The sequence below is a fragment of the Stigmatopora argus genome, chromosome 20 (assembly GCF_051989625.1).
Source record: "Stigmatopora argus isolate UIUO_Sarg chromosome 20, RoL_Sarg_1.0, whole genome shotgun sequence".
In the NCBI taxonomy this organism is placed as follows: domain Eukaryota; kingdom Metazoa; phylum Chordata; class Actinopteri; order Syngnathiformes; family Syngnathidae; genus Stigmatopora; species Stigmatopora argus.
Window position 1 is genome coordinate 12,882,257 of NC_135406.1, and position 72,089 is coordinate 12,954,345.

A 72,089-nucleotide genomic window follows, 5' to 3' on the forward strand; every position below is an offset into this window, starting at 1 on the left:
GTGCACTTTCCCCCAGTCTTCCTGTCGGGGCCAGTCAATTGTCTTCATAACTATGGACTGAACAGGACAACAAGTTCCAGGCCAGACGGATGATCTACAACAGGGGTCTCAAACTCGCGGCCCGCGGGCCAACTGCGGCCCTCGGAACGATAATTTGCGGCCCCCGTCTTAATATGAAAGATTAATGTTTGTGCGGCCCGCAAGATTGATATGAATGACACTTGTTGTGTTCGGAGCTGAATGAACCAATCACGGTGAGGTATACGGCTCTGGAGGGCGGGACATCGGCCGGGCTGTCCAGTGCCTCGCTCACTCACTCATTCATTCCTCCAATCAGCTGGGCGAAGGAGAAGCCGTGAAGCTGATCACTCCGCTCGGCGCGCACACTCCTCCGCTGCTCTCAGCATAGAACTGAATGAGACGCTATGATCCGTGATCCAGCCTGTGTCAGTGTAGCCATCTCCGCGAGTGAAACGGAGAAACGGAGAGCGAAAGGGCGCATGCGCCACAAACCCGCGCGACTGAAAGTGAAAGATCAACCCGAGACTCATTCCAAGTGGAAAAACATATTACACTGTAATAATTACAGAGCCCCAGAGATGTCTCTTTCAAAGCCTGCCGTGAAGAGAAAGGTCGGTGATGAGCACAGACAGTTTCAAGAAAAGTGGGGAGTGCAATATTTCTTTGTTGAACACAGGGGCACCCCGACGTGTCTCATTTACACTGAAAAAGTTGCGGTGCACAAGGAATACAATTTGAAACGTAATTGTACTACGAGACATGCTGAGGGGTACGAAAAATACGAGGGAGATGAGAGAGCCAACCAGGTTGCCAGTCTTAAAACACGTCTTCTGAGGCAACAGGATCTCTTCAAGAAGGCTACCAAAGACAGTAATGCAGCAGTCAAAGCTAGCTACGCCGTTTGTGAGTTGATTGATCCTGTGCCAAGTGATCCCAAATGGCTCATGGACTTGGCTTTTCTTGTTGATATCACACATGAGCTTAATGTACTGAACAAGAAGCTACAAGGCCAGGGGCAACTTGTCAGTGCTGCCTATGACAACGTGAGAGCATTCTGCACTAAACTTGTGTTATGGAAAGCCCAGCTCTCTCAGACAAACCTTTGCCATTTCCCAGCATGCAAGGCTCTCGTGGATGCAGGCACACCATTCAGTGGTGAGAAGTATGTTGAGGCCATTTCGAAGCTACAGGAGGAATTTGATCACAGATTTGCAGACTTCAAGACACACAAAGCCACATTTCAAATTTTTGCGGACCCCTTCTCCTTTGATGTGCAAGATGCCCCTCCTGAGCTTCAAATGGAGCTCATTGACCTGCAGTGCAACTCTGCACTCAAAGCTAAGTTCAGGGAGGTGAGTGGAGAAGCAGACAAGCTTGGGCAATTTTTGAGAGATTAGACCCCCAGCTTCCCTGAACTTTCCCGAAGGTTCAAGCGGACCATGTGCCTTTTTGGGAGCACATACTTGTGTGAGAAGCTCTTCTCCACCTTGAACTTCAATAAGTCCAAGTACAGGTCCAGACTTACTGATGAGCATCTTCAAGCTCTACTGAGGGTCTCCACTGCTTCCTCCCTCAAGCCAAATGTGACTATGTGAGAAGAAGCGCTGCCAGGTCTCTAGCAGCAAGGAGTAAGCAAGAGAAGCCGTGTTCAGAATATTTTATGTTCAATGTTCCATTCAAGTTCAGAAAGTTAAAGGTTAAAGAGCTGTTAATACAGACATTTGAAACGGAATAAAAATAATTCATTTTCTCTACTTGGGCAGCCAGTGTATATCTCTCATTATTATTATTTTATTTTTGTATTACTGATTGATTGATTTTTTATTCATCTTTAAGTTAATTGATCTAATTCATTATTTTTTGTAAATAAATAAAGATATTTGATAACGTTGGAATGTTTTATCAGCGCTTTTCTTGTGGAAATCCTGATGCGGCCCAGTCTCACCCAGACTTGGCCTCTAGCGGCCCCCAGGTAAATTGAGTTTGAGACCCCTGGCGTAGAGGTTCTTTCGTTTGTCGGCGTGGATGTGGTGGCTTCGTGTCGCTTGCCGGATGGCAGCTTTTGCTGTCGCAAAGTGTCGTGGTGCACCGCCTTGTTCCATGCCGCCTCCTGCAGCGGCTAGTTGGTCGGCGCTCTCATTGCCCGGGACACCGCAGTGGCTTGGGACCCATAGTACTTCCACCGCCACTTGTTTATCTTCGAGGGTAGTCAGGAGTTCTCTGATTGAGGCCTCGGTGGTGGTTTTCAGTTTGAACTCATGTTCCATGGTCTGCAGCCTCTGATGGGAGGAGAGGCTGTCTGTCACCAAGCGGATTGGGGCCCCTGGCTCACACCTTTCGGTGGCCATCTTTAGCGCCGCTTCGGTCGCAATCATCTCAGCTTGGAAGGAGGAGGTCCAGCTTCCAGCGGGTAGGCTTTGCTCCCACGTTTCCCCTGATTCCCTGTGAATCATCAGGACTCTGGCACCTCCGGCAGTATTACCAGTTCGCGCCAAGCCGTCAGTGAAGCAGGTCAGTTGGAAGACGTCTGCATCTTTGTTGAGAGCGCTGACGGTGGCTGCGTAGTTGTCTTCGGGTTGCTGGTATCTGCCTTCAGCCGCTTTGGCAAAGGTCATGGCGGTGGACTCTTCCCATGGTGCTCTCAGTTGGGGAAAAGGGTCCTGGTCACCCTGTGCATTGACGAACACCGTCGCCCATCTGTCGCGTGCGTGGTCGCGCCAGTCGGTCTTCTTAGTTCGCCTTGTCGGGTGCCTCTCCGCCACCAGTCGTCGCGGGTTGTCGTCTGGAACGTGTAGAGACTTGTCGTATGCGTAGATTGCTAGCTGAGTGGCTCGTGTTTTGATAGACGGCAGATAACTCTCAATGATCTGATCCAGCTAGGTGAGGGAGGGAAGTGGCTTTGTAAGCATGTTTGATGTTAGAATAAACATGGTGAAGAGTTTTGTCTCCCCTCGTGTGACATTTTACATATTGGATAAACTTAGGTAGAACAGTCTTTAAACATGCTCTGTTGAAGTCATCAGCAACAATAAAGACACCATCAGGGTGGTCAAGCTGTTATTTGTTTACCGCCATTAGCAGGAGGTTTAATGCCGTGTTGACGTTAGCATCAGGAGGAATATATATTGCCGTTAATATGACGACCGTTAGCTCTCTCGGTAGATAGTAGGGCCTACATCGTACTGCCAATAGCTCTAAGTCCGGGGAACAGTGAGTGTCAATGATCCTACTGTCACCACACCATTCATTATGTATGAACAAGCTCCTCTGCTTTTGCCTGTTAGTTCCTTTGAACGATCGCTCCGAAAAAGCGTTCGGCTAGCTAGCGATACCGCAGCGTCAGGGATTTGCGGGTGTAGCCACGTTTCCGTGATGAGAATAATGTTACAGTTCTTAACAAAGCTGTTGGTAGCAATTCGAAGTTCCAACTCATCCATTTTGTGGGTGATGGATCTGGCGTTGGTCAAAAAGATACTCGGAAGCGGTGCTCGGCGTGGTTGTTGACTTAGCTTAGCAGCAAGGCCCGCCCGACAGCCGCACTTTTGCTTTCTTTCTCTCCGTCGCCTTCGCCTCCTTCGACGTGCTTTGAGTGGGCTGACTATCCACGGAGATCCCGGAGGTCTCGAGATGCCCTCGGGGATATCGTAGGTTCGTTGGTAGTTTGTTGTGACATCGGATATATCGCATCTTCTTCCGATAGCAATTAAGTCGTGGCAACTGTAGGAAAAGTTTGCCTCGCAGATGTTGGTAAATAACGATAGGATTGAGAAAAGAAGACACCAAACTGGAGAGCAAAGAGCCGCTTCACCCGTGTGTGCCGCCATTTTGGGATATATGCCAGAAAAGTCACCTTTCAGGTTCAATCCAATCATCCACTACACAATTTAAAGCCAAAATAGTGGTGATTTATGATTTTAGATATTTTATCATTTTTTTATTTTACGGTCATGTTCTTGAAACGTTGCAAAAATCTAAAACTTGTTATCTTGGGTTAAAATGGGTTAAGTTCATCCAACTTTTTATTTTATTTTTTAATGGACATGTGTGAGGTAAATTTACATTGTTTCTTTTTGTGAGGCTAAAAATAATCTGCTTGCAAATGTTGATGTCTTCAGTTGATTATTTTATTTATTTCATATTACAGCAACTTTTGATTTGAAGGTAAATTTAGAGAAATTCGTTAAGACACCTGAAGGTTTTATTCTTTACTTTTCATAGTGTAAGAAACGAGTTGTTTCATCTTTATTACAGAACTTTTAAAATCATCAAACTGCTATCAAAGAATGAGTTGGTAAAGAAAACTATAGCTCTATAATTAATACTTTATATATTTGAAGGAATAATCTTTAAGAAACGTTTAATTGGGAGAGCGATTAAACACAAAAAGTGGCTAAAATAGAATACGAATAAAAAAGAAAAGCACCTTTTGCAAACAGTCGAGACTTGATGGCGTCCTGTTCTCCGTGGGGGTGTCTTTTTGGGTCTCCTGCTAGAATTGTGTATTTTGCGTACATTTTGCAACATTGTAGGAACTGATGAAAAAATGGGATTTGTCACAAATTCTCACCAAAAAACAGGAAAAGTTAACTCACCTGACATTTTCGGGCTTGATATTTGCTTGCTAGACGAAGCGTTAATTTCAAGAATCTTGTTTCCTCTCTTTGCTAGCAGCTAAACTCGGCTAGGCTAAGCTAAGAACGCCAAAAATGTCAACGTTCATCCAAAAGATTCGAGATTAAATGATTTTTTGTGTGGTCTCGTATGGAGTTCGCACACTTTTTATTGGATTAGTCATACGGCTAAGAAGTGATTAAAAAAAGAAGCAAATCGCTTTCCAAAAGTATAGCAAGCGCCGTCGTTCGACAGCAAATGGACGAGACGGCGAGTGGCGATGACGTCATATACAAGCGGCCACGATTTTGCCTTCAGACGGGAAAAACATAAAAAAGAGAAAGGAAAAAAAGAATAGAAATACAAAACATTGTGGAAATTTTGTGTGAATTATAAACCTTTTCTCCAATGGAAAAATTATAACCAACTGATCTTTTTTAGTCATTTTGTTTTAAAAACTCATACAATCAATACAACCAAGATAATAACGAAATCATTTAATTTAGAGAAAAGCCATTCGGGTATGAACTCTGTTAAAATATATAGAGACACCAGTCAAAGTGTTTGCCAGGTTTAACGGTATTAAAATTTAAATATACAAAAAGCAAATTGATGATACGAGTATCGGGATTAATGAATATGCCACTTAGTTATACGTACTATTATCCTATTAATATTAACACATGTTTTCATATTTATAAGAAAAATACGTGAAGCCAAACAATATATATTAACAGGGGTTTGATATTCGTGACCTGCAACATATATCATAGATCAATTTACCAATAGAAAGTTTGAATAAACCTTAGGAATGATAATACACACTTTTTTTATTTCTGTTAAAAAAGAACACAGCATATCGACAAAAAGCAGCGATTCCGACACAATGTGTCTCCCATTATCATTTTACCGCCACCCCCCAAAAATGCACAAACCCTGAATCACCAAATGAAACACAATATATGAAAATGCTAAAACATTTAAATTAATGAACATAATCTGAATTCACCACTATTTTGTTTTAAATTGTGTACTGGATGACTGGATCGAACCTAAAACGTGACTTTTCTTGCATATATTTTTGCGAAATAATCAACCATGCTGTGATAATAAACTTGTAAAAGTAAGAAAAAAATATTTCCCATTTTCGACTACATGTGGTGATACATATTATCTTTTTGTCTTTGCAGGTTTCAGGGAAAATCTTAGTCCTGATGTGCAAGAGTTTGTTGGCCTTAAAGAGCTCTCCCAAATCAAAGAAGAGGAGCCAGAGTTCCCTCAACAACAAATGAGAGAAGAGCAACTTCCAATCAAGAAGGAGAAAGATGATGTCACCTGGTCAACCTGTGAGGCGTTGACGAGGCAAGATGATCTAGAGGTGGCCAGCGAAGGGGCGGTGCCTGAAAACACCTTAACATGGCCCCAAATTAAAGGGGAGGAGCCAGAGTTCCATCAACAGCAGCACAAGAGAGAAGAGCAATCTCCAATCAAAAAAGAGAAGCAAAATGTCACTGGTTCAACTGGTGAGCCTTTCAAGAGTGAAGATGATCTGGGCGTGGCCAACAGAGGGGCGGAGCCTCTTAATCGCAGCTCAACAGAAGGATGGCAAGCAGAAAGTTCAATTGAAGATGGCGACGACTTGCCTTATGACGATGATGATGATGATAATGAAGATGTTAAGAAAATCCCAATGGCGAGAAATTCTGCAAATGCGCTCAGTGTGGGAATACCTTTGGGAAAAGGTCTAATTTGAAAAGAAATATGATGAGCCACATGGGTGAAAAACCATTTTCGTGCTCAGTTTGCAGACAAAGATTCGTCCCCAAAGTCAAATTAAAACGCCGCACTGGTGATAAATCATTTTCCTGTTCAGTTTGTGGTAAAACATTCACACACAAGGGAAGTTTAAAAGTACACACAAGAACCCACACTGGTGAAAAAACATTTTCTTGCTCAGCCTGTGGTCAAACCTTTTCTCAACAGCAACATTTAAAATCCCACACAGTTTGCGGTAAAGCCTTTTCTCAAAAGCACGATTTACAGAGACACACAAGAACCCACACTGGAGAAAAAACATTTTCGTGCTCAATTTGTGGTGAAACATTTACAGAGAAGGGAAGTTTAAAAGGACACATAATAACCCACACAGGTGAAAAACCATTTTCCTGCTCAGTTTGTGGTCAGACATTCACACGGAATGGAAGCTTAATTAGTCACACAAGAACCCACAGTGGCGAAAAACCATTTTCGTGTGCAGTTTGTGGTCAAGCATTTACAGAGAAGGGAAGCTTAATGAGGCACGCAAGAACCCACACTGGTGAAAAACCATTTACCTGCCCAGTTTGTGGTCGAGCATTCGCTTACAAGGAAAGCTTAAAACAACATTTATTAATCCACACTGGAGAACAATGTTTTCCTGATCAGTCGGTGGCCACAGATTCGCTATTAAAGCCCAATTCAAGACTCACATGACAACCCACATTGGTGAAAAAACTTTTTCCTGCGCAGTTAATGACACAAATGTGGGAAGCAGTGGCCAAAAAAAATGTACTTGCTTTATCAATTTCTTCATGAAAGATAATTATATTCTTAATTTTCATTTTTTTCTTCTTAATTTTCAATTTTCTGTAATATAGTTCCACACTATTAAAATAAAATGTCTTCAGTTAAAGACAGTCTTAAGAAATTTGAAACATTGCAGTTTTGCATCTTGAATTCTCTAACAAGTCAAATAAGATTATTGCGTGTTATGTAAACATAATACATGGATTATATTTATAATTTCTATATTGAATCTAGGATGTGTCTTTTTTTAGTCGAAATATGGTATGAAAGACAATGAATTTTCTGTAAAAAAAAGAAATTGTACAATGTCTTTATACTTTTGTCATTTTATAAGATGAATCATGTTTTTAAACCGATTTACTGCAATATATAACGTGTCATTTTTTTTGGTCGTTCCAATAAGGCTCTCTTTTGGGGAAAAATACTTTTTGGGTCTTTTTTTAAAGTCAATAAAACATTTTGTTTTAACTGTTGAAAGAATGGACAAGCAAAGTAACTAGGACTAAAACACACAGACTTGGGTTAACGAGACATTGAAAACAGGTGGGTGACACGCACAGGTGAAGGCAATGGACAATCACAAGAACGAGAAAAAGCCAAGAATAAATCTTTACAAAACAACACAAACCTAAAAAAATATTTTACCAGGTTTATATCCAGGTAAGTAATTCCATAAAACATGAACACACCCTTCTTATTTTGCATAAATGAACATGCTTTGGTATGTAAATATATTCATAGTTATCAAGGTAGTATATTTATGATAAAACCAATGAGAAGCAATTTTGTGAAATATTCAAAATAATATCCATTGCTGCCAGAATTTTGTCATATATGACTTGTGTCTGCCTTTATTGTATCATTGCTTTTGTAACCTGTTCACAGTAATGTGTGACCACATTTAATTGCTTTATAAACAATTGTTCCTGTTCAGGGAGATGTGTTATATCTTGAGAGCTCTGCCCTAACAGATGTTTCAATGAAACATCGCTGGTGTTTGTTTGATTAAGAAACAGTTGCTGAATCTGGCACTTGACAGGGGGTGCCACATCATAAAACTGAATTGATAGAACTAGATAAGGACATTGGATGTTCTCTGACTGTCTGTCTATAATTTCACAAAAACTTTCACAACCAAATCAAGAACATTAACAATATACAGTGGCACCTCGAGATACAAGCTTAATTCGTTCCGGGACTGAGCTTGTATGTCGATTTTCTCGTAACTCAAACGAACGTTTCCCATTGAAATGAACTAAAAACTATTTAATTCTTTCCAACACTCTGAAAAAACACCAAAAACAGGATATCGGATTGGAAAAAATGTTTTATTTGTTCTAATTTGCCATCTAATAACAAAGTATCAAATTACTAGTGGTTTAATAGAATACTAAAATGTGTTTAATAGAACTAAAATTAGACAGATTTCGCGGAGGGTAGAGAGGGACGGGGGGGGGGACTTTTTGCACGGCAACACCCTCGTAAAATAACAAACAAATTTAAATGAACTTGGATTATGACGCAGACACACTCAAAAATAAATTTAATTTAACCTTACACTAAACTTAATTCTTATTTTGTTTTACATTTTTATACCTTTCTTCTCCACCCTGACTTTCACTATCGATGGGCTGTTTGCTTTTGTATTCCCTTCAAAATATTCCGAAAACGATGCACACTTATGTCCTCACAATAGGATAACGCATGACCACTTGTCAACGAGTAGTGTATATAACTCGTATTAGCGATCGCCTCGCCATTCGCAATGACTAACGGGAAGAAAAAAAACTGAAAAAATGCAACGCTCCGCCCAGTGCTCGCAGAGACATTACAAAGAGGGAGTTGCGGGGATAGAGACAGTGGCCATGATGTTCTTATGAGGAGCATCTCACGTCCGCTGTCTGCTCGTGTATCAAAATGTGTCTCGTATCTCAAGATAAATATTTGCCCGAAATTTTACCCGCATCTCGAATTTCTCATATGTCGGGCCACTCGTATGTCAAGGTACCACTGTATACAGGTGTATGTATATTGAAGGGGGCATGACATAGAATGTTCAGTTCAAGGAAGTAACGTGAAAGGAAGTGATGTTCAGAACTCAGCTTGCAGCATCAACAGCATCGTGTCATCAAAACAGCCGTGTCAGCAGGATTGAGTCAGCATGGAAATAACGCTGATCCTCCTCTCCTACAGTAAGGCTGCCCCCCATGCACAGGAGAAAAAATTGCCACAAAATGGCCGGAAAAGAAACAGACAGAGCGATTGTGATTTCCCTCATTTATTGTACACCTCATAAATATATATTTCTTTCCTCCACAATGAAAATAGATGTTAAATGGAAAAAGACAAACCAGAAAAAAAATTGGAAATTAGTCCTAATTTTATCGCCAAAATCATATTCCAAATTTTACAACCTGGAAAAACAAACACAAAACTTCAAATTCCCATAACATGTAATGTAGCAAATCATTACAGTATATCAAACAGAATTTCTTCCTCCCAAAAATATGAAATGTAGCTTACAAAGCTAATTGAAACGATCAAATGAAATTAAACAACATTTAACTTATGTGTTAGAATAAAGATTCAAACCTTTTAAATCATTATTAGTAATATTTAATTAAAAAAGGAAAAACATCTCTCAACATTTCTGGTTACACTTGCAAGGAAAATGCCATGTGACGTCGTCTTAGCCCCCAGTGCATTCTAAATTCTAGTAACTGAATCATTGTATTTAATCGCGACATTCGAAAAACATGTTTATGTAATCAGTACAATAACACCTTCTGGTTTAGAAAAACAACAGTCTGAAAATGAAATGGTGTGACAACCCCAAAACAATGGTGCATAATATTTTCATTATAAGGTAAACAAAGCATTCTTAAGTAAACCAAGCAGGATTATAATGTCAACAAAGCAGTATTATAATGTCAACAAAGCCGTATTTTCAAATCTGCTGGCGGAGCCCCGACATAACAGTCTCATTTGGTCCTGCTGGGAAAAAGTGTCCGTAACGCCTTGGCCTCTTTGCCCTTGAGGAGAGGACTGTGCAGGAAAAAAGTCCATCTTCCCATGACTTGATTTATAGCTTTACTACTTATTGAAAAATGCTTACAACACATAGAATATTACATAATAATTCTAACATTATGCTTTTCTCTATTTGTTGTTTACGGCCAAATTCACAGAAGACTCATCTTAGCAACATGTGACTCTAAAACGACACTCGTCATTTAAATCTTTTGAATATATTCCAACAGACTGAGCAGAAAATGATTCCTGACCAATGTGGGTTATTATGGGTATTTTTAAGGAATTCTTGGGGCGGAATGTTGGACCACAAATTAGGAAAAAATGCTTTTCGTCCCGTGTGGGTTGTTAAGTTTTCTTTTCAGGTTCCCTTCTGTGAAAATGTTTGAACATTAACTGGGCGGGGAAAAGGAGTTCTCATCAGTGTGGGTTCTTGTGTGGCTTTTTAACTGGTGCGTTTGAGAGAAAGCTTGACCACAAATCGAGCAAAAAAAGGGTTTTTCACCAGTATGGGTTCTTGTGTGGTTTTTTAACCTTGACTTCTCTGCGAATGCTTGACCACAAACTGAACAGATAAAGGGTTTTTCACCTGTGTGGGTTCTTGTGTGTATTTTTAAACTTCCCTTCTCTGGGTATCTTTTACCACACACTGCACAGGAAAATGGTTTTTCACCAGTGTGGGATCTCATGTGGACTTTTAAGTTTTGCTTTTGATTGAAAGCTTTACCGCAAATCAAGCACGAAAATGGGTTTTCACCTGTGTGGGTTCTCATGTGGCTTTCTAAGTGGCCCTTTCGAGAGAAAGAGTGACCACAAACTGAGCATGAAAAAGGTTTTTCACCAGTGTGGGTTCTTGCGTGGGTTTTTAAATTCCCCCTTTGTGTAAATGCTTGCCCACAAACTGAGCAGGAAAACGGTTTATCACCACTGTGGGTTCTTGAGTGTATTTTTAAACTTCCCTTCTCTGTAAAACTTTTCCCACAAACTGAGCATGAAAATATTTTTTCACCAGTGTGGGTTCTCGTGTGGGCTTTTAAGCTTTCCATGTATGGGAACGTTTTACCACAAACTGAGCACGTATATGGTTTTTCACCAGTGTGGGTTATCAGGTGTCTTTTTAAGATTCGCTTCTCTACGAATGTTTGACGACAAACTGAGCATGAAAATGTTTTTTCACCTTTGTGGGTCACCATATGTCTTTTCAAAGTAAACATTTTCCCAAATGTTTTCCCACACTGGGCGCATTTGTAGAGTGTGTCGCCACTGGGTTTTTTCTTAACACCTTCATCGTCCTCGTGGTCATAAAGCAAGTCGTCGCTATCTGATAAAGGGGCAATTAGATTCTCTAGTTGCCATCCTTCTGTTGAGTTGCTGCCATGTGCAGGCTCCGCCCCTTTGCTGGCCACGTCCAGATCATCTTTACTCTTGGAAAGCTCACCAGTTGACCCGATGACATCTTGCTCCTCCTTTTTAATTGGAGGCTCCTCTTCTCTCATATGCTGCTGTTGAGGAAACTGTGACTCCTCCTCCTCTTTAATTTGGGGCCTTGTTGAGGTGTATGCTGGCTCCGCCCCTCTGCTGGCCACGCCCAGATCATCTTTGCTCTTCTTGGGCTCACCAGTTGACCAGGTGAAATCATTTTCCTCCTTTTTGATGGGAAGTAGTTCTTCTCTCTTTTGGTGAATAGGGAACTCTGGCTCCTCCCTTTTGATATGGGGGAGCTCAAATTTCTCTTCAAAGTCACCAGACCCCTGCCCATCAGCACCAAGATCATTTCTGAAAGCTGCAAAACACAAAGATAAATGATATATTTTATCAACTGTCTATCTGACGAGAAGTCCTTTAGGTTAGACTGAGAATTTAAAGTCTTATAGAGCCATACGTCTACTTACAAACTTTTCAGATGCAAATGAGTGCCTTCAAGACATTGGAGAGAATCATCCTCAATCACCTCAGCGCCCTGATGAATGCAGAGCTGGACCCTCTGCAGTTTGCCTATCGTCCAGGCATTGGTGTGGAAGATGCTACCACCTACCTGATGCACAGGTCTCTTTCACACCTGGAGAACGCGGGAAGCACGCTGAGAATGATGTTTTTTGACCTCTCCAGTGCGTTCAACACCATTCAGCCGGTTCTACTGAGAGGGAAACTGGAAGAGGCTGGAGTAAGGAACCACCTAGCCGCATGGATCATCGACTTCCTCACTGACAGACCACAATATGTGAGACTCCAGGACTGTACGTCTGATGTGGTAGCTTGCAGCACGGGGGCCCCACAAGGCACAGGGCTCTCCCCATTCCTCTTCTCCCTCTACACATCGGATTTCAAACATAATACAGACACCTGCCACCTCCAGAAGTTCTCTGACGACACCGCTATTATTGGACGAGTGACGGACGGGAACAACCTGGAGTACAGGGGAGTCATCACAGCCTTTGTTGACTGGTGTAGGCAAAACCACCTCTACATCAACACCAGTAAGACAAAGGAAATGGTCATCGATTTTCGGAGGAATCCTCAACAGACCACTCAGGTGAACATCCAGGGTACAGACATTGAAATCGTGGAGAATTTTAAGTACCTGGGTGTTCACCTCAACAACAAACTAGACTGGTCCACAAACACAGATGCCCTGTACAAAAGGGGCCAGAGCCGCCTCTACCTACTGAGGAGTCTACGGTCCTTTGGAGTGTGCAGGACACTGCTGAGGACTTTCTACGACACTGTGGTGGCATCTACAGTGTTTTATGCAGTGCTTTGTTGGGGATGCGGGAGCACGGAGAGGGACAGGAACAGGCTGAATAAGCTGGTCAGGAGGGCCAGCTCTGTTCTGGGCTGTCCTCTGGACTCTGTGGAGGAAGTGGGAGAGCGGAGGATGCTGACCAGGATGATGTCCATCATGGACAGCACCTCCCACCCCCTGCATGAGTCTGTGGAGTCCCTCCGAAGCTCCTTTAGCAATAGACTGCGGCACCCTCATTGCAGGAAGGAGCGCTTCCGCAGATCCTTCCTCCCATCAGCTGTCAGGCTCTTTAACAAAAAAATGGCTGTGTGTTAAGACCTACCGTATAGATGCGTGTACATTTATGTGTATGTATGTATGTAAATATGTGCTAAGCAACACGCTTATTTAATTACATATTTATTCATGTATTTATTTCTTGACCTACGTATTACCTATCTATTTATGTCTAAAATGCCTTTCCTATTCCTGCATCCTCACCCTCTTGCCACTGGAACAACGAAATTTCCCGAATACGGGATGAATAAAGTTATCCAATCCAATATACACATACATATATATACATATATATATACACATACATATTTATACATACATATACATATATATACATACATATATATACATAAATATACATTCATATATATACATACATATACATACATATATATACATACATATACATACATACATATACATACATATATATACATACATATACATACATATATATACATATATATACATACATATACATACATATATATACATATATATACATACATATACATACATATATATATACATATATATACATACATATATATATACATATATATACATACATATACATACATATACATACATATACATACATATATATACATACATATATATACATATATATACATACATATATATACATATATACATACATATATATACATATATATACATACATATATATACATACATATATACATACATATATATACATATATATATACATATATATACATACATATATACATACATATATATATACATATATATACACATTCATATATATACATATATACATACATATACATATATATACATACATATACATACATATACATACATATACATACATATACATACATATATATACATACATATACATACATATATATACATACATATATACATATATATACATACATATATACATATATATACATACATATATACATATATATACATACATATATACATATATATACATACATATATACATATATACATACATATATACATATATATACATACATATATACATATATATACATACATATATACATATATATATACATACATATATATACATACATATATACATATATATACACATACATATATACATATATATACATACATATATACATATATATACATACATATATACATATATATACATACATATATACATATATATACATACATATATACATATATATACATACATATATACATATATATACATACATATATACATATATATACATACATATATACATATATATACATACATATATACATATATATACATACATATATACATATATATACATACATATATACATATATATACATACATATATACATACATATACATACATATACATACATATACATACATATACATACATATACATACATATACATACATATACATACATATACATACATATACATACATATATATACATACATATATACATATATATACATACATATACATACATATATATACATATATATACATATATATATACATACATATATATACATATATATACATATATACATACATATATATACATACATATACAACATATATATACATATATATACATATATACACATATACACATATATACACACATATACACATATATACACACATATACATATATATATATATATATATATATATATATATATATATATAAATATTATATCTAAAATAGTCCGGCCCACATGACATCGAGTTGGCGTTAATGCACCCTTGGGCTTTTTGTAGTTTCCTGCAGTGATTTTTAACGCCCACCAGGTGTAAGTATTCTGCGAAGCAGTGGGTCACTGTATGGAAACGACAAGTGATGGTCATAAACCCATCACTCGTAGTGAGTCAATACAATCATTATGGTATACATAGAGTTTTAATTCAAAACACAAAGAGCAAACTGAAAACATGAGCCAAAAATAAAAAATTACACCCCCCAAAATTAAAATGAACAAAAAGCCACAGGAAGCAGTAAGCCATGGGTTTACGAGACATGGAAAACAGGTGGGTGACACACAGGGGAGGCGACCACAGGTTAAAGTAATGTACAATCACAACGATAAGTTTCAAGCCATCAATATTTTTTTCATACTAATGATTATACATAAGAATATTGAGTATTATCTGTTTGTTCAACATTAAAATAAAATTAAAAAAAAACAATTCAAATTTGACTTCATATACCAACTGCCAGGTCTATTTACATACAGATCAAATCCGTTTGTATAAATCTAAAATGGAAAACTACTCCAAAATGAACCCAAAGTAAGTTCTTATAGTTACAAAAGGAAAAGAATGTAGTTTACAAAGCTAATAGAAAATTCTGAAGATTAAATGAAATAAAACAACATTTGACTTGTTTTTCTCTTTTTCAAACAGACACAAATTCACAGCAGACTAATTATATCAACATGATTCAAAAATGACACGAGGGATTCTCATCATTTTTGCCAATTAATAGATAACATACACACACACACACACATGTGTCTTTTAAGTCTTATGAATAAATCCTTGGTAACAAACTTAGTATTATGTATTATAAAGTATTTTTAACCAACGTGTTGAACCAAAAATTGAGCAAAGAAAGGGCTTTTCGCCACTGCGGGTTGTTAAGTCTTCTTTTCAGGTTCCCTTCTGTCAAAATGTTGGAACATTAACTGCACCTGGAAAAGGTTTTTGAATTGTGTAGTTTTTTAATGGGGCTGATGAAGCGAATCTGTGGCCACAGACTGAGCAGGAAAACATTGTTCTCCTGTGTGGGTTAATAAGTGTTCTTTTAAGCTTCTCCTTTGGGAAAATGTTCGACCACAAACTGAGCAGGAAATTGTTTTTTCACCAGTGTGGGTTCTTATGTGGGTTTTAATCGTTCCCTTATCTGTAAATGTTTTACCACAAACTGAACACGAAAATGGTTTTTCACCAGCTTGGATACTTGTTTTTGGAAATCTTGCATTTGAGAAAAGGCTTTACCGCAAACTGCACACGAGAATGGCTTTTAAACTGTGTGTGTTCTTGCATGACTAATTAAGCTTCCCTTCCGTGTGAATGTTTGACCACAAACTGAACACGCAAATGGTTTTTCACCTGTGTGGGTTCTTGCATGACTAATTAAGCTTCCCTTCCGTGTGAATCTTTGACCACAAACTGAACACGAAAATGTTTTTTCACCAGTGTGGATTCTTGTGTTTATTTTTAAGTGTTGCTGTCTAGAAAAGGCTTTACCACAAACTGAACACGCAAATGGTTTTTCACCTGTGTGGGTTCTTGTGTGTTTTTTTACGTTTTCCTTCTCTGTACATCTTTTACCACAAACTGAACACGCAAATGGTTTTTCACCCGTGTGTGTTCTTGCATGATAATTTAAACTTCCCTTGTGTGTAAATGTTTTACCACAAACTGAACACGCAAATGGTTTTTCACCTGTGTGGGTTCTTGTGTGGCTTTTTAAGTGTTGCTGTCTAGAAAAGGCTTTACCACAAACTGAACACGCAAATGGTTTTTCACCTGTGTGGGTTCTTGTGTGGCTTTTTAAGTTTCCCTTCTCTGTAAATCTTTGACCACAAACTGAACACGCAAATGGTTTTTCACCCGTGTGGGTTATTGTGTGCCTTTTTAAGTTTCGCTTTTGTGTAAATCTCTGACCACAAACTGAACACGAAAATGGTTTTTCACCAGTGTGGATTCTTGTGTGTATTTTTAAGTTTCCCTTCTCTGTAAATCTTTGACCACAAACTGAACACGAAAATGTATTTTCACCTGTGTGTGTTCTTGCATGATTATTTAAGTTTCCCTTGTGTGTAAATGTTTTACCACAAACTGAACATGCAAATGGTTTTTCACCTGTGTGTGTTCTTGCATGACTATTTAAGTGTCCCTTCTGTGTGAATCTTTGACCACAAACTGAACACGAAAATGGTTTTTCACTCGAGTGTGTTCTTGTGTGCCTTTTTAAGTTTCTCTTGTGTGTAAATGTTTTACCACAAACTGTACATGATAAGGGTTTCTCCCCAGTGTGGCTCCTCATATGTGTTTTCAAAGTAGACTTTTTCCCAAAGGTTTTTCCACACTGAGAGCATTTCCAGAGTTTGCCGTCCTTAAGACCTTCATTGTCATAAAGCAAGTCTTTGCTATCGGTTAACGGAGCAATTAAATTGTCTGCTTGCCCTTCTGCTGAGGTGCCGTTCGGAGCCTCCGCCCCTCTGCCGGCCACGCCCACATCATCTTCACTCTTGAAAGGCTCACCAGTTGACACGGTGACATCTTCCTCCTTTTTGATTTGCTGTTGAGGGAACTCTGGCTCCTCCTCTTTAATTTGGGGTAATGTTAAGGTGTGTGCAGGCTCCGCCCCTCTGCTGGTCACGCCCAGATCCTCTTCCCTCTTCAGGATTTCACCAAGTGACCAGGTGACATCATCTTCCTCCTTCTTGATTGGAAGTCGCTCGTCTCTCATTTGTTGTTGAGGGAATTCTGGCTCCTCCCCTTTGACTTGGGGGAGCTCAAGTTCCTTTTTAAGGCCAACAGACTCTTTCCCATCAGGACCAAGATATTCTCTGAAACCTGCAAAGACACGAAAATGAATGATATGTTTCATAATCTGTCTATCCAAAGAGAAGTCCTTTAGGTTAGACTGGGAATGTAAAGTCTTATACTTATATCGGCGGTGGTTAGGCTCGTAACATGACATTAACTTGAAATTTAACTGAAATGAACTCAAATGACTATACACACCCACACATATTTGACCACCATCTCAATAAGCTCGTATCTCCAATTTGTTTCATTTCTCAAGGAAAAAAATGGCTCCGAATTTAGCTCGTATCTCAAATTTCCCGTAAAATGGGACACCCGTATGTCAACGTTTTCCGGTAATATGCTGGCTGCCACAGCAAATGTTTAATTAACAAGGAATAATTATAGCACTCGGGGGTGACCCGCATTGTAATCAACAGTTTGAGGAAAACAGAGTTCACCTTCAAAATTAAAGTACAATTAAGAGCACACCTACACATTTCAATTTATAAAAATGTGTTGTTTTATTAAACCCAAAGGATTCTTTAATCTCATCTCATTTTCTGAACAGCTTTATCCTCCTCAGAGTCGTGGGGGGTGCTGGAGCCTATCCCAGCTGACTTTGGGCCAGAGGCGGAGGGGGGGGGCACCCTGAATTGTTGGCCAGCCAATCGCAGGGCACAACAAGACAGACAACCATTCACACTCATACCTAGGAGCAATTTAGTGTCGAATCAGCCTACCATGTCTTTACAATGTGGGAGGAAGCCGGAGTACCTGGAGAAAACCCACACACATCAAAATAAAAAGGTAATTTTTTTGGAAAAAAAAGCCTTTCTATAAATGGTCATTTTTTAAAGAAACTGATACTTTACTATACATGGTCTTTTATTATTAAAAAAAAGCCTTACTATGCAAGTCTTTGGAGTGTGGGAGGAAACCGGAGTACCTGGAGGAAACCCACACAGGCCTGGGAAGAACATGCAAACTCCACACAGGTGGACTTGACCTGGATTTGAACCTAGGACCCGAGAGCTGTGAGGCCGATGCGCTAACCACTCGCTCCTCTGGGCCGGTTTTCACATTTTTATGAATTTATAATTTAAAAAAAATCTCCAGTGCTGAGTCCTAGTAGCAAGCGGAAGACATGGGAGTTGCTTCCGCTTGAAAAAAATATTTAAAAAATAAACATTTTTCCCAGAAAAAATCCGCGATGTAGTGAAATGCTGAGGGATTACTGTACTTGAATATGCAATTGCAGCGCACAAAAATAGCACTTCTACAATTACCATTAAGCCTTAATGATGAAGGGAATATTTAGATATAAAAATGGACCCACCTTCTATTCTGTGAAGGACAACTTTTGCATGGATTATTTTGCAAAATGTCGAGTTTTCCTCGTGGAACTTTGCTGCTCTTTTCCCACACGTAAATTCTGATGGAGACGCCATTGATAGCTGCTAGCTAGGCTAAGTTAAAGAGGGCGCAAAGCTTCAAAGTTCTTCGACGACTTGAAGAGTTGATCCTTTGATATATGCTAACAGGCTGAGCTAAAGTAGGCCGCAAAGCTTCAACGAGGTCTTGAAAATGATTTTGGCTGATATTTAAGGTCATAAAGTAGCTTATGCTAGACACGTCGGGGACCCATAGGTTAAGCTAGGTGGCGAAAACTGCGCATGCGCGGTGGCAGCGTCACTTCCTTCGATTTATAAATGTAAGAGAGTCGGAAATAGGAAATAATTAATCTTCAAATGTTCTGACGTGTGGTTTGAGCAATAATTGTTTGCGCAGGTTTTAATTAAATTGAAAATTAAATTAAACATAAATAACTTGAAGATTGCGTCTCAAAAGGAGGCGTCGCAAAACGCGCATGCGCAGAGAAAAATCGTCCTTGATAATGGAGCTGTTGCTGTTTCGCCGATTGGCATCACGGGAGAAGTACCGTAATTACTCGAATATAACGCGCACTCGAAAATAACACGCAGGTCATTTTGGGCCAAAAAAATCTGGAAAAACGCAGTACTCGAATATAGTGCGCACCTAAAATTTCCCGCTGACGAAAATCAGAAATCTTACCTTTTTTTCTTCGTTTCACGATTGTTTTGTTCAAACAAATTTATTCATTAGAATCCTTCAAATGAAGAGTTCCTCTCTCTCTTTGTCTGTCCTCTTGTTATGATCGCGCCGCGTCGCTGGGTCGTCGCAGCGCGATCGAGGGCATCTGTTACGGTCGCGCCGCGTTGTGCGACGCGACCGTGGATGTAGGTAGACCCAAATACAGGAAGCAGGAGAGGACGAGGCATTCAGCGTGATACGGAGTCCTTTAATGAATCAACCAAGGCGTGGAAACAAACGTGGCCGCATGCGGCGCGCATACGGACAGAGGCAACAGAATAACGACAGCTAGCGACCGCTAGCAACCGCTAACAACAGTCAATGATAGTCAACGATAGTGAACGATCCGGCGACGTGTGATGACGCGTTGCTACTTAAATACAGGAAACGAAAGGAATCAATGGATTGGCTACAGCCGGTATGCATCAACTTCCTCTTCCTCCCACAACACATCATCCGATTGGCTTTACGAGATGACGTAAAATCCGTGCGTCGGCTGTACGAGATGACGTAAAATCCGTGCGTCAAAGTGAGTTTGACAATGCTTTTTTCGATCGAAAATTTATAATTTATTTTAGTTATTGATTATAACACTGAACTGAGAGAGGGTGAACTGAGACGAGTACGAGGCTAGAGGGGGGCAGTGGTGGTCTCAGCTTTCCGATTTTCGATCGGGTTTACGAGATGACGTAAAATCCATGCGTCGGCTTTAGGAGATGACGTAAAATCCGTGCGTCAGCTGTACGAGATGACGTAAAATCTGTGCGTCAAAGTGAGTTTGACAATGCTTTTTTCGATCGAAAATTTGTAATTTATTTTAGTTCTTGATTATAACACGCACCCCCAACTATTGGAATTAATTATATAGCAAAAACCTGCGTGTTATATTCGAGTAATTACGGTAGTTCTTCAATGAAACGGTTTGAACTCGCAGGAATCAGTCTCTTATTTTGGTAACGCTCTCTCGTGGTCAGGAGAAAATTTGTTTAATTTTAATTTCAGTATTCGTGCACATTATACACAATAATTAAGACACTGTCAATCACAAGTTATCGAAGAAGCGCAGAAATTATATCAGAAAATTTGCAATTTCTCAAAGGTGTCTTAAACCCAAAAGGGAAAGTTTGTTTTTTCTTTTATTTACATTATTCCCTTAACCCGGACCAACATATAGATGTAAATTATGTCTTGATTTTCCCATTTTTAACGAATATTTGAAAATTTTCCCTCCAATTTTTTTCTTTTTGTGTTTTAGTTCAATAAGTATTTTGTAAAATGTAAAAATAACTATATAGAAATATTTTCAACAAATGATTAAGACATCTTCCCTTACTAAGAAAAAAAGCTCAAATAAACATTGTTTTAGATCTATAAAAAAAAGTTTTAAGGCTTTTCATCCAGTTCTTTTAATCCGATTTTATATATATATATATATATATATATATATGAGGGCGCCATACATCCATTTCGTCACAATGCAGTACTTACTACTGTAGTATTCTCGTCAACAGCAACATGAGTTGAAAACTGTTTATTGGTGCATTTTTCAAAGTATGGCACTATTGGTCAGAAAAGTTTCTTCACTGGTGATGTAACTCCTTAAAATTAGTCAAATCTTTTTTGGAGCCTTTTCATTGTAAACATTTTATTTTATGTTTTAGATTTTAATTTAGTTAAAATGCTTTCGCTAAAGGGAAGGCATTAAAAAAGCATTATCTTTTATTCAGTAGCAGGTCTATTATTATTTGGGGGATTAATGAGATTGAAATAGATGTATAGTCACAAATAGATGTATGGACACTCTAAATTGCCCCTAGGTATGAGTGTGAGTGTGAATGATTATTTTTCTCCTCGTGCTCTGCGATTGGCTGGCCACCGATTCAGGGTGTTCCTCGCCTCTGGCCCGAAGGCAGCTGGGATAGGCTCCAGCACCCCCTATACACGATGTAGCATATCAGAATATGAATGAATGAATGTTGGGATTAAAAACAGTGGGAGAAGCCCAACGTTGCCTCGGCAGCAAACCTCAAACTGGGTAGATGGTGCATTTCCAGACAAATTTCTGGCACACAGATTCAAGTATTCGGCCTTCTTGCGCTCGAAGGTGGTCTCGATCCCCTCCTCTGATGGTACTGGTATGAGGTGAAGCGCTCTTGCCTTGCAAGGGCATACAACAATGTCTGTGCGGAGTGATGTAGTGATGATTTCGGATGATAGTTAGTATTCTATTTATTTAGAAGCTGCATTTGAACTTTAGCATTAAATATGAAGTACTTTCGCAAGCCACACCAACGAGTGGCAGTGGGCCAGATTTGGCCCTCGGGCCGCAACTTTGACACCGTTGTTTGAACGCTGCTCTCGTTGTTGTTTAGTGCATCTATATCTCTAGTATTTGAAATTTCGATTTATAGCATGCAAATAAGTGTTATGTCACACAAGCATGTAGCCAAAATTGGAGGGCGAGTAGCAGGAATGACTCTTGAACGCCTCTGGGGGGCGCTCGCGCTTTGCGTAATTTGAAAAATACATTGTTTGTTTGTGATAAGGACACAATAAAAGGAAAGCTACTGTTTAATGCCGTTGTTAAGTATTAACACGCGTTGAGACTTATAGTGTCATGTCAATAGAATACCTTTAAGGGAATATATGGAAATAAAAAGTGTACCCACCTTCTAGTCTATGAAGAACAACTTTCTCGTGCGTTATGTTCCAAACTGTCGATTGCTCGTGAGTTGAATGCTCCTGTTTGACCTCAAAAAGTTCCTCCTGGAGCTTTGGCAGTTGTGTTCTTGTCGACATTTCCACACGTGAATTCTGATGATGGCGGCGACTTTGATAGCTGCTAGCTATGCTGAGCTAAAATAGCCAGGAAACCTACAACGAGTTCTTCGTCGACTTGTTCCCTTGATAGCTGCTAGCTAAGCTAAAGCATAAACAAGCTCTTGGACGACTAGCTCTTCGGCGACTTATTCCTTTGATAGCTGCTAGCTAAATTAAGCTAAAGTATAAACAAGCCAGTCAACCACTTGTTTATTTGCTAGCTGCTAGCTGGGCTAAGCTAAAGCAGGTTTTGCTGATAAATGGGTGATGGAACGAGAGACGCTGGTGCGTCAGCACCGTGCCGATAACTCAAGAGAGAAAGCCCATATTGGGGCGTGTAAAGCTTTAAGAAAGAATCACGTGACCGGTACAGGGAAAGTATCGTTTGGCCAAAGTGTGATAATAGTTTAAAGACATAAACTGTATCAAAGTGTCGTGGGTCTGTTGGACGGACTTTGGCGTAATTTCGGCTCGTTCTGAGAAGTTTTCCCCAGTGTGGAATCATTTTGATCGTGCAAGGCAAAACGGAATAACCACTTTTATGTCACATGATTTACCAGTTAACAAAAATGTGGACATAAGTTAAAAATTGTAACTCAAATTTGATCTATTTTACTTATGAACTCCGTTTGGAATTAAAAAAAACATGGATTTTTTTTACCTGCAATGATTTTATAACTACTGCAAGGGTCACTACGTATTTGGATGACCAACACGGTTTCAATACAGTGCCGACACAGTGTGTCAATACAATCCTTGAGGTAGCATCGTCCCATCACTAAGGTATATCAAAGGGTTTTAATTAAAGACACCAAAAGCAAATTGAAAACATATAAGCCCAGAATCCAAAATTACAACAACAAAAAAGTACCAAAAGACGTAGAACACAAGAATAAATACACAGACATGGAAAAACAGTTGGGTGACACACCAGTGAAAACAATGGACAATCAACGACAAGTTTCAAGCCAAGATTGAGTAATCGTATAACATCAATAACAAACAAGAGACATTTGACTTCATATACCAATATATATCCTCTCTCTCCAAATGGTCTGTTAGCTTCCTTTCATTGCTTTTCAATTGATTTTACTCACCAAAAATCGTTTTTACACAATATCCATCCTCCTTTCTTTCTTCCTTCTTTCCTATCGCCATCGAAGCTAATGATGAAAGTCGAGCCTGTCCTGTCATATTTCCGGCATAGTCCATTTTGAAAATAGCTTTAAATCAACACAACAATATACTATTTGCTTGTGGAGCTAAGTTAGCGCGCTGAAAGTGCCGCACACACCATTTATGCGCGTGAGAGTGGTAAGCGTTTCACGGGCAATATTGCTAGCAATATTGGTTACAGCCAGGAAGGCTGTAACAGGCTTGCTAGCGTCGGAGTTGACCGCCCTTTCTTAATGATGTCCATTTTTTTCTGGAAAAGTCCGTCTGGAAAATAGCTTTGGGAGCAAACAGAATCCATTTGTTTTTGCTTCTGTCGGCCATTGTGGGTGGAGTTTGCGATCTCGGCTGCCTCGGGTACTGCTTTGGCCCGCCTACTAGCCAATCATAGTTTGAAAGATCATTGTGGGGTTGCCAACTCGAAATCTGATTGGTTAAAAGCAACAGTCTAGTTGAATGCAGCAGAGCCCGCAAGAACTGATTGTGAAGGCTTTGAGGCAGATCTGATCTGGCAACAAATAATGGCTGAAATGTGATTGGTTAAATGCTTCAATATGAAAACACACATCTGGAAGCAGTTTAACCAGGGGGAAAAGCAATGAAAGGAAGCTAACAGACCATTTGGAATAATAAGTATTGATGGACAAAATATAATATGATTCAGATATTTCCGAGGCCAGCAGAGAAGGCCTTGAAGGCCCTGACGGCCCGCCACTGATATATGTATGTATATATATATATATATATATATATATATATATATATATATATATATATATATATATATATATATATATATATATATATCGAATATTTGTCCCAATATTATTGGGACAAATATTTGATTAATTGCCTAAAAAGAGGGGCTTTGTAAATAGCTGGGTCGTGAAGTGGGTCTCATATTGAAATGTGTATTTTGCCTGTTTATAGTCATGACTCCATGAGTCTCAAGCTTCTCCTTTGTAGAGCTCTGTCCTGTAGCCAGATGTGTCCTTGAACACTTGCAACATTGTCGTTATCTTCTATTTGCCGGTTCATAACAAATGGCTTATCCTGGAAGACTTGCAACATTGTCGTTATCTTCTATTTGCCGGTTCATAACAAATAGCTTACTGTCTGAAGTAGGGGAAAATCCCATCCCTGTTCGGTTTCGGTACCACCCTCTTGAGAGAATAAAGGTGAATGAATGTATGTTGTCTGTCTCGGCGCATTTGTGGACGACAGCCTTGCCTGTGGTTCACCTGTGCTCAGAATATTCTGTAATAAAAGCTTTGAAGTCATTGTTTCTCGCCTCCAGCCTGTATTTGGACACCCAACATCTTCCACATCCGAAATTAATCGCACCCGAGAAGGAAGACAGAGTGCTCTTCCTTCAACAGTCGTTCACATCACTGCAAAGATGGTGCTACAGTAGCCTAAGAAGGTGCTAGTTGCCAAACATGAAGTAGTAGGTGGGTGGCATTTTGCCCAGCAGAATTAAAAAGAACCAGTTTGTGGATCATTGAAAAAAATAACTCTTCTCTGATAATTCTGGATTATTTTTTCATCACGAGTATATTGTTAAACTACTTTAATGGAGGTACATTGATTCTATTTGTAATTATTGTCTTATTATTCAATAAAAAGAAATCCCTTGGTCTAAATATTGATGTGCATTCAAACAATTCATAACCTCACTATAATAAAAAAAACCTCGTCAATCAAAGAAAAAAATATTTGAATGCAAAATCATAGCTGAGATTTAAAAAAATGCACTATCATTTTGATCCAGCATGATCATCTGAAATGGTAGTTTATACATTTTCGCGAAAGCTATATCAAACATCAAACATTTGACATTCTGGTCAGCGAACTTTAATGTCAGTGATGACTGTGCAATTGAAGAATTTCTTCAAATACAACCCACTTCTTTGTCAGAGCGGGAGCAGCACATGCTTAAACAAGCAAAAACCACAGCACCAGATTTGAGTTTTTCCAAATATTTTCATCAAGATACATTTCCGGTAGGTGACAATGTTCGGACAAAAAATCTAAAGAGAACTTTTAACCCAGAGTCTGGAACCGTATTATCAATGAAAAAATGCCTTCAACAGATGAATCCAGTGAAATTCACTGTTTTAGCACTTTTTTCATGGTCCCAGTAGAGTGTAAGACATAAGAGACAGGAAACGAATCAACAACGCGTTTATAATTTAAGGGGACCATAAGGGTTCAGTCAGACAGTTTTAAAATTTGGCTCTTTGTGTCTTTTTCGCCAGCCTTGCAATATCTTATGAAGCTAGTTTTTATTATTTTACATTCGAGTAGATGTGGTTGGTTGTTACAATGATTGGATTTGCCTACACGTTTATGGAATGGTTGCATGTCTTGTTAAAAAGGGAACTTTTTGATTACATGAGCGGTGTGTAAAATGTTCATTTGTTCATCTTCTGTATTGCTTATCCTCATGGGGCTCGTGTGGTTGTTGGGCCCTATCCCAATTAGTTGTAAACATAAGAAAAGGCGGTGGTCCTGACTAAGTTTGAACCCTGCAATGAAATTCACATTTCACATTTTCTTATATTTAAAAAAAGGCGATAGTAATTAAGAAATAAACAGAAAACACAAGTTCAAAAAGTGAAAATGAACGAAAATTAACTGGGAAAATAACTTATAATGTGTTTACTTTTGTCAGATCGCCATTTAACGTCACTGACGAGTTAAATCTGCTGAGCCAACACTCTTGGATTAGATAAAATCACACGCAAAGGACTAAAAGTGGAAAACGTCCATTGAGTACATTCGTCCTGACTATGGTTTTTCACCTGTGTGGGTTCTTGTGTGTATTTTGAACCCATGACCTCGGAACTGTAAGGCCAACGTGCTAACCACTCGGTTAGTAAATGTAAATGTAACTAAATAATTATGAATGTTTATCAGACATTTATCAATACTTTCACTAAATATTCAATATTGCAGAAGTGTATACTAAAACATGACTATGAGTCACAAATTACGGCCCGTTTTGGAAATTGTTTAAAAAGTCTCTTTTGGGTTATAGACACCTTCGAGAAATGTTTCATTTTGCAGTACGATTTATTTATTTCAAATGTGCATTTTCAGTAACTCATGATTGACAGTGACACATTACAGTTGCTTTTCCCAATTGCTAAAAGAGAAAATCCTAAAGGATCCACACATTTAAAAGAAATAGAATAAAAGTACATCCCATTTGAAAATACCACAAGCTCATTTCACACAGACTCGATTCCCATATCACAACAATCCTCCTCTCTCACAAATCGAAACCTAGTAAATAAACTTCAAATGTTTTCGCTGATTACTGTGGTGTTGAAGACGATGATTCTGTTTTGCATCAATTTATGTAACTTGTACCACAACTCCTCATCTGAAACTTCAGAAAAGGAGCCAAGAAAATACTGTCCAGTAAAAAACTATTCTACATAAACTTAAAATACATTGATTATATGATTATTTATGATCATCATTTTCTGACATTCAATGTGAATGAGGCAGAGGGTACAGAAAATGAATGAATGAATTTGACATGAATGTAAAGAATCAAGGCTTTGTCATGGAGAAACACCTTGGGCCGCTCGGCCACACTAGACTCGGCGCTTGGAAGTTCTTAACCACAGAAATCTTAAAAAGGTGAAAGAAAGATTTGTTTGATTTAAAGAGAAACAAGAGAAGTTTTCTAATAGAACAAGTTAAAATAACTCAATGAAAAACTGAATCTATTGAACACAACAGTACTCATTGAACACAGGAAGTTTATTTACTGGGTTTTACTTTTTGAGAAAAGAGGATTGTTATATGTGAATTGAGTTTTTTGTGTGAAATGGATTTGTGATATTGACAAATGGGAGCTATTTTTTTAATGTGTGTGCCCTTTTGTTCTAGGGAGTTGGACTTTCTGCACATTTGAAATAAATAGTAATGGAAATTTAAAAAATCCTTGAAGGGGTCTATAATTTAGAAGGCACTTTTTAAACATAATTCCAACAACACACCTTAATTTACGATAGCTATAGAGCTATAGTTATTTTTTGCAATATTCATTCCAATGATTAAAAATCTATAATTGATTAATTATATTTAATTCCTTGCATTGTTGGTCATTTGCTTCAAATATTGCCCATGAAAAGTAACAATTGATTACCTCAGCATGAAGTAACAAGTATATTCTAGATTTGTATGCCTGCAGAGCAGATTTTTCAGCAGTATCAAAGTAATAAAAAAAAGACAAGTAAAATAAAAAGTGAAAACAACAGTGATTTTTTTGGCAGGTTATGCGGGAAGGCCTAGGATCGAGGCATGTAACTTCATAGGTGAATTACATCTGGCGAACCAGTACAAATGAAAACAGTGTGGAGTCACATGATGCCATGATTTTTTTTACCACGAATAGAATAGGAATAAAGTGTCTCACAAGTGTGGGTTCTTATATGAGTTTTTAAGTGTGGCTTTGTTCAGAAAGCGTGACAACAAAACAAAAAAGGTCTGAAAAAAGGCACAACTCAAAATACAACTAGAACAAAATAGCACTTCTCTACAAATCATATTTTTATAATCTATAACAAAATGATGCTTTGAAAATCTGAATATCAAATAGAATTTTCTTTTTTAATACAAAGTTAAAAATGGGAAACAAACATCTGGAACCTGTTGACAGAAAAACCTCATCTTCAGAGTAATATAAGTTAAAACATTCATGAACTAAGCAGTGGGTTTATAATCAAGTGTTAATTGATCATTCAATTGACATATTACATGGTACTTTATCACTACTTCATTTAACAAAGTCAGGTGTTTTTACCATGAAATGTGGCAATTGTTGCTCTCCGTCCCTTTAGAAATACACTGCAGGGCTGGTTGTGTTTGGAACTACAGTGGTACCTCGACATACGAGCTTAATCCGTTCCGGGACTGAGCTCGTATGACAAGATTCTCGTAACTCGAGGTAAAGTTTCCCATTGAAATGAATGGGAAACAAATTAATTCGTTCCAACTCTCTGAAAAAAACACCAAAAACAGGATATTGGATTGAAAAAAATGTTTTATTTCTTATAATTCGCCATATATTGACAAAGTAATAAATAACGAGTGGTTTAATAGAAATAAAGTGTTTAATCTAACTAAAATTGGGCGGATTTCGCCGAGGGGAGAGAGGCTTCGTTTTTTTTTCTTCCACACAACGCACTCGTAAACAGAACAAACACTCCACCCTCACGTTCGCTATCCATGGGCTGTTTGCTGTCGTACTATTCCCTTCAAAATATTCCGAAAATGATGCACACAAATGTCCTCACAATCGGAGAACACACGACCACTTGCCAACGAGCAGCAGTCTTATCAGCGATCGCACCGCTGCTCATGGGAGCTTCGGGGGCGCTGGCTAGCGGCTCATTTTAGCTTGTAGCATCTGTGTTCGCATCCCCTCGAACGGCGACTATGATAGAGTTGCTACCGGGGATGCTGTTGCGAGCCAGTGCCCCCGATGTTCTTATGAGCAGCCAACGAGCAGAGTCTTTTATCAGCGATCGCCCCGCTGCTCATGGGAGCTTCAGGGGCGCTGGCTAGCGGCTCCTTTTAGCTTGTAGCATCTGTGTTCGCATCCCCTCGAACGGCGCCTATGATAGAGTTGCTACCGGGGATCCTGTTGCGAGCACGAGTATACTTCATTACCCAGAAAGCCCTCTTTTCCCCGCGCATGGGCGTTGTGCGTTTCCTGGTCTGAATAGCTCATCCGGTGCTCGTAAATATTGTTATACGTACACGAAAGATATGCAAAAAAAAAATGCCATGGCCACCTGGCTTGGCCGCATAACGAAATTTTGACCGCATCACGGGCGAATTATTCGATCGAAATTTCCCCCGTAAGACGAGCATTTTGTATGATGAGCGGTCGTATGACGAGGTACCTGTTATGATCGGGGAGTGGAAGACCCCAAAGCAGGCGAGGGCTGTGAGTCTGGTTCTCGAATCTTTATTAGAATGATCCAAGTGGAAGGCCAGGCGCCTGAGGGGATGGCGTCGGCGCGTCGTTAGTCGTATCCGTGGTCGTGGTCGTGGAGGCCGAGGGTAGTCGGAAGCCTGGGAGCAAAACAAGAGGTCGTATATCAATGAAGGAAGGCGAGAAAATACAAGAGGGTACCTCACTGTGAGCAGATCAGACGATCCCGCAGCGTGGTCCTGTTCCAGGTGGCCTTAAATACTCCTCACTGGCTAATGACTCACACCTGGCAGCCCTCGAGTCATTAGAGGCAGGGCCTGTGGTTGGGTGGCGGGCGCAACCAGCCACCAATCTCGTCTGGGGCCTGACAGTACCTCCCCCCCTACGCGGGCCACCTGGCCCGCGACGAAGGGCCCCCGGGTGTTCCCGGTGGAAGTCCCTGATGAGGTCCCCGGCGAGGATGTGGCGGGCAGGAACCCAGCTACGCTCCTCAGGACCATACCCCTTCCAGTCCACCAGGTAGTGCAGGCCGCGACCCCGGCGGCGGACGTCCAAAAGGCGTTCTACCAGAAACGCCGGGCCCCCCTCGATCATCAGCGGAGGGGGTGGGGGAGGGTTAGGGGGGGACAGAGGACTTGTCTTGACCGGCTTGATCTGGGAAACGTGGAAGGTGGGGTGGATCGTTGGGGGCTCCTCCTCCGAATCCGGGGACTGAAAAACACGGGATAGCGCATCCGACTTCCCATTCCTGGAACCTGGGATATAGTTAAGTGTGAAATTAAATCTACTGAAAAACATGGTCCACCTGGCCTGGCGAGGGTTTAGCCTCCGGGCCGACCAGAGATATTGCAGGTTCTTGTGGTCAGTCAGAACCGTGAACGGCTGGCTAGCCCCCTCGAGGTGGTGACGCCACTCCTCCAGGGCCATCTTCACCGCGAGCAGTTCCCTGTCACCAATGCCGTAGTTGCGTTCAGCTGGAGACAGCCTACGGGAAAAGAAGGCGCAGGGGTGCATCTTCCCATCCGCCTGTTTGCGCTGGGAGAGGACAGCGCCGACCCCCACCTCCGAGGCGTCGACCTCCACCTGGAACTGCAACTTAGGATCGGGGTGGGCGAGGACGGGAGCAACAGTGAAACGGGACTTCAGGTCACTGAATGCCGCCTCCGCTGCGTCTGACCAACAAAACGGGAGTTTCGTGGATGTGAGTGCTGTGAGGGGTGCGGCGACGCGGCTATAGTTCCTGATGAAACGTCTGTAGTAGTTAGCGAACCCCAAAAAACGTTGCAACTCCCTTCTCCCCTTGGGCCTGGGCCACTGAGTAACGGCCTCCACCTTCTTGGCATCCATCCGCATCTCCCCGGCGGCCACCACGTACCCCAGAAAGGTGGTCTCCGAGACGTGAAACTCGCACTTTTCAGCCTTGGCGAATAGGCGGTTCTCTAGGAGGCGTTGCAACACCTGGCGCACATGCTGCACATGCTCCTCGAGGCTTCGTGAAAAAATCAAAATGTCATCCAGGTAAACAAATACAAATCGGTTCAACAAGTCCCGGAGGACGTCATTGATCAGGGACTGGAACACCCCCGGGGCATTGCAGAGCCCAAAAGGCATTACCAGATATTCGAAATGTCCCTGGGGGGTGGAAAAGGCCGTCTTCCATTCGTCCCCCTCCCGAATCCGGACCAGATGGTATGCATTTCGGAGGTCTAGTTTAGTAAAAATGCAAGCGCCATGTAGCGGGGTAAAAGCCGAGTCGATGAGTGGCAACGGGTACGCGTTCCTGACCGTGATCTCATTCAGGCCTCGGTAGTCGACACAGGGGCGCAGCGAGCCGTCCTTCTTGTCGACAAAAAAAAACCCCGCCCCGACAGGGGAGGAGGAAGGGCGAATCTGTCCAGAGGCCAACGCCTGGGAGATGTAGTTATCCAGTGCCTCCCGCTCCGGCCTGGAGATGTTGTAGAGCCGGCGCCTAGGAAGGGAAGCACCAGGCAATAAGTCAATGGCACAGTCATAAGGGCGATGTGGGGGGAGTGCTGAGGCCTGGTCCTCGCTAAACACCCGTGAAAGGTCCCGATAGCACTCGGGCACTGTTGATAGGTCAGGGGCATCCTTCCTCGGCGGTGACACTGGGGGTACGTGGGCTGCCTGGAGGCACTTGGTATGGCATGCCGGGCTCCAGGCTACCACGTTGGGTCCCCCCCAGTCGATCACCGGATTGTGCTCTCTTAACCACGGTAGGCCCAGAACAATAGACGCCTCCGGGCAGTCCAAGAGGTAGAAGCACGCCATCTCCTGGTGATTACCGGATAGGCGGAGTAGAACAGGGTCCGTCCGTCGCTCCACTCTGCCTAGAGAACGCCCATCCAGTGCCGTTATACTTAGGGGTCTCTCAATAACCCGAGTCCCGATGCCCAGTTTAGCGGCCACGGAGCGGTCGATAAAACTCTCGTCCGCACCGCAGTCGATCAGGGCAGTGGTGGTGTGATCTCTTCCCCCCCAAGAAAGAGATGCTGGTAAAACAAATCGACGGGAGGCTTCCCCAACTGCCAGGCTCACCATGACCTCCCTTCCTACTGGTGAGCCCTTGCTTTTACCGGGCGGGCAGGGCATGATGGCGAGACATGGCCCCCCTTGCCGCAATAGAAGCATAGGACCTGCCGGCGGCGTCGCGGGGGTTCCTCCTCGGACGCTCCAGCGCGACCAATTTGCATGGGTTCTGACGTCACCACAGGAGGGGGAGGCGCAGCCGCTGCGGGGGAACCCGGAAGCAGGCGCCGAAGTCCAACCATGGCGCCCACCTGCGAGTCACCTCGCTGCTGCCCTCGTTGTCTCTCTAGTTGGCTGTCGATCCGGATGGCCAATTCCACGAGCGCGTCGAGAGACCCTGGTTCCTCTCGGATCGCCAGCTCCTCCCGCATCTCCACATTCAGCCCCTCCAGAAATGCGTCCTGGAGGGCGGAGTCATTAAAGGCACTCTCGGCGGCTAAAATGCGGAATTCGACCGAGTATTTTGCGACGCTCCGGACGCCTTGTCTGAGAGCTCTTAAGCGCCCGGCTGCCTCCCGGCCGCCCACCGGGTGGTCGAAGATCTTTCGCATCTCTGCGGTAAATAAGTCGTAGGAGGTACAAATGTGGGAGCACCGCTCCCATTCGGCGCTCGCCCAGGCTAGGGCCTCATCACGAAGGCAGCCGATCAGGAAAGCGATCTTGGCTCGGTCCGAGGTGTAGGTGAGGCTTGGTTGTTCAAACACCAACTGGCATTGAACCAGGAAGCGCCGGCATGCGCCGAGATCTCCACCATAGGAGGTGGGTGGGGGGGCCTTAAGTCCCTGTTGCGGCGATATCGGTGTTACCAGGGGAGCGGCTGGGGTTAGCTGTGCACTTGGTGAGTGAGGCAAAGAATTGAGTAGTGCTCGTATGTCATCCAGGGTCTCAGCCATGCTCGATACCTTAGAACAGAGGTACGCAATAGCTTGGGTATGCTGTTCCACGACCTGCGAAATTGGGTCGGCGGGGGCCTGGCCTGCGCCCGCGGGGTCCATCGTTGGCGGGATCGTGCTGTTATGATCGGGGAGTGGAAGACCCCAAAGCAGGCGAGGGCTGTGAGTCTGGTTCTCGAATCTTTATTAGAATGATCCAAGTGGAAGGCCAGGCGCCTGAGGGGATGGCGTCGGCGCGTCGTTAGTCGTATCCGTGGTCGTGGTCGTGGAGGCCGAGGGTAGTCGGAATCCTGGGAGCAAAACAAGAGGTCGTATATCAATGAAGGAAGGCGAGAAAATACAAGAGGGTACCTCACTGTGAGCAGATCAGACGATCCCGCAGCGTGGTCCTGTTCCAGGTGGCCTTAAATACTCCTCACTGGCTAATGACTCACACCTGGCAGCCCTCGAGTCATTAGAGGCAGGGCCTGTGGTTGGGTGGCGGGCGCAACCAGCCACCAATCTCGTCTGGGGCCTGACAGTACCACTGTATCTGGGCCGGCGTGAACCACGTGACCACCTGGCGGCGAGATCAGAGGGTGTCGTGTATGTGTACTAATATCAACATAAAAGCCGCCCCTTCAAAGAATGGCTTTTATTAAAATTGGTTTTATATATTATGCACATTAAGGCGCAGTAGTAGTAGTAGTAGTAGTAGTAATGGTAGTAGTAGTAGTGGTAGTAGTAGTAGTGGTAGTAGTAGTAGTAGTGGTAGTAGTAGTAGAAGTGTTTGTAGTAGTATAAGTAGTAGTAGTATTAGTAGTACTGGTAGTAGTAGTAGTAGTAGTGGTAGTAGTGGTAGTAGTAGTAGTGGTAGTAGTAGTAGTGGTAGTAGTAGTGGTAGTAGTAGTAGTAGTAGTAATGGTAGTGGTAGTAGTAGTAGTAGTGGTAGTTGTAGTAGTAGTGGTAGTAGTAGTGGTAGTAGTAGTAGTAGTAGTAGTATTGGTAGTAGTATTAGTAGTAGTGGTAGTAGTAGTAGAAGTGGTAGTAGTAGTAGTAGTAGTAGTGGTAGTAGTAGTAGTATTGGTAGTAGTAGTAGTATTAGTAGTAGTGGTAGTAGTAGTAGTAGAAGTGGTAGTAGTAGTAGTAGTGGTAGTAGTGGTAGTAGTAGTAGTAGTGGTAGTAGTAGTAGTAGTAGTAGTAGTGGTGGTGGTGGTAGTAGTAGTAGTGGTAGTAGTAGTAGTAGTAGTGGTAGCATTTGTAATGGTAGTAGTAGTAGTACTGGTAGTAGTAGTGGTAGTGGTAGTAGTAGTAGTAGTAGTAGTGGTAGTGGTAGTAGTGGTAGTGGTAGTAGTAGTAGTAGTAGTAGTAGTAGTAGTAGTAGTGGTAGTAGTAGTAGTAGTAGTAGTAGTGGTAGTGGTAGTGGTAGTGGTAGTGGTAGTGGTAGTGGTAGTGGTAGTGGTAGTGGTAGTGGTAGTGGTAGTAGTAGTAGTAGTGGTAGTAGTAGTGGTGGTAGTAGTAGTAGTGGTGGTGGTAGTAGTAGTAGTACTAGTGGTGGTGGTAGTAGTAGTAGTAGCATACCTGTCAACTTATACGTTTTTCCCGTATTTTATACGTTTTTTGATCATTTCAAATTGTGTACGCCGTATAACAACTTGTGCACGGGATTTTTTTAAAGTACGTTTTTTGTAAAACGGATCTCGTTTTACGCATTTTGGCTCTAATCCGGATCGTCTCGGTCACTGGTAGCAGACGAAAACGTCATCGTCAACTGCTAATATTGTCATGCTTTAAGCATGATATGCGCCCACGCATTCCCCTTTCACACGAAACAGGAAATAATTGAATAATTTCCTGTTTCGTTATTTAAGCAGCTATGAGTCATAGCGCTTGGGTCCGAATACATTCACGGTCGCGTCACGACAACGCGGCGCGACCATAACACTTTTACGTGCACCCTATGTGAGTAAATATGTGCCGCGTTGCATTTGTACGGTTTTCTATTGCTTAATACGGGGAATTCCAATCATTAATACGGGGAGGAATTGGCCCAGGTTGACAGGTATGTAGTAGTAGTAGTAGTAGTGGTGGTGGTTGGAGTTGTGCTATACATCCACTGGATCTAAGATAAAGGAATTTCATACCATGATCAACCAATGCAGTGTTACATCTACTTAAGAAAATAATTGGTTCCAGAAGATGTTTCGTAAACTGAATTTTTCACAAGTAGAGCAGCAATTTGCATGATCATTCATTCATCTTAAATACCGCCTGAAGAGTAAAAGTCTGTTGATTGTTCAAAAAGTCAAATCAAAAGCCTTTATTGTCATCATACACAGCTGCGTATAACAAAATTGGTGAAAGAACAAAAATCAGCCCATGAGTTAATGGCAGTGGTGGGATTTGAACCCACGCCTCCTGAGAGACTGGAGCCTAAATCCAGCGCCTTGGACCGCTCGGCCACACTACCTTAGTGCTCTTCACCCGCATGTTTGTCCAAATGGTTCAAGAGCTAATTAATGAAAACAGGCAGAAATGTGACAACTTTAATAAACATAGCGCTATGTGACTGTCAATGCGATACAAATAATGGCTTCTATCTCATTGAGGGTCCAGATGGGAAGAAGAGAGTTTATCCATGGGAGGCTCAGGGTTATCTTCATGCTGACACAACCCTGTAGACAGCTGGGGACTGGGAGCCACTGACGGTGTGGTTATGGGCAGTTTTGCTGATGGTGATGCATGCTGGGCAGAGTTCTGTACGTGTTTTTATGGTACTGAACTTTCTTACGTTTCAAATGCACCCTTTAGTCCCCCTTTTGGAATCGAAAAGTTCCAACAAGAGGCTAGATTTGGGGTTCGCTGCGATGGAAGTCGGAGCCAAGGCTCTCCCGTTGAGGTGACAATTGAAGGTCTGGAAGTCTTATGGGTGTGTCTGTGGTGGATGCAGGTGCAGTTCAAGGTGTTCTGGATCATCTTTGTTTAGTCCGCTCCAAGTAGTCCAAGGCGTTTGGCTTCTCTTTGTTTAGTCTAACTTAGGCTATCAGGAGCAAAGCATTTATACATCATTTTACTTTAAGCAAATATAGCAACGTAAGTTTAATGGTAAAGCAAAGCATATTCTTTGTTGCAAGCAAACTTATAATATGAAATAATCCTGACATTCCCCCTTTTTATAATATATTTGCACACAATCTAATTCCATTATGCCTAAATGTTAATAATTCCTTTTTATAACAAATATAATTCCACCCTGGTGCAGCTTGGTATGAAAAAGAACAAAATCAATCTCGTCCAATTCGCTTTATGACAAGTGCAGCAATCCAGGTAACGTCCACCTGTGTGGAGTTTGCATGTTCTCCCTGTGTGGGTTTCCTCCCACATTCAGAAAAACATACATGGTAGGCTGATTGGACACGCTAAATTGCCCCTAGGTATGGGTGTGAGACTGCATGGTTGTCCGTCTCCTTGTGCCCTGCGATCGGCTGGCCACCGATTCAGGGTGTCCCCCGCCTCTGGCCCGGAGACAGCTGGGATTGGCTCCAGCACCCCCTGCAAACCCTAATGAGGATAAAGCGGTTCAGAAAATGGGATGAGATGAGTTTCCCTGTTATCACACTAAACGTGTGTCGTTGTAGTTTGTTGTATACGTAAATGTATGTTACTATTGACATCCAACGTGTGTTTCCACTATTTTAGGTTGAATTATCTGGAATGAAGTCGTCCTTTGCGCCTGTTTAAGGAATATCGCTTCTCGGCCTATTGACTAAGATCAAGTGTAGTATCTCTTCTTATCTGTTTAATATCTGTTATGTCTCCTAAATGGGGACCATATATTGAATTGATATTTGGGACTAGGTGATGGAATAGGAGCTTGATCCTTCCACTCCACGCATCATCCTGGTATTGCAGTATCTCCATGAGAGATGCAACCCTCTCTATTTGTCAAAATACATATACTTACTCTTGAAATTCCTAAGTTTAATGATTGAAACGACAGAAGCGAATCTGAAATTTCATATATTATTCATGAGGATGAGGGTTGATTTAAATTAACAAATTAAAGCCTTTCTTTTCTAACAAAATCTAAGTTCAACAAGACTGTATAAACATTCACATCTTATATAATAATATATAGGTTTGACAATCATCATTTTTGCCAGTACAGCTTGTTTAAATGACTGCTCAGTGTCGAGGTTTTGCTGTAATATGAAAGCAAAACGCCACATTGACTACATTCAGCGAAACCAACGTAAGTTTCTGTAGCATATTCAACAATCATTTTGAAGCTTTTCCACACCTCACTTTTACCGGTGCATTTGTCATTTCACTTCTCCTGTCTGTAGTTTATCCTTAACTTCTTGCTCCACCATATTGGGGATACCAGGTCAAAATAGATGCGGACTTGCGGACGGGAAGATTATTAAGAGGGCAGGCAGCCTTCACGTGACGTGCTTAAAGCATGCTCTGGCTCTGCAACTCCTGTTTAATCCAAATTATTTATTTTATCACAAGTATTGTTAGTTTAGTGAACACATCGTTTCATTATACATTGTTATAAACATCTATTTAAAAAAAAAGTCTGTGAGAGAGGCGGGGTCGGGCTCACGATCACACCTCTATTTTGGATCATTTGGTTTAATTACTAATTTCACTACAACATTAAGTCCAACCCATTTACACCCAAAGGATGCACGTATGCCCTGGATCATATTATATCACAACGCTCTCCAATCCCCCGGCTGCCTAATACAGGTGCTGAAACGTGATTGGCTGCATAATACAGTTTCTGCAATGTGATTGGCTGCTCAATGGATTGGAACCACACACTAGTTTTTAGTGCTTTAGCCTGTAATAAACTACTATTGCGTAGATAGACGTAGTTCGTTCTGTCAATTCTTCATCAATAAACTCTTGCTTCTCTTCAAATCGCACAAATCTTTTGCCTTTTACTAAAGATTTCCGTGGAGAGGAACAATAAGATTTTCAATCAAGTCTTTGATGCTCTGTGCGAGCAGAGCTTCCTGTCTCTGTCAAAACTAAATATGTATTTAATATTAATCTGGGTTAAAGTTTTTTCACGCAATTTCACTGCTTGAATTTTTGCAGACTGTTTACGTCCTCAAGCATCTGACTTTGTTCAATTAAGTAAAAGTAATAAGTACATGTTGATGTTAATTCCTGAGTGTTTCAATTTATTTAATTCTGAAGAGGCGGTTTTCAGGTGTGCGTTTCCCTTTTTTAACTTTGTATTTTTTCAAAAATACTCTCTATTTGGTTTTCAATTTTTCGAAACATAATTTTGTTAGAGATTATAAAAATGTGATTTCTAGAGAATTGCTATTTTGTTGTAGTTGTATTTTGATTTGTGCCTTTGTTCAGACTTTTTTGTTTGTTTAAAATCATTATCTCGACAAACTAAGAACAAAAAATTATCACAAGATTTAAAATTCTGACTCTCTACTTCCCAATTAGCAGTTTCATGCAAATTTTTAATGACTGCATTAATGTTCTGCACAACACTAGATGTTACTAGCAAAGTGCATACCCGACCAAACAAAACAACAGGAACTGTGTGGGGGATGGGCTCCATCATCAAGTAGGATACGTACTCCAAACGAGCTTAATTGGTTCCGGGACTGAGCTCGTATGTCGATATTCTCGTAACTCGAAAGAACGTTTCCCATTGACATGAACTAAAAAAAAATTAGTTTATTCCAAGCCTCTAAAAAAACACCAAAAACAGGATATTGTATTGGAAAAACATTTTTATTTGTTCTAATTTGCCATCTGTCAACAAAGTAACAAATAGCTAGTGGTTTAATAGTACTAAAATGTGTTTAATAGTAGTAAAATTACTCTTTGCACGGCAACACGCTCGTAACATAACAAACAAATTTAAATGAACTTGGATTACGATGCAGACACACTCAAAAATAAGTTTAATCGAACCTAACACTAAACTTAATTCTAATTTTGTTTGACATTTGATACCTTTCTTCTCCCGGGTTGGCTCTATTTGCCAGTCAATATTGACAGTTGTTTGATTTTGTCTTCCCTTCAAAATATTCCCAAAATGATGCACACAAATATCCTCACAATAGGATAACACAGGACCATTTGCCAAGGAGAAGTAGTATACTCATCTCGTATTATCGAGCAAACTCCTCCGCCATTCGCATTGGCTAACGGGAAAAATCACTGAAAAAATGCAACCCTTCGGCCAGTGCTCGTGGAGACATTACACGAGGGCCTTGCGACGGGAAAGACAGTGCCCATGATGTTCTTATGAGCAGCCTCTCGGGTCCGCTGTATGCTCGTATATCAAAATTTGTCTCATATCTCAAGATATATATTTGCTAGAAATTTTACTCGTATCTCAAATTGCTCGTATGTCGAGGTATTACTGTACTGTAATAAATAGCTAGACTGGCTTCCTCCATATACAAACTTTACTTACTTCTCACAAGTGAACATAACAAGGTAGACTGGATTCCAAAACAATAGAAAGCCTGGGTAACCTAAAAAAAAGGAAAAAAATACAAATGGAAAACCAAGCTGGATTATTCACAGGAGTTTAAAAAAACCCACCTCTCCGGCCTGGCACACAAAAAAGGGCTCTCGTTCCCTGCAATAGTTACATTCACATTCAGAAACAAATGAATAAATGTATATTTTTAAATAGAATTGAACCACCATCTCCCCCCTGTTCGCAAGGATTAATATATTAAGCCTGTACCCTTTATAGCAGGGGTCCCCAAACTTTTTCCTGTGAGGGCCACATACATTTTCCCTTCTCTGATGGGGGGCTGGTGTCAGTTTGTAACAGAAAAAGTGTGACGATCGTAGGGGAGCTTAAATTTGTTATTGTTTTCCAGAAAGCCACAAAACCAAATAACCCTTTCCAGGTTCTTTACAGAAAAAATAGTCAGGGAACAAATAATAACACTATTAATGAAATAAATAATAACTAAATAACCCTCTCTGAGTTCTTCACTGAAAAAACGGGAAAGAAATAAAACTATTTAGGAAATAAATAATAACTGAATAACTCTCTCTGGGTTCTTCATAGAAGATATTTATTCCTAATATATAAATCCAATTCAGAGTTGCTCCCCTCCACCGCTGTGGGTCAAAAAGAACAATTCTCAAACAGGTTGCAGTTTTTATATGCTTGAATAGTCCGCGATGGTTCCAGGGCTCCGCCCTCTCCTGCGATCGTCCAGATGTCTCGGTAACACTGCTCGCGCATGCACCGGTGGACGTGCCCGCATGCATCAAAGGGAAACACTCTCCCCACGCGTGTCACCAAAGAAGCAATGTGAAGCCCCACTTCACTTTGATGATTTGTGGGCTAAGCGGGGGTGCAATGAACCAAACACAAGATTAAAACATCCCAGTCTTCAAGGCCAAATAGGAAAAAAATCCGATAGCGTCTCTGGTATTGTTCAGAGGGCCGGGCCAAATGTGCTGAAGGGCCGTATCCGGCCCGCGGGCCGTAGTTTGGTGACCACTGCTTTACAGCAATTAAGCCACATAAAATGTATGCAAATCAAGAACTCCAAATTCATTCAATAACGTGTATCGCGCAGTTGTTTAAAATGAATAATACCCCAATCTAGTAGTTTTTTGCAAACATTTAACATTACATTCCCTTTGTAGTTCATTTATCATCTCCTATAAAACTTTCTTACTGAGTTTTTCCAATAGTTACACATAAAAGAAAAATCTAGTTACATTTCTGCCAATCATCCCCTTCAACATCAAAAAGATAAAAATAATTTACCGTTAATTTCAGACATGAAGTTTCCGTATTTTAACACCTGTAGAAAGAAAACAATCTTTTACATATTAATTTGTCAAATTGTTCAAATTAATGTATTCATTTTCCTCTTAGTTTTAAATCTTAGCAAATAACGCTTCTCTTTTTTTGTCACCTTTGAATTTGGAAGGCTGATTTTGTCAACAAAAAGACCCAAAAAGTATTTTTCACCAAAAAGAGAGCTTTATTGGAACTACCAAAGATATCACGTTAAATCGGTTTAAAAACGTGATTCATCTTCTAATATGACAAAAGTATAAGGACATTGTACTAATTTATTGATTTTCAGCAAATTAATTGTCTTTCACACCATATTTCTACTAATGTTTCTTAGATCCTAAATTCAATATATCAATTATTTTCATTAAAATGTATCATGTTTGAATAACACTCAATATGCTAGCAAATTCAATAGACAAAAACTGCAACTTTTCAAATTTCTTAGGCACGTCTTTAACTGTGAACACATATTTTCCATATTTAGATCACATTATTTATTATTCACTTTGTAATTCCCTAATTTAGGCTCTATCATTTCGTAAGTAAATACAATCTTGTACGACACTCACTTTTCTTATACAGTAATACCTTGACATACAAGTGTTCCAACATACAAGAAGTTTGAGATACGAGGAATATTCTGAGCAAATATTTTGCCTTGAGATACGAGACAAATTTGAGATATGAACATACCAGATGGTTCCCTATTGTGAGTCGGTGGTAAATTAGAACCAATTTTGGTGTTTTTTTTAGGATGGAAATGGATTAATTTGTTTTTGTTCATTTCTATGGGAAGAATTGACTTGAGATACGAGTAAATTGACATACTAGCTCGATCCCGCAGTAAACTCGTATCTTAAGGTACTACTGCACTTGAATCGTGTGGATCGATATTACACATTAAAAACTGTAAACAAGATTTTCAGAATGCAAAACACAATTATACTTCGATTACAATGATATTTCATACCGAAATTGATAAAGCAAGCAAAGCTGTCATTGGCCACTCACTGCTTAACACAACACGTGTCTTTTAAGTCTATCCTTGGGACTAAATAAATCTCTGGCAAGAAGTTGAGCAGGAAAAGGGTTTCTGACCGATGTGGGTAATTGTCTTTTTAAGATATTCCTGTTACAAATTGAGCAAAAAAAGGCTTTTTTCCTGCGTGGGTTGTTAAGTCTTCTTTTCAGGTTCCCTTATGTGAAAATGTTGGAACATTAACTACGCCTGGAAAAGGTTTTTGAATTGTAAAGCTTTTTAATTGGGCTGTTGTAGCGAATCTGTGGCCACAGACTGAGCAGGAAAACATTGTTCTACAGTATGGGTTAATAAGTGTTCTTTTAAGTTTCTCCTTCGGGAAAATGTTTGACCACAAACTGAACACGAAAATGGTTTTTCACCTGTGTGTGTTCTTGCATGACTAATTAAGGTTCCCTTATGTGTGAATCTTTGACCACAAACTGAACACAAAAATGGCTTTTCACCTGTGTGGGTTCTTGTGTGGGATTTTAAGTTTGCCTTATATGTGAATGTTTGACTACAAAATGAGCACGAAAATGGTTTTTCACCTGTGTGTGTTCTTGCATGACTATTTAAATGTCCCTTCCGTGTGAATCTTTGACCACAAACTGAACACAAAAATGGTTTTTCACCAGTGGTGTGGGTTCTTATGTGGATTTTTAAGGAATCATTTTGAGAAAAGGCTTTACCGCAAACTGAACAGGAAAATGGCTTTTCACCTGTGTGTGTTCTTACATGACTAATTAATCTTCCATTCCGTGTGAATCTTTGACCACAAACTGAACACGAAAATGGTTTTTCACCTGTGTGGGTTCTTGTGTGGGCTTTTAAGTTTCCCTTGTCTGTGAATCCTTGACAACAAACTGAGCATGAAAATGGTTTTTCACCAGTGTGTGTTCTTGCATGACCAATTAAATGTCCCTTCTGTGTGAATCCTTGACCACAAACTGAACACAAAAATGGTTTTTCACCAGTGTGTGTTCTTGCATGACTAATTAAGTGTCCCTTCTGTGTGAATCCTTGACCACAATCTGAACACGAAAATGGCTTTTCACCTGTGTGTGTTCTTGCATGACTAATTAAGTGTCCCTTTTGTGTGAATGTTTGACTACAAAATGAGCACGAAAATGGTTTTTCACCAATGTGGGATCTTGTGTGGGTTTTTAAGCTTTTCTTGTGTAAGAATCTTCGACCACAAACTGAACACGAAAATGGCTTTTCACCTGTGTGGGTTCTTGTGTGGGTTTTTAAGTTTTCCTTTCGTGTGAATCTTTGACCACAAACTGAACACGAAAATGGTTTTTCACCTGTGTGGGTTGTTGTGTGGTTTTTTAAGTTTCCCTTGTCTGTGAATCCTTGACCACAAACTGAGCATGAAAATGGTTTTTCACCAGTGTGGGTTCGGGTGTGAATATTTAATTTATCCTTGTTTGCAAATGTCTGACCACAAACTGAACACGAAAATGGTTTTTCACCAGTGTGTGTTCTTGCATGAATAATTAAGTGTCCCTTCTGTGTGAATCTTTGACCACAAAATGAACACGAAAATGGCTTTTCACCTGTGTGGGTTCTTGTGTGGGTTTTTAAGGATTCATTTTGAGAAAAGGCTTTACCGCAAACTGAACACGAAAATGGTTTTTCAGCAGTGTGTGTTCTTCTGTGCATTTTAAATTTTCCCTTGTGTGTAAATGTTTTACCACAAACTGTACATGATAAGAGTTTCTCCCCAGTGTGGCTCCTCATATGTGTTTTCAAAGAAGACTTTTGCCTAAAAGTTTTCCCACACTGAAAGCATTTGCAGAGTTTGTCGCCACTGGGATTTTTCTTAACACCTTCAACATCATCATCGTCAAAAAGCAAGTCGTTGCCATCTGACAAAGGAGCAATTAAATTTTCTGCTCGCCATCCTTCCATTGAGCTGCCGTTCAGAGGCTCCGCTCCCCCACTGGCCATGCCCAGATCATCTTCACTCTTGAAAGGCTCACCAGTTGACCATTTGACACATTCCTCGTTTTTGATTGGATGTTGCTCTTCTCTTTTGCACTGTTGAGAGAACTCTGGCTCCTCCTCTTTAAATTGGGGCCATGATGAGGTGTTTGCAAGCTCCGCCCCTCCACTGGCCTCGCCCAGATCACCATGCCTAGTCAAGGCCTCACCAGGTGACCAGGTGACATCATCTTCCTCCTTTTGGATTGGAAGTTGCTCTTCTCTCATTTGTTGTTGAGGGAACCCTGGCTCCTCCTCTTTGATTTGGGAGAGCTCTTTAAGGCCAACAAACTCTTGCCCATCAGGACTTAGATTTTCCCTGAAGCCTGCAAAGACAAAAAATAATATGTATCACTACATGTAGCCAAAAATGGGCAATTTTTTTTTCTTAATTTTACAAGTTTATTATCACAGCATGGTTGATTATTTTGCAATAATGCATGCCAGAAAAGTCACGTTTTAGGTTTGATCCAGTCATCCGGTACACAATTTAAAGACAAAATAGTGGTGACATTCAGATTATGTTGATTATTTAACATATTTTATCCTTTTCATTTATTGTTATTCATCACATAAACCTCCAAAATTATTCCAAAATCTAATTTTTCACGCTGACCTAATGTCACCGAACAGCTTCCGGTTCGAGTGATGCAAAAATAAGTAATGTAATGTTTTTAATCGCATAATTTTATGAGCAGGTAAATGGTTTTTCACCAGTATGGATTCTTGTGTGAGATTTTAAATATTGCTGATGCGGAAAATATTGACCACAAATTGAGCATGAAAATGTTTTTCACCAGTGTGGGTTCTTGTGTGTATTTTTAAACTTCCCTTCATTGTAAATGTTTGACTAACAAACTGAGCAAGAAAATGGATTTTCACCAGTGGGTGTTCTTGTGTGGCCTTTTAAGTAGTTCATTTTGAGAAAAGGCTTTACTACAAACTTTTTGGACCAATAATTTGTTCCGGGACCGAGCTCATATTTCGATATTCTCGTAATTCGAACGAACGTTTCCCATTGAAATGAACTAAAAACAAATTAATTTGTTCCAACCCTCTGAAAAAACACCAAAAACAGGATATTGGATTGGAAAAATGCTTTATTTCTTCTAATTTGCCATCTGTTAACAAAGTAACACATAACTAGTGGTTTAATATTACTAAAATGTGTTTTATAGAACTAAAATTAGACGGATTTCGCGTAGGGTAGAGAGAGAGAGGGACATAAAGGGGGGCGGGTTATGCGGGGGAGACTTTTTGCACCGGTGAATCGTAATATAACATAAACAAATTTAAATGATCTGGATTACGATGCAGACACTCAAAAATAAGTTTAATCTAACCTTACACTAAACTTTCTCCCGGCCGGGTTGGCGCATCAAGGGTTGTTTGCTTTTGTCTTCCCTTCAAAATATTCCCACAATGATGCACACAAATGTCCTCACAATAGGATAACGTACGACCACTTGTCAACGAGAAGTAATATATACTACTCGTGCTAGCGATCGCTACGCTTTTTGCGCTGAGTGATGGGAAAAAACACTGAAAAAATGCAACGCTCCGCCCAGTACTCGTAGATATTTGTTATGCACGAAAGAGATGTGGCAAAAAAAGAGTTAAGTGCATTAAGATCAGAAACAGCCTCTCATGTCTTGGCCACCTGGCTTTCTCGTATCTCAAAATTTGTCTCGTATCTAGAGATAATTATTTGCTAGAAATTTTACTCGTATCTCGAAATGCTCGAAAGGTGGGGGGCTCGTATGTCGAGATACCACTGTACTTACCACTGTTGTATTCTCGTCAACAGCCAAATGTGTTTAAAACTGTTTTTTGGGTGTATTTTTACAAAGAAAAGGACTAGTGGGGTGTAAAGTATCTTCACCGTTGATGGTAGGCCCTTAAAATTTGCCAAAATCTTTTTTGGAGCCTTTTAATTGAAAACTTTCTGTTTTATGTTTAAGATTTTAATTCAGTTTCAATGCTTTCACCAAAGTGGAGGCATCAAAAAAGTATTATCATTTATTCAGTAGCTAGCTAGCTTATTTGGGGGATTTTTATTTAAAGAAACCATTAAATATTTCCTTTTTTGTAGTTTTTCAGAGAGAAAAATAAATTAAAATTAAATTTAAAAAGCAAAATGGTTTAAATCATTTATTTTTACATTTTTATATTATATTTTTATTAAAACAAAACAAAAAAACTCAGATTTTTTCATCAAAAAAGTTTTGGGGGGAAAAAAATAGTGGGTAAAAGAGTACATATTCAATTTATTTATAATTACAGCAGGCCGCACCACGGAGTCAGAGCGGGCCAGATTTGGCCCTCAGGCCGCAAATTTGAAACCTTTGTTTGAACGCTGCTCTGGTTGTTGTTTAGTGCATCTGCATCTTCAGTTTTTACATTTTCAATTTACAGCATGTAAGTAAGTGTTACTCAAGCATGCAGCCAAAAATTGAGGGCGAGTATCAGGAATGACTCTTCAATGCCTCTGGGGGGCCCTCGCTCTTTGCGCAATAACGAAAAAATACATTGTTTCTGATAAGGATACTGTTGGGGTTATCAATATTATAAATGTGCTTGCAATGAAGAACGCTTTGCTTTATTTTGGATATTAAACATTATTATAAAAATGCTTGCAACAAAGAACGCTTTGCTTATTAGGAATATTAATCATTATTATAGATGTGTGTGAATATTATTCATTATATATGTGCTTGCAATGAAGAACGCTTTGCTTTAATTTTAGAGTTATTGACATAAATGAAATGCATTTTAATACATCTCTTGCAAAAGTAATGACTATGGTTCGCATCAAGAGAACTGATTTGTTTTGGGAAGCATCGGCTTCTCATGACGGTTCACAACAAGCGCTCTTGGGAAGATTTGGAGAACTGTGGATTGTTTGGGGAACCATCGGCTTCTGAAAATGGTTCACAACAAGCGCTCTTGGGAACTGTGGATTGTTTTGGGAAGCGTTGGCTTCTCAAGATGGTTTCACATCAAAACTCTGTTGGGAAGAATCGGAGGACTGTAAATTGTTATGAGACTCTAAAAATGTTTAGACTTCTGTGATGCATGTTGTTAAATCTCATGAATAAATTAGCAAGAGACATCGAGTGGGCAGAATGATCTTGACCGGAGACGCGTGTGGATCGATTCTCTCTTGCAAGAAATACGGATACGAGTCAGATGCCTCTTTTGTTGAAAGGTGAATTTGGGAATACCTATTGGTGAACCTATCATTTTGGTCCTTCGAGCCTGGGAGTCAACATACTGGAGGAGTCCGGGCGCTTGGTCGACATCTCTGGAGAAGACCATGGCCACGGCGTCTAAAACCCTTTTACGGGCAGGATTTTCGGCGGAGCGCCTGGATTCACGACGGTTGAAGACTAATCCTACTAAAGGAGACATCTGAGGACATCTCTGGTGAGCCAGGTCCAGATCAGCTTTACTCTTGAAAGGCTCACCAGTTGACCATTTGTTGGAATTATTGTATATAAGTTATCCTGATTTTAATTTAGACTGTCGAAATGTTAGTTAATAGAATTAGAGTGTCTTGAGCCCTTGGGGAGTTTCACCTTATTCAACAAAGAGGAACTACCCAGGGGGGCCGACGTCTGTTTGAACTATTGTGTGAGGGTTGCAGGATATCGGGAAGGAGACTATAAAGATGTTATCTTGAAGGGGCATATGGTCATGATCAAATAACCTTTTGTAACTGGGAGAGATCTCTCTCTCCTTTGATCAGCTTAAAACTTCCTGTAACTTGGACACTCCCAAAACACAATAAGAGACTTTGCAGGAGGGGACATTTTCAGAGTGCTTCGGAGGACTGTGACGAGATCAGTACCGTGAACCTCTCATTTTTAAATAAAGTTAACTAAAATTCTCTGTGATTTCCTTCTTTTCAGATTGGTGATACAAATGTCTGGTGTTTAAACCTAACACCATTTGACACATTCCTCGTTTTTGATTGGAGGTTGCTCTTCTCTTTAGCACTGTTGAGAGAACTCTGCCTCCTCCTCTTTAATTTGGGGCCATTCTGAAGCATTTGCAGGCTCCTCCCCTTTGCTGGTCACGCCCAGACAATCCCTTTTCACGGACTCACCTGGTGACCAGGTGAAATGATCTTCCTCCTTTTTGATTGTAAGTTGCTCGTCTCCCATTTGTTGTTGAGGGAACTCTGGCTCCTCCTCTTTAATTAGGGGCCATGTTGTGGTGTTTGCTGGCTCCGCCCCTCCGCTGGCCACGCCCAGAACATCTTCCCTCTTCACGAACTCACCAAGTGACCAGATGAAATGATCTTCCTCCCTTTTGATGGGAAGTTGCTCGTCTCCCATTTGTTGTTGAGGGAACTCTGGCTCCTCCTCTTTGATTTGGGGGAGCTCAACTTCGCCTTCAAGGTCAACGGACTCCTGCCCTTCAGCACCAAGATCATTTCTGAAACCTGCAAAGACACAAAGATAAATGATTAACCATTTTCCAATTATTAAATGACTGCATTTCTTGTTCACAGAAATGAAACCAGACGGGAGAGGGCGCCATACATTCATTTAGTCACAATGCAGTACAGTGGTACCTCTACATACGAGCCTAATTCGTTTCGGGACTGAGCTCGTATGTCGATCTTCTCGTAACTCGAGTGAACGTTTCCCATTGAAATGAACTAAAAACAAATTAATTCGTCCAAACCCCCCATCAAAGCTAATGCTGACAGTCGAGTCTGACCTGTTGTATTTCTGGCATAAGTTTTGATTCTATTTAGGGCTGAAAATGTCCGTTCGACAGAAGCAGTGGACACGGGGATGGTCACTGTCAAACCCACTGTGTACAGCCACCCCATGCTCTCACTCAGATTTTTCTGCTGAAGGAAGTCAAGGAGATCAGTGGGAGATTTTCCTGTAAAATCATCCGTGGCATATACATTACAATCAGTTCTGTTCTTAGCCGACCGATGCAGATCGAAAAGTGTACCGTGGCTCTGCGTTAAAATGGAGAAAGCTGCATGTGGGAAAGTTTTCTGGTATTCCCAAAACTTCTGTGGGTCGAGGAGGGAAAGAAACATCAGTCTTTCGGGTTCTTGAAATCTGGTCCACGTCTGGCAAGTAATATTGTTCAGAATCCTGTCGTGGAGTTGGTGGTAGTGCGCGCAAGAATCTTGCGCTTGACCTCTTCGTGCGCTTGGAGCACCCGCACTGCATTCTGTGGCCTCGTAGATTTCCTCATATTGACCCCTCTAGCGCTCAACTATCACAAAACTCCTTTACTCTTGCAGGACAAAACTGCACATCCAGTTTGTTGTTCTGTAGTATTGAAAAAAGCATGTCGGAATGCTCAAAAATGCCATTAAATGTGTGAAGCCAAAAAACAAAATTCAAAATCATCCAGATGTGCTTTAAATCCATCAGCACACCGCACAGAATCATTCACCATTATAGAAACAAACAGTACTTCTAGTTCCCTTCTCATCGCTTCCTCCATCACTTCAGCAACAGCAGTGATCAGGTTGTTTTGTATTTTGCCCGACGTGCCACTTAACACTTTATTAGTGGACAGGTGGGAATGTAAATCCGTGTTTCTCTCAGCAATGAGAGAAAGAAGTTCCACATAATTTCCTTTGTTTGGGGATGCAGCGCTTTCATCGTGTCCCCGAAATGAAAGTTTACAGTCTATCAAACTTTTTAAGATTTCCCTATTTTTCTTTACCTTTTAGTTGTGGCACTCCGTTTCCCTGCGCCCTTGCTCGCTGAACTGTAACTTCACTCGGGTTTTCCAAAATGTTTTGGAGAGCAAGTGTAAGTGTCCGGCAGTGCCTTGGTGTCTCGTTGCTGCTTTGGTTAAACAAGTCAAATTTGCAAATCCAGTGTTGCTCCAAACACCATGTCGATCGGTGGCAAATAACAAGCACTCCCAGAAATACAATTTGCAGTGTTCCTCGGAGCCCGTGAGCCAGGGGTTGCGCTCGTAGTTAGCGAACTGAAAGTGGCGGACAAACCCTTTTCTTCGTTGTAACAGGCTTGCTAACTTCGGAGTTGGCAACCCTTTCTTAATGATTTCCATTTTTTTCTGGAAAAGTCCGTCTAGAAAATGGCTTCATCAGCAAATCTGCAACCAAATCCGTTTGTTTTCCTCCGTCAGCCATTGTGGGTGGAGTTTGTGAGCTCTGGCTGGCTCACTCTGGCTTTGGCCTGCCTACTCTATCACTAGCCAATCAAAGTTGGTGAAAGCGATGACGTATCCCTACGCCTGCGAGAAGGCTTTGGTGTCACCAAATCGAATTCTCATTGATTAAAGCAACAGTCTTATCGAGGCTTGTTTAATGCAGCAGAGCAAAGCCTGCAGAATTGATTGTGAAGGCCTTGAGGCAATATTTTACAATACAATATCACGTAAGAGCACAGCAAGTGAACACAAAAAAGTTAAGAGGCTGCAACTTCACATAAAATTGTTTCAATGGATAATGAGTAGAATCCGGACACAGTCTAAAAATGTTACTTTTCTTCAAATAAATGAAGTATTTGCTTTAACTCCTTGAAGGACTGCTAAAACAACAAACAAAAATTTGGCATTTTACGAAATATTTCGAGATTAATTAGCCCCATGGCAACCAAAACATTTTTTGTTAAGCGCAACATTTTTTTTTCCTCAAGTGTTCCAGTGCAATAATGAGAACAAGAAAAGCTTTTTTGTTTGTATTTCACATCTGTATGTAACACAAAAATAAATAATTGAATTTAACTTATGCACAATATCTTCAAAAACCACCAAATAATGGCTGAAATGTGATTGGTTAAATGCTTCAATATGAAAACACACATCTGGAAGCAGTGCAACCAGGGGGAAAGCAATGAAAGGAAGCGAACAGACAATTTGGAATCATTTAATAAGTATTGATGGACAAAATATAATATATGATTCAGATATTTCTTAGGCCAGCAGAGAAGGCCTTGACGGCACACCACTGTCTTTTATTCAAGCTAGTCTGTCATTATTTTGGGGATATATTTATTTAAAGAAACCATCAAATATTTCCTTTTTTGTAGTTTTTCGTAGAGAGAAAAATAAATTTAAATTAAATTTAAAAAGCAAAATGGTTTAAATCACTTATTTTTACTTTTTTTATTTTTATATTATATTTTTATTAAAACAAAACAACTCAATATTAGATTTTTTAAATAAAAATGTTAGGTTTTTTCTAGAAAAATAGTTGGTAAGAGTACATATTAAATTTATTTATAATTATATTTGAATTTTAACATGAAAAATGAAGTACTCTGCAGGCCGCACCACGGAGATTTGGCCCTCGTGCCGCAACTTTGACACCTTTGTTTGAACGCTGCTCTCGTTGTTTAGTGCATCTGCATGTTCATTTTTTTGCATTTTAAATTCACAGCATGCAAGTAAGTGTTATGTTACTCAAGCATTTAGCCAAAAATGGAGGGCGAGTAGCAGGAACTGTTGAACCCCTTTGGGGGCGCTCGTGCATTGCGTGATAAAGAAAAATACACTGTGGATACAATAAAAGGAAAGCTACTGTTTGCTGCCGTTGTTAAAGGATAAACACGTTGAGACCCATTCTTTCCGTCCTAGAGTGGTCACATTAAAATAGAAATAGCATTTATTACGTCTTTCTTCGAACGGCGCTAGTGCGAATCCGTGAAAAAGTACGAATGCTAAAATAATTTTACGTCAATAGAATACCTTTAAGCCTTAAAGGTATTTTTTCCATTAAACATTGAGTGAATTAATGGAAATAAAAAGTCAACCTACCTTCTTGTCTATATCCTTTGAGGTCAAAAAGTTCCTCCTGGAACTTTGGCCGTTTCGTTCCTGCAGGCATTTCCACGCGTGGATTCTGATGATGGCGGCGCCTTTGTTGATAGCTGCTAGCTAAAATAAGCTAAGCTAAAGTAGGGCGCAAAGCTTTAACGGGTTCTTCAACGACTTGAGGTCTTGTTTCTTTGATAGATGCTAGCTAAGATAAGCTAAGATAAAGCATAACACGCGCTTCGACGACTTTTTCCTTTAATAGCTGCTAGCTAGGCTAAGCTAAATTAGCATGGAAAGCTCCAACGAGTTCTTCGGTGACTTGTTTCTTTGATAGCTGCTAGCTTAACTAAGCTAACGCACAAACAAGCATTCGACGACTTGTTCCTTTGATAGCCTCTAGGCTCAGCTAAAGTAGTGCGCAAAGGTCCAACCAGTTCTTGGACGACCCGGACTTGTTCCTTTGGTAGCTGCTAGGCTAAGCTAAAAAGGGTTTTGCTGATAGTGATGGGACGATCGACACTAGTGACCCGGACTTGTTCCTTTGGTAGCTGCTAGGCTAAGCTAAAAAGGGTTTTGCTGATGGTACGATCGACACTAGTGAATCACGTGACCGGTACAGGAAATGTATCGTTTGGCCAAAGTGTTTAGTATAAAGAAATAAACTGTATCAAAGTGTCGTATGTCTGTTGGATGGGCTTTTGCGTAATTATGATATATTTATCAAAGGAACAACTCGTTCTAAGTTTTCCCCAGTGTGGAATCATTTTGATCGTGTGACGCAAAACGAAATCACTTTTATTTCATATGATTTAACAGTTAACAAAATGTGGACATAAGTTAAAAAAATTAACTCGAATTTGATCTATTTTACTTATCAACTCCGTTTGGAATTTAAAAAAAAAGGATTTATTTCACCAGCAATGATTTTATAACTACTGCAGGGTTCACTAATGAGCGACCAACACGGTTTCATTACAGTGCCGACAGTGTGTCAATAGTAAGAATTTCTTGAAAAGAAATGACCATGTCTAGTAAGGTTCTCTCTACTAATGTTTTTATTCCCCCATTATTAGTAACACAGTGTAGATTTATATTTGGAAACATCAAAATAGTTGTAAAGTATTTTTCAATCTAAGTAGCAATTGTAAGTATATATGATCAAAACTGTTTGTTGATGTGACAATGTCATTTTTTTTGTGGGTTTGCAGTTAAGACGGACAGACCAAGTATGACCAGTGAGTGGACAATCTCCAAGAGTCAAATGGTCCAGTGGTTAACTGAGTGTGTCTCCACCCAGAGAGAGGGGGGTCAGGTCCTAAGACAAGCTTTAAAAATCTAATAACTCAATAAATAACTTATAAATCAAATAAGTTGAAGTCCCAAGCAGGCTTTTGTTTTGACGAATTCAATGATGTTTATTTGGGCCAAATGTGCGTATGGCTTTTAAGGAGTGGAGTTGGATATTGCCTTTTTAGAAAATCCTTCATCATGCCTGTTAAACTTATTTTCAGAGTAAACAGGTTGACTTTCTCTGGAGAAAATATTTGAAATATGATTAATGTTAGTGAAATGTTCATTGGTTGTTAGTGATCCATTTCATTTGAATATTACTCTATTAGTTTGATTTTTTTTTATGATAAAATAACTCACTAAATAGCAATTCATTCACATTCATCTTTGGTCCGGGCTTGCTTTTATTATGATATATTAGTTTTTGCAATGGTCTTGTATTGTTAACTCAAAGTACTAAAGTACACAGAATGAAGGACACAATAGTATTAGTTCTAATCATTTCTATTCCTAAGTAGTCATTTACTATATATTTTCAAAAGGTGGTGGCTTATGTTTCTTATCAGCAATCATTGGCATGTTCAAAAAAGGAAGTCGAATTTGTATGTGCCAATTAGGAAACTCACCTTTCACATTCGTACTTAATTGTGTTGAAATTAGTTGAAACTAAATGAAAGTATATGTTAAGTCTTCCAATAGATACAAAAGATGGAATTGTGGATGTCATTTTTTGTAAAGCTGCATGTGCAAGTGTGTTAACAATAAAAAAGATTCTGACCAGTACTAATATATGTTATGTAATGGTGAATGTGTATACTAATAAAGATTATATGTTATTCAAATTTGGAGTGCTTTGTGTCATGTCATGTGACTCTAGGGATGTACTTATTCCAGTGGCGGGCGGTGCATTTTCTGGTAGCGCCTTCAACGTATCAATCCAACCATCAAAAACTATTTTATGGCTATAAAACCTCTACTGCAGCTACAGCTGCGACACATAAAAAATAATCAATAAATTAATGCACAAAAATGGGGTAAAATCCAGCCGAAAACAGCATTTATTGATTAAATACAAATACTGGAGCTTTTTAGACATACGAACCGGGCCCAGAGTATCATTTCCCCGGTAAAAAAGACAGTGATGAACGTCGATACGTCCATACGTGAAATGACAAAAAATGCACTAAAATTAGGTAAAATCCACTTCCTAGCAGCATTTATTGACTGAATACAAATACTGGAGCTTTTGAGACATTACAGCCAGGCCAGGGGGGTGATTTTTCCCGGGAAAAGACAGCGATGGACGTCAATGGTGAAACGCCAAAAATTAAACTGGGGTAAAATCCACTTCCTAGCAGCATTTTGTGATTAAATACAAACACTGGAGCTTATATACAAACACTGGAGCTTATATACAAACACTGGAGCTTTTCAGATATCAGAACTTGGCCCACAATTGAAATATTATTTAGGAATATAGCCATATTTGTAATTTTACTCACCAAAAATCCTTTTTACACAATATCCATCCTCCTTTCTTTCTTCCTTCTTTCCTATCGCCATCGAAGCTAATGATGAAAGTCGAGCCTGTCCTGTCATATTTCCGCCATAGTCCGTTTTGAAAATGGCATTAAATCAACACAACAATATACTATTTGCTTGAGCTAAGTTAGCGCGCTGAAAGTGCCCCACACACCATTTTCCCGGCTGTAACAGGCTTGCTAGCTTCGGAGTTGACCGCCCTTTCTTAATGATGTCCATTTTTTCCTGAAAAAGTCCGTCTAGAAAATAGCTTTGTTAGCAAACAGAATATATTTGTTTTTGCTTCTGTCGGCCATAGTGGGTGGAGTTTGCGATCTCGGCTGCCTCGGTCCTGCTTTGGCCCGCCTACTAGCCAATCATAGTTTGTGAAAGCAATGACATGTCCCTGCCAGCAAAATGCTAACGCCTATGAAAAATCATTGTGGGGTTGCCAACTCGAAATCTGATTGGTTAAAAGCAACAGTCTAGTTTAATGCAGCAGAGCCCGCAAGAACTGATTGTGCAGGCTTTGAAGCAGATCTTATCTGGCAACAAATAATGGCTGAAATGCGATTGGTTAAATGCTTCAATATGAAAACACACATCTGGAAGCAGTGCAACCAGGGGGAAAAGCAACGAAAGGAAGCTAACAGACAACTTGGAATTATTTAATAAGTATTCATGGAAAAATATAATTAACATCAGTCTGTAATTCAGATATTTCTTAGGCCAGCAGAGAAGGCCTTGAAGGCCCTGACGGCACACCACTGGGTTTCAATTTATGAGAAAGGGGGATTGTTATAGGTGAATTGAGTTTGTGTGTGAAATGGGTGTGTAGTATTGTAGTATCATGTGTTTTAAATGTGTGTGCCCTGTTGTTTTAGACCAAGGGTGTCAAACTCGGGTTGGTTCGAGGGCCGCGTTAACGTCAACTCGATTTCATGTGGGCCGGACATAATATTTAGATTTTTTTTAAATGGATTAAAAGAACTGGATTAAAATCCCTGAATATTCAGTTTTTTTAATAGATCTAAAACAATGTTTATTTTAGCTTTTTTAAAATATATTTTTTAGATTTTACAAAATGATTTTTGAACTAAAAACACAGAAAAAAATGATTTAAAAAATTACAATTATTGATTTAAAAGGGGGAAAATCAGGAAATTTAATACATCTATACTCTTCATTTTAATTTGATCCTAAAACAGAAAGTCGGCACTCATGATTTATTTTCCCGGGCCACACAAAATGATGCGGTGGGCCAGATTTGGCCCCTGGGCCACACAAAATGATGCGGCGGGCCAGATTTGGCCCCCGGGCCGCCATGTGGTTTAGACGAATACTGAAATGAAAAAAATACAGTTGTTCTCCCGACCGCTAGAGAGTAATACCAAAATAAGGGAATGATTCCTTCGAGTTTTAACGTTTTCGATGAAGAACTACATCTCCCAGGATGCAAATCCGCGAAACAGCAATGGTTCCTTTTCGATTTGTTTTGCGCACGCAAAAGTCAGTCGGAATGTTCAAGTGATTTATGAGGTAAATTCAAACCTTCGAAAAAAATGTGTTCAAACCATATGTAAGACCATTTGAAGAATTATTATTTCCTGTGTCTGAATCTTCTGCATTTATAAACCGAATGCCATCGGAGCAAGTGACGAGTGTTCTACGCCTGCGCAAATCCCCCCATTTAACTTACACGCGCGTCGCCGACCTATCTAGAATTAGCTACTTTACGGCTTTATATCTCAGTCAACTTCAAGTCGTTTAGACCTCATTGAAGCTTTGCAGGATACTTTAGCTTAGCCTGCAAGCATCTATCAAAGAAACAAGTCTTCTAGTCGCCGAAGAACTGTGAAGCATTACTCCCTTCTTTAGCTTAGCCTAGCTAGCAGCTATCAAAGTTTTCTATTCGACAGTTTGCAAAATGATGCACGAGAAAGTTCTTCACAGACTACAAGGTGGGTTCACTTCTTATATCGATGTATTCCCTTAATCTTAGTTGCAGAAGTGCTATTTTTGTGCGCTGCAATTGCAAGTATTTTTATTCTCAATTCGACAGAAGGTACAAGCTTGATTTCAAGACAATAAAACAATGCAAACAAACGATTAAATCATAAAAAGGTAATATTTAATGTTTATTTTGTTTTAGAACTCTTAAACAGCTTTCCCTCACTTATTTGTATCCAAAACTATTTCAAAATGATTAATTTTGAAAAATAAATAAATGAAATTGATTATTGACTTTTTTTCCAATGTCAAAAATGAATACCTGTACTTTTTTACTTTAATTGAAAAGGATTAACATTAATATTTGATGCATCACCCTTTTATAAAAGGATTCTAAATAAATTAAAATCTCAAATGCAAGAGACTATTTGCAAAGAGGAGGCTCAACAAAGATTTGGGAAAAATTTAAGAGCCTGTGGGGATACTTCACTGACCAATAGTCCTTTTCTTATTAAAATACACTTTTAAAAAACAGTTTTAAACCCATTTTATAGTTGATGAGAATACTACAACAGTGCTATGTTGGCAACGTCATGAATTTATGGCATCCTCTCCTGTTTAGTTTTGTTGCTGTAGCGCCCAGCATATTAGTCCTTTCTTTCCAGCCTAACCACTGCGATATAAGTATAAGATTTTAAATTCCCTTTCTAGCTTAAATGACTTCTAGTTGGAAAATCCTGGACTTTCGCAAATGGAACACAGATCTGGCCCGACTCATGAATGGAGTATGTGTAGACAGGGTCCAGTCCTTTAAATTCATGGGGGTCCACGTCACGGATAAGCTCTCCTGGTCTACTTATACCATGGCAGTAGTGAAGAAGGCCCAGAAACGACTCAATTTCCTCAGGGTACTCAGGAGGAACAACTTGGACACTAAGCTTCTGGTAACCTTCTATAGAGCCACTGTGGAGAGCATCCTGGCATACTGCATTGCAGTGTGGTCTGTTGGAAGCATGGCAGAAGACAAAAAGGCCATGTAGAGAGTGATTAACACTGCCCAGAAGATCGTCGGCTGCTCTCTGCCCACACTAGAAGACATTGCCAGCCCGCACTACCTCAGCAGAGAACATTGTCGGGGGACCCATACCACCCTGGTCACAACCTTTTCCAGCTGCTGCCCTCTGGCAGACGCTACAAGTCTCACAATGTGTGGACAAATAGGCTTAAGGACAGTTTTTTTTCCCACAGCCATCAGGACTCTGAACTTGCAGTAGCACGACACACAATCCCTTCTGTGCAATAACTTTGGGGTCAGGTAACATGAAAGATGTTGGGCGGTGATCTGCCTCCTGCTGGCTGATTGTAGGTAAGTGAGGAGGTAATTGACCCAAGATGGCAGCGCGCATGGGTGCAGCTGGCTCTTGCTCTCCAGTTTGGTGTTTTGTTTCCTCAGTCTTGTTGTTTGCTAACATCCGCGAGACAAACTTTTTCCTACAGTCGCCAGGATTTGGTTGCTCTTGGAGGGAGATGCGATATATCCATCACAGCAGATTGCCAACGAATCTGCAATGAACCACCGGGATCTCTGTGGGTAGTAATATCTTAGATTAGGCATTTTTTTTAGTATTTACCTTAACAGGATGTGACTCTTATATTTTTATATTACTTATTTTTGGTCTTTTACCGGGAAAGCACACTTTGTGGATTAGCACCACCAATTTCGTCATACGCAGCTAGGTATGATGACAATAGGCTTTTGATGATTCGATGATGATGATGATAAAGCCTATGTCTGAACAGACAGAGACCATCTACCCCCTGTTTGCAAGGATTAATTGTGAAATATGAAATGTATTCTTTTAGATTTTAGTCACTAGAATAGAATTTTACAGAAACTCCGCCTACAGGATTTTACAGTAACAACTATGGGTTAAGGCGCGCGTCATCTACTTTTGTGTTACCGCCTATTTCTATGTCACGTGATCTTGTTTCAATAAAGCCCGCGGAGCAGAGGGGGTAGGGTGGAGACCACTTTGGGAGGGCAGGAAGATTGACCGATCGTTCTACTTTTGCTTCGTGCCCCCCCCCCCCTTCCGCAGAAGCGGTTAAAAATCTCATTACAACTGCCTTAGTGTGCTTACTTGTGTTCGACTTTATTGAATGTCAAGCGCGGACCTGACATTAATATATTAAGCCTGTACCCTCTACAGCAATTAAGCCACATAAAATGCATGCTAATCAAGAACTCCAAATTCAGTCAATAATTTGTATTGTGTAGTAGTTTGAAATGAATAATACCCCAATCTAGTATTTTTTTGCAAACATTTAACATTACATTCCCTTTGTAGTTTGTCTATCATCTCCCATAAAACTTTCTTACTCAATGTTTTTCCAATAGTTACACATAAAATAAAAATCTACCAATAATCCCCTTCAACATCAAAAAGATAAAAACAATGTACCATTAATTTCAGACATGAAGTTACCGTATTTTCACACCTGTAGAAAGAAAACAATCTTTTATAAATTAATTTGTCCAACTGTTCAAATTAATGTATTCATTTTCCTCTTAGTTTTAAATCTTAGCAAATAACGCTTCTCTTTTGTGTCACCTTTGAATTTGGAAGGCTAATTTTGTCAACAAAAAGACCCAAAAAGTATTTTTCACCAAAAAGAGAGCTTTATTGGAACTACCAAAAAGATGACCCGTTAAATCGGTTTAAAAAGTGATTCATCTTATAATATGACAAAAGTATAAGGACATTGTACTACTTATTTATTTTGAGCAAATTCATTGTCTTTCACACCATATTTCTACTAATGTTTCTTTAATCCTATATTCAATATATCAATTATTTTCATTAAAATGTATCTTGTTTGAATAACACTATTCTTATTGGATTTGCTAGCAAATCAATAGACAAAAACTGCATTTTTTCAAATTTCTTAGGCATGTCTTTACTGTGAAAACATTTTCCATATTATTTAGATGACATTATTGATTATTTACTTTGTAATTTCCTAATTTAGGCTCTACTATTTCGGATAGAATTGTGAAGTAAAATCTTCAACGACACTCAATTTTCTTATACAGTAATACCTTGACATATAAGTGTTCCAACATACGAGAAATTTGAGATACGAGGAAAATTCTGAGCAATTTTTTTGCCTAGAGATACAAGACAAATTTGAGATATGAGCATTCCAGATGGTTCCCAATTGTGAGTCGGTAGTAAATTAGAACAAATTTTGGTGGGTTTTTAAAGGATGGAAATTGATTAATTTGTAATGTGTTCATTTCTATGGGAAGATTGACTTGAGATACGAGTAAATTGACATAGCTCGATCCCGCAGTAAGCTCGTATCTTAAGGTATTACTGTATTTGAATCATTTGAATCGCTATTGTTAGGTCTGTAATACAACTTTAGGAACAGGCACAGAAAGAGCGGGATCAATTTAAAGGAAATAGGTTTATTACCAGACTGCAGGATGGAGAGGGAGCTCTAACAGTGGAGAACCGCTCAGCCTGTTGTCCTTTGCAACTCTCTATCCATTGAACAGTGACACGACAGCGATGTAGGACAGAGTTTATGCAAACAAAACGTTGGGCGGGTATGGTTAGGTCAGCAACACTTGCTATGGACGTTCCCACTTTGGGTTGTGCTAGTGCTTCTTCTTTATACTGTAGGTTGAGCACCCGGGCTCCTAACACTACCGTTGGTCCGTTTCCTGTTGAGAAGCAGTCTCCTTCTGCTAACCCAAATTCAATGCGTTTCCTTAAAGATTATTTGCATGCTCTAAATTGAAAATTCAAACAATAGAGCTGTAGATGCACTAAACAACGAGAGCAGCGTTCAAACAATGGTGTCAAAGTTGCGGCCCAAGGGCCAAATCTGGCCCACTGCCACTCCGTGGTGCGGCCTGTGAAAGTACTTCATATTTAATGCTAAAATTCAAATGTAGCTTATAAATAATTAGAATATTAACTATCATCAGAGATCATCACTACATCACTCCGCACAGACATTGAGGTATGGTCCTCCAAGGCAAGAGCACTTCACCTCATAGAACTACCAGTACCATCAGAGGAGGGGATCAAGACCACCTTCGAGCGCAGAAAGGCCGAATACTTGAATCTGATCCACCCAGTCGGGGTTTGCTGCCGAGGCAACGTTGGGCTTCTCCCACAATTTTTAATCCCAACATTCATTCATTTTCTGAAATGGTAAATCTCGTATAGGGGGTGCTATAACAATAGGAACGTCACGTCGGAACTGTGGCATTGATTTGAGTCTTCTGCATTCATTCTCTGATACTCATTGAACTCATTGATATTCATTGATTAGCAACAGCGTAATAATGTTGCCAAAAGAATTCAGAGACTTTTTGTGCTTTAAAAGTGGGAAAATGACTAAGAAAATTCGCACATTTTCATGTATTTTGACTTTTAAATTGTGAGTATGGCTCTGAAGGAATAATATTTGAAAATGGGAATTGTTTATGGCTCTCTCTTTCAAAAAGGTTCCCGACCCCTGCTCTAAAGAAACACCAAAAACAGGATATTGGATGGAAAAACATTTTTATTTGTTCTAATTTGCCATCTATTAACAAAGTAACAAATAACTAGTGGTTTAATAGGACTAAAATGTGTTTAATAGTAGTAAAATTAGACATACTTTTTGCATGGCAATGCGCTTTAATATTTATTTATATTTAAATCATTTTTATAATCACAAACGCATTCAATTCAATTGGTTGTCTCACAACTACCACTATCCATGTTTCAAGATTCTTTCTTACATACCTGTCCACCTCAACCAAATGCTCTTATTAATGATTGCAATTCCCTTTATTAAGCGATTAAATACCATACAAATGCAACGCGGCACATATTCACATACACGCACAGGGCACAGGTAAAAGGGTAAAATGTAGCTTTCAGCCCTGGTAAGAAATGCTCTTGCCGCCATCTGGCAGACGAACACGGGTATTACGTCTCCCATAATAACGGCCGCGGAGGGAACTAATTCAGCAGTGCAGAGCACATTTTTACATGTATTTTTTTTATTTTAAGACATTAATAAATCATTTCCTCATTTTCTCTCATTGCTTGTTTGCTCACATCTTTAATACAAAATTGGGACGCTATTATCAATTTTAAAGGGTTTAGCTGGTAGTTGTGTGAGGACCGTGGAACAAATTAGAGAATTTACATATAGTACACCTCTACTTACGAAATGTTCAAGTTACGAAAAAAGTTCTGGAGCCAATTAATTTTGTTAGAAGTATGACTGTATATCATTTATCTTTGTGTCATTGCAGGTTTCAGAAATCAGCCCCCCCAATTCGAAGGGGAGGAGCCCGAGTTTCCTCAAGACCAAAAGAGAGAAGAGCAACTTGAAATAAAAATGGAGGAAGAAGATGTCCTCTGGTCAACTGGTGAAGAGTCTTTTAAGATGGAAGAGGATCTGGGCAGGGCCAGTGGAGGGGCGGAGCCTGCAAACACCTCTGCATGGCCCCAAATTAAAGAGGAAGCAGAACTGCCTCAACAGCAAAAGAGGGAAGATCAACCTCCCATCGAAAAGGAGGAAGATGTCACCTGGTCATCTGGTGAGCTTTTCAAGAGTGAAGATGATCTCGTAATGGATTTGGTTGCAGATTTACTGTCAAAGCCATTTTCAAGACGGACTTATCAAGAAAAGCTGGACATCATTAAGAAAGGGCGGTCAACTCCAAAGCTAGCAAGCCTGTCACAACCGGGAAAAGGGTGTGTCCGCCGCTTTCAGTTCGCTAACTACGAGCGCTACCCCTGGCTTACGGGCTCCGAGGAACACTGCAAATTGTATTGCTGGGAGTGCTTGTTATTTGCCACCAATGGACATGGTGTTTGGAGCAACACTAGATTTGCACATTTGTCTTGTTTAACCAAAGCAGCAACGAGACACCAAAGCTCTGCCGGACACTTACAAGCAACGGTGCTCTCCAAAACTTTTGGGGAAACCAGAGTGGAGTTACAGTTTAACGAGCAAGTGCGGAGGGAAACGGAGTGCCACAACGAAAAGGTTAAGAAAAATAGGGAAATCTTAAAAAGACTGATAGACTGTCATTTTTTTGGGTAAGCAGGAACTTTCATTTCAGGGACACGATGCAAGCGCTGCATCCCCAAACAAAGGAAATTATGTAGAGCTTCTTTCTTTCATTGCTGAGAGAAACACAGATTTACATTACCACCTGTCCACTAATAATATGTTTAGTGGGACGTCGGGCAAATTACAAAATGACCTGATCACTGCCATTGCTGAAGTGATGAGGGAAGAGATCAAAAGGGAAGTTGATAAAGCACCGTTTGTCACTGTTATGGTGGATGACACGACAGACGCGAGTAACGCAGCGCAGCTCGCACTGGTTCTGCGTTATGTCACGGGCAGAGGTGTCAAGGAGCGGTTCGTCAGATTTGAAAATGTTACCAGTGGGAATCAAGCCAATGACATTGCAGGTCTTATCATCCAATTTTTGGTGGAAAATGAATGTCTGGGTAAAGTTGTGGCACAGTGTTATGACGGTGCATCGGTCATGTCTTCTGGATTTAATGGAGTGCAGGCTAAAGTTAAGGAGAGAGCACCGTTAGCTTTATTCATACACTGCTATGCACATCAGCTTAATTTAGTACTGACTCAGGTGGCCTCAAAGCTTAAAGAAAGCAAAATATTTTTCGCTCACCTTAATGGCTTTGCTGCATTTTTTTTGAGATCGCCTCGATGCACACAGCTGCTGGACGAAATCTGCCAGCGGCGTCTCCCTCGTGTGGCACCAACACGGTGGCAGTACACATCCAGAGTGGTCAATACAGTTTTTGAGAAGAGAGATGCTCTAAACTTTAGTTAACATTGTGTGCACTGTCACACACACACACATAAACTCTCAGTTAAAGCAAGTCCACAAACAAAAATATAACAATTTTCAATGACATTTTTCTCTTACTATGCTGCTTAGTGGGACTTCTGGCATTCCTTGTCCTGAACAATCCTCCTCAAATCTGGCTTGTATTCCGTTGTTGCCACTTGAAGCAACTCTTTCACGAGTGTCAGTCAAAACAGATCGATGCTTTGATTTCACATGTTTCAGGGTGGAAAACACAGACTCGCAGACGTACGTTGACCCAAACATCGACAGGATCTTTAGCGCAGCTCGTTTGATGTTGGGGTATTTTTCCATCGGAACACGTTTCCAGAACTCAATGGTCCCTTCCCTGAAAACAGCTTTCAGTTGATCCTCCTCTTAAAGATCAATCATCTCCAACTCCGCCGCAGCCTCATCTGTGACGAGCGGGATTTTCAAACAGTCCATCTCCGCATTAAATGGGTCGACAAGGAACGTAATCTGTGGTCTTTTCAGTTGTAGATCACGGAAGCGGGTCACAAAGCTTTCGTGCAAGTTTTCAATCAGCGTTGCATATCTGTCTCTTTTCTTTTTCAGGGCGGCACTGGTGACATGTTCACTGGCTTTCAGCAGAGTGGGAAAATGCGTTAAATCTTTTTTTTGAATTTGCGTCTTGAACAGTTTCAGTTTGTTGATAAACGTACAGCGCCGTATGTGGCGATAGTGCGGTATTTGCTGAAGTTGGTGGATCTCGTGAATCTAGCGGTCGGGTAAATTAATCTCTTGAATGGGGTTGTTACGGTGTGTTTGACCATGGTTTACACTTACGCCTTACGCCAGAATATCGCTTAAAGAGCCGCATGAAATCAGCCAAAGAGCCGCATGCGGCTCTAGAGCCGCGGGTTGGCCACCCCTGCTCTAAAGGAACTGTTTCATCACATCCTTGAGCATCATGACGAGTACGACGAGGAGTCTGTGCGGTGTGCTGATGATTTTAAAGCATGTCTGGATGATTTTGAATTTTGTTTTTTGCTTCACACATTTAACGGCATTTTTGAGCATTCATTCGTGCTTTTTTCAATACTACAGAACAACAAACTGGATGTACAGTTTTGTCTTGCAAGAGTAAAGGAGTTTTGTGACACAGTTGAACGCGAGAGGAGCCGATACGGGGAAATCTACGAGGCTACTGAACGCAGTGCGGGCGCTCCGAGCGCGCGAAGAGGTCAAGTGCAAGATCCTTGGGCGCACTACCACCAACTCTACGACAGGGTTCTGGACAATATTATTTGCCAGACGCAGACCAGATTTCAGGACCACGAAAGACTGGTGTTTGTCTCCCTCCTTGACCCGCAGAAGTTTCGGGAATTCCAGATAACTTTCCCACATGCAGCCTTCTCAAGCTTAACGCAGAGCCACGGAGCACTTTTCGATCTGCCTCGGCTAAGAACAGAACTGACTGTAATGTATGCCATGGATGATTTTGCAGGAAACTCTCCCACATATCTCCTTGACTTCCTTCAGCAGAAAAATCTGAGTGAGAGCATGGGGCAGCTTTACACATTAGTGTGTTTGGCAGTGACCATCCCCGTATCCACTGCTTCTTTCGAACGGACATTTTCAGTCCTAAATCGAATAAAAACTTATGCCAGAAATACGACAGGACAGGCTCGACTTTCAGCATTAGCTCTGATGGCGATAGAGAAGAACTTCTTGACTGATATGAAACGCACAGATAATCTGTATGACAGAGTAATTGAAATCTTCTTGAGGAAAGAAAGGAGGATGGATTTTGTGTACAAATAAAAATGATTTTTGGTGAAAAAATGTGGCTAAATTCCTAAAAATTTCAATTTTATGAAGTTATTATTGATGCATTTTTATGTGTCACAGCTGTAGCGACAGTAAAGGTTTTTCTAGTCATGAAATTGTTATTGAGGGTTGGATTGATTCAGACATAGCACTACTGAAGGCATAGGTACGAAATGCACGGCCTGCCACTTTATTTAATAAATACAGATTTAAAGTTCAAATATTTATATTTATAATGGGAGCTATTGAAGAAATTAGGTGCTTACACAATACACATTTTTTTGAATTATTAATTTACTCATGTTATTTGCACCTACAGTGGTACCTCGAGATACGAGCTTAATGCGTTCCGTGACTGAGCTTGTATGTCAATTTACTCGTAACTCAAATGAAAGTTTCCCATAGAAATGAACTATAAACAAATTAATTCGTTCCAACCCTCTTAAAAAACACCAAAAACAGGATATTGGATTAGAAAAACATTTTTATTTGTTCTAATTCGCCATCTATTAGCAAAGTAACAAATAACTAGTGGTTTATTAGTACTAAAATGTGTTTAATTGTACTAAAATTAGACGGATTTTGCGGAGGGGAGAGAGAGGGACAGAGAGAGAGGAGGTGGAGAGAGAGACTTATTCAAATGACTAATGTTTTATTTTTATTTTGATTAGTTAAAACTTTATTCATGAAACAAAAAAAACAATAAACAAATAAAACATAAATAAAATAAATAAAATAATAATAAAAAATAAATGAAACATGACAGATCACATAACTTCACACAGTCGAGGACACTGTATGCGTTGTCGCGGCCCACTGCTAGAGAGATGCGCTGTAACAGCCATTGACACTCGCGTGGCTCATTTGAAACTGCCACGAGCCGGGAACCTACCTCCTAGCAGAAACTTCAAAGTGGAGTCCCCACATACACCTGAAGTTTCGTAGGCTATGGGCTGGAACAAGTATCTGTCAACAAGCGGTGCATATTTGACAGACTTCATTGACTCTGCCTTGTTCGCAGCTGAGCAGGCTTTTATTGCAGATGAAGCAATTGAGGATTGAGAAAAGGTGTCAACAACTGTCACATCCCATGTCAAACACTTTCCCATCTTCCATAGAAAGATTGACAAGCCGTCAGGCCTACGCTCGTCTGCACGCACTAGACCACTTGGTTCGAGAATTGAAGGAACTCCACTTTGACATAGTGCGCGTTTAACGATGTCGTTGATGTTGGAGTGACGAGGGAAACGACCAGCTTGGATACGGCAGGATAAGGGGTGGAGAGCTCGGCTATCTATTGAATGACCACATTTGCACAGAATCGGGTCACAAACTTTGACACCAAGACGATGAGCAATCGAGATGCGAAGCTCATCGGGGGAGAGCTTATTGCCCAAAGTCGCACTTGGCAAAGCATTCAACCAAGCTCCGGAGGGAAACGTCGACGCTGATAATATTCGACTGCGGTCCCACTGATTCGAGGAATCGATCAAATTGCCTTTCATCCTCAGGCAATTGATTTCATCCCACTCTTTCTGAACTCCGAGATGTGTTGGAGTTGATGAATGACATTCATTCCAGGCATTTAGTGCGCCATCAATGTCAATTGATTTATGAGGATCAATTTGAGATGAAGACAAAACAGGTCGCACTAACTCAACTGTAGAATAGAATGATGACAGAAAAGAGGGGAGGGACAAGTCAACAAGGGAACGGATACCAATGCCACCGTGACGAATTGGGAGTTTCGACTGATTCCATGCGGACTGAAAAGTCAACATTCAACAACGAGGATAAACAATCTTTTATGACATGGTCGAAACTCTGTAGACAATTCATGTTACGATATGTCGGGGAGCTTCTCATCACGTATTGAAGTTTGGGAATGAAGAGACAATTTCGTAGGATGAACATGGCCTGATGATTTATTTACACATACTAAACTAAAAAGCAGTTATTCATTGGATGACCGATGTTGAATCCGTAAAGTGAATAATGCTAGAAACGTTGTCAAGACTTCAGTTCAGTTAAGTGACTGAAATTAAAAGACAAATTAGACGGGCAAAAAGACAAATATTCGCAGACTAAGCGCTCCCTATTCGGCCATCTTTATTATTTTTTTGCCCTCGCATTTCCGGTCAGGGGTGCATGATGGGAAAGACAGTTTCCCGTAATGGCAACCTTCCGTTCAAAATAAGATGTTTCACGTATGTATAATATTCAATTTATATTTGAAAATGTGTTGGGGAAAATCAATAATGGGAGACACATTGTGTCGGAATCACTGCTTTTTGTCGATATGTTGTGTTCTTTTTTAACGGAAATAAAAAGTGTTATCATTCATAAGGTTTATTCAAACTTTCTATTTGTTAATTGATCTATGATGTATGTCCACGAGTATCAAACCCCTGTTAATATATATTGTTTGGCTTCACATATTTTTCTTATAAATATGAAAAAAATGTTTTAATAGGATAATACGTAGAACTAAGTGGCATATTCATTAATCCCGATACTCGTATCATTTGTATATTTACATTTTAATACTGTTAAACCTGGCAAAAACTTTGACTTGTGTCGCTATATATTTTAACAGAGTTTATACCCGAATGACATTTATAAATTAAATGATTTCGTTATTATCTTGGTTGTATTGATTGCAGTGGCGGGCCGTCAGGGCCTTCAAGGCCTTCTCTGCTGGCCTAAGAAATATCTGAATCATATTATATTTTGTCCATCAATACGTACTTATTATTCCAAATGGTCTGTTAGCTTTCTTTCATTGCTTTTTCCCCTGGTTGCACTGCTTCCAGATGTGTGTTTTCATATTGAAGCATTTAACCAATCACATTTCAGCCTATATTTGTTGCCAGATCAGATCTGCCTCAAAGCCTGCACAATCAGTTCTTGCGGGCTCTGCTGCATTAAACTAGACTGTTGCTTTTAACCAATCAGATTTCGAGTTGGCAACCCCACAACGATTTTTCATAGGCGTTAGCATTTTGCTGGCTGGGACATGTCATTGCTTTCACAAACTATGATTGGCTAGTAGGCGGGCCAAAGCAGTACCGAGGCAGCCGAGATCGCAAACTCCACCCACTATGGCCGACATAAGCAAAAACAAATAGATTCTGTTTACTCACAAAGCTATTTTCTAGACGGACTTTTTCAGGAAAAAAATGGACATCATTAAGAAAGGGCGGTCAACTCCGAAGCAGTGTTCCCTCTAAGCTGCGCGCGTGCGCAATTGCGCACTACTCTCGTCTTCTCTGCGCAGCAGCAATCATCATTTTTTTTTGTAATATATATATATATTTTTTTTACCCCTTTCCCCATGATGGCGCCGTTTAAGCGGCAGCCAGTGGCAGTAGCTCTGTCCACTTATGTTTTTCGTGTTTTACAGCATGTTTTACATGAAAAATTAGAGGGAACATTGACATGCAGCTGCTTGTGGCAGGTGTGATACTGGTGTGCCCATAGCGAGCAATGATGATGTCGTGACCGGATGATTCGCCTAAAGACGTTTCGCCGACGGACGTTTGACAGACGGACAGGTCGCCGAATGGACGTTCCACCGAACGTTCATTCGGCGACCTGCCCGTCTGTCAAACGTCCGTCGGCGAAACGTCTTTAGGCGAATCATCCGAGTACCGATGATGTCACTCACACTGGTACTCAGTGCGCTCAGGGAGGTTGACTTTCTGCTCAGACCAACGAAAAATTAGAGGGAACATTGCTCCGAAGCTAGCAAGCCTGTTACAGCCGGGAAAATGGTGAGTGGGGCACTTTCAGCGCGCTAACTTAGCTCCACAAGCAAATAGTATATTGTTGTGTTGATTTAATGCCATTTTCAAAACGGACTATGCCGGAAATATGACAGGACAGGCTCGACTTTCATCATTAGCTTCGATGTCGATAGGAAAGAAGGAAGAAAGAAAGGAGGATGGATATTGTGTAAAAAGGATTTTTGGTGAGTAAAATTACAAATATGGTTATATTCCTAAATAATATTTCAATTGTGGGCCAAGTTCTGATATCTGAAAAGCTCCAGTGTTTGTATTTAAGTTCCAGTGTTTGTATTTAATCACAAAATGCTGCTAGGAAGTGGATTTTACCCCAGTTTAATTTTTGCCGTTTCACCATTGACGTCCATCAGTGTCTTTTTCTGGAAAAAATCACCCCCCTGGCCTGGTTGTAATGTCTCAAAAGCTCCAGTTTAATAGCCATAAAATAGTTTTTGAGGGTTGGATTGATACGTTGAAGGCGCTACCAGAAAATGCACCGCCCGCCACTGGTATGTATGTATATGTATGTATGTGTATTGGATTGGATAACTTTATAACTTTATTCATCCTGTATTCGGGAAATTTCATTGTGACAGTAGCAAGAAAAGGCATAGTTATAAGTTAGACAGTACAGTCGCAAAGGCCACACAACAGCAAAGCAAATCAAAGTAAATGGAAACTGGAAAATGGAAACAAAAACTGGAACCACACACAGGAAGTCTTCCACAAGATGGGGAACTTCTGCAGACTGTGACCGAGGTAGAGAATATGCAGATTCGCTCTTCCAAGCTTATCCGCACAGTTCCTCAGTAGTCTGGAGCTGAAGACAACAGTAGCAGAGTAGGGCCCCTCGACTCTGTTGCTAGTAAGCGCCGACAGCTCTTCCATCTTATCCCACGATGGAACAGTTGGTCAGAAGCATTGCCTCTTCTCCCGGCACTTTTGTTCAGCTCTGAATCGCCGGCGGCATCGAGGTGTTGCTCCTTCCGCTGCGTATTGTAACAGCTAGTCCCATGTGTGTGACAGCGTAGGCATGGCTGAAATGGTTCCAAAAAAAGAAGTAGCCGAAAAAAGCCAGGCTAACAGAACAAGAAAAGTTGTAAAAACATTAAAGTATAAAGTACAAAGTAAAGTAAAAAGGAATGTATTAAGAAATATTAAAATGTAATTAAAAAAAGATAGGAGGGCTGTAAATAACGAAAAACAAGAGTGTACAGAGCTACTTCTACTGGCTCCCGCGTGAACGGCGCCATCTTGGAATCCACATACATACCATCTTGGTTTGTATGTGTATGTATGTGTATGTGTGTGTATGTGTGTGTATGTATGTGTATGTGTGTATGTATGTGTGTGTATGTGTGTGTATGTGTATGTGTATGTAGGTGTATGTATATGTATGTATATGTATGTGTATATATATGTATATGTTTTCTTAGTAAGGGAAAATGTCAAAAGAAAGAAAACAAATTGGAGGGAAAAATTGCAAATATTCTTTAAAAATTGGAAAATCAAGAATATAATTTACATCTACAGGTTAAGGGAATAATTTAAAAAAAAGGAAACAAAATTCCTTTTGGGTTTAAGACACCTTTGAGAAATTGCTATTTTTCTGATATAATTTCTTTAAAACGCTCTTCGAAAACTTGTGATTGACTGTGTCTTAATTACTGTGTATGTTGCACCCTGCATTTTTGCTTGAAACACGGGGAGAAATAATCACAATAGTGTTTCGTTGTTGCTTCCTCAATCCAACTTTAATGAGATGAAGAATATCTCCCGTCAAGGCCTCAATAATCGAATACCAATATAAATCCAATCCGAACTAGTGGTATGGGCATCAAGGCATCAATAATCGAATATCGATATACATCCAATCCAAACTAGTTGCACATCCCCAACATGCGGTCGTTAATAAAATAAACACTTTAGCATGTCACACTGATAGGCAATGTTCCCTCTAAGCTGCGCGCGTGCGCAATTGCGCACTACTCTCGTCTTCTCTGCGCAGCACCAATCATATGGCGCGCAGTAAAAAAAAAAAAGCGGATTTTATTTTTATTTTTATTTTTTTTTACCCCTTTCCCCATGATGGCGCCGTTTAAGCGGCAACCAGTGGCAGTGGCTTTGTCCACTTAGGTTTTTCGTGTTTTACAGCATGTTTTACATGAAAAATTAGAGGGAACATTGACATGCACCTGCTTGTGGCAGGTGTGATACTGGTGTGCCCATAGCGAGCAATGATGATGTCGTGACCGGATGATTCGCCTAAAGACGTTTCGCCGACGGACGTTTGACAGACGGACAGGTCGCCGAATGAACGTTCGTTCAAACAGCGTTTAATGATTAAATACAAATACTAGTATTTGTTAGTTTAATGATTAAATACAAATACTAGTATTTGTATTTAATCATTAAACGCTGTTTTCAGCTGGATTTGACCGAATTTGAGAGCATTTTGAGCCGTTTGGCGAATGGACGTATATAGACGTTTTTTTGCCTCCATCGCGATATCATCACGACATTTTACCGAGGAATTCACTTCCCTGGGCTCGGTTCTAATGTCCAAAGAGCTCCAGTATTTGTATTTAATCATTAAATGCTGTTTTAGGATGGATTTGACCCGATTGCTGTCATTTTACGGCTTGGTTCTGCTACATCTGCCCGCCCAAGAGTGCTTATTCCCGGACTGCCATGCCCACCCAAGAGTGCTTATTCCCGGGCTGCCATTGATGGTAGACTAACATTAATTTTTACTATAATTTGGACAACACCGGCGGCGGGCCGGATTAAAAATCCTAACGGGCCGTATATGGCCCGCGGGCCGTATATGGCCCGCGGGCCGAGGTTGAAAAACTTGTACACACACGATCCGGGGGCGGGCCGAGCGCGCAACTCCCGTTTCAGCAAAACCTCCGTTCGGCCGATTGAACGTTCGGCGGAACGTCCATTCGGCGGCCTG

The 72,089-nt window shown here is 40.3% G+C and overlaps 2 protein-coding genes and 3 non-coding genes across 8 annotated transcripts; 2 read left to right on the plus strand and 3 right to left on the minus strand.

Annotated features, from left to right (window-relative positions):
• Positions 1–9,708: 9,708 nt before the first annotated feature.
• LOC144065620 (uncharacterized) lies at positions 9,709–12,504 on the minus strand. Of its 2 annotated transcripts, XM_077588613.1 has the most exons (3): positions 12,120–12,504; positions 10,344–12,010; positions 9,709–9,762 (listed from the first exon to the last, which is right to left on the minus strand). In XM_077588613.1, the coding sequence occupies exon 2, from the start codon at positions 11,721–11,723 to the stop codon at positions 10,620–10,622; it is 1,104 nt and encodes a 367-aa protein (XP_077444739.1). In that variant the 5' UTR covers positions 11,724–12,010; positions 12,120–12,504; the 3' UTR covers positions 9,709–9,762; positions 10,344–10,619. The 2 variants fall into 2 exon arrangements, with proteins under 2 accessions (XP_077444739.1, XP_077444740.1); XM_077588614.1 differs by having other exon boundaries at positions 10,344–12,504.
• A 23,177-nt stretch (positions 12,505–35,681) lies between these two features.
• Positions 35,682–35,763, minus strand: trnal-uag (transfer RNA leucine (anticodon UAG)). The gene has a single exon. It is a non-coding gene; the product is annotated as a tRNA-Leu (tRNA).
• Positions 35,764–37,039: 1,276 nt separating this feature from the next.
• Positions 37,040–37,230, plus strand: LOC144066395 (U2 spliceosomal RNA). The gene has a single exon (XR_013297567.1). It is a non-coding gene; the product is annotated as a U2 spliceosomal RNA (small nuclear RNA).
• A 973-nt stretch (positions 37,231–38,203) lies between these two features.
• LOC144066425 (U5 spliceosomal RNA) lies at positions 38,204–38,315 on the plus strand. The gene has a single exon (XR_013297590.1). It is a non-coding gene; the product is annotated as a U5 spliceosomal RNA (small nuclear RNA).
• A 3,057-nt stretch (positions 38,316–41,372) lies between these two features.
• On the minus strand, positions 41,373–52,641 carry LOC144065506 (uncharacterized). Of its 3 annotated transcripts, XM_077588418.1 has the most exons (3): positions 51,893–52,641; positions 48,231–48,569; positions 41,373–44,448 (listed from the first exon to the last, which is right to left on the minus strand). In XM_077588418.1, exons 1-3 carry the CDS (start codon positions 51,960–51,962, stop codon positions 42,374–42,376), a joined length of 2,484 nt encoding a protein of 827 aa, XP_077444544.1. In that variant the 5' UTR covers positions 51,963–52,641; the 3' UTR covers positions 41,373–42,373. The 3 variants fall into 3 exon arrangements, with proteins under 3 accessions (XP_077444544.1, XP_077444546.1, XP_077444545.1); XM_077588420.1 differs by lacking the exon at positions 48,231–48,569 and having other exon boundaries at positions 51,893–52,640; XM_077588419.1 differs by lacking the exon at positions 51,893–52,641 and having other exon boundaries at positions 47,347–48,375.
• Between the last annotated feature and the right edge of the window lie 19,448 nt (positions 52,642–72,089).

What these genes read in the sequence shown, in the direction of transcription:
- LOC144065620 (XM_077588613.1), bottom strand. Translation starts at nt 11,723, where the DNA reads ATGAGAGAAGAGGAGCCTCCAATTAAAAAGGAGGAGCAAGATGTCATC.
- LOC144065506 (XM_077588418.1), bottom strand. Translation starts at nt 51,962, where the DNA reads ATGCCTGCAGGAACGAAACGGCCAAAGTTCCAGGAGGAACTTTTTGAC. An exon ending in CAAAGGATATAGACAAGAAG is followed by an intron (nt 48,570 to 51,892) that starts GTAGGTTGACTT and finishes GTGTCTTTGCAG; the next exon opens with GTTTCAGAAATGATCTTGGT. An exon ending in TCATTTCACCTGGTCACCAG is followed by an intron (nt 44,449 to 48,230) that starts GTGAGTCCGTGA and finishes TTGTCTTTGCAG; the next exon opens with GCTTCAGGGAAAATCTAAGT.